Here is a 50,869-nt window from a genome sequence, read left to right on the forward strand (position 1 = left end):
TCTATTTCGAGGAATAGAAAAATTAACTGATATACACAAATAGATTTCTGTTCTTCTCATGTTCCTTGGAGCACAAGAACAGAAAAACATAGAAACAGAAATGTTACCGAACTAAGAAATTAAATTAAACTGAATGATGATTCCATTCTCTTTCATTGATAAATTATGAGATTGCATTGGAATGAGAACTCCGATATTTGGTCATGAGCAAAATACTAGGGGGAATGGACAGGGACAAGCATTTCAAATATAATTTTATTTAAAAAAAATATTTTATGCTGGTACAGAATAGTTGTGATGATAAAATAAATTATGAGATAAAGTTATAATCGGTAAATAGAATAATACAGCAACTGAAAAATAACATCGATTGTTCCTGGTACCTCGCCCAGGCTTGACAATTTATTTTAGGCCCAATTCAATGATTGGTCCCATGTGGCTCGGACTACTTTTTGGGGCCTAGGCCCCATATATTTTGTCTTCGACGAAGCAGTAGTGGCCGAAATTCCTCTAATATTTTAAGGATGTTTAGGCTGCGTATGGTAACGCTCCGTAAATGCGTATAGTAAAAAAGTGTTTTGAAAACACTTTTAAAAAATAGAAACACTTTTGAATCATAAATAAGAAACCAAAAAAAAAAAAAGACTTGCTTCTATATTCCTAGAACATTTTTTGGAAACACATTTGAAACATTTTTTGGAAAGAATTGGGAACAATTTTGTTTTTTAACATACTATCTTCTCTTTTGTTCTTGCACAGTATTGACACTTGATTTTTTATTATTTTATTTTATAAAATTAATCAAAAATACCTAAACAATTCATAAAATTAAAAAATTAACCTTGGAAGCTTTGGCCCAACCTTAGGAACCAATTTTGAAAAAAAAAAATTCGTAATTTTTGACATTTTTCGGATTTATTTTAATTATAAAAGTGGTATTCATGGTCAGAAAGATGCGCAAACGTTGTCCATATTTTTATTTTTATTCCCTTTTCATTTTGGCCTCTTAAAGTTTTAAAATTTTAGTTTGGGACCACATGCCTCTTCATTGAACATCCTAAATTGAATAAAAAATTTCATTTTGAATCATTTAGCCAATTTTTTTAAATTTTAGAGTTATGACATGAGACTTTGATAGCCTGCATCACATTTCAGTCCTCATATTTGGAAAAATTGCACAATTGCACTAAAATGACCTAAATGCACAAATATTTTTCATTTTAGTCCTCGGTATCACTCAACATGCAATTAATATTTTTCTAGGGGTACCCGTTTAAAAGTAATCATATTTTTAACAACTAGGGAACATTTACGTGTGAATCATAATTGTAATTTTTCCTATCTATAGAAAACATATTTGATGTTCTCGTTGTCCAATTTCAATTCGTCTTTTCTTTCAATTTTTTTTATAGTTGATCTCGTCCATATTTTAATTTGATAAATTATGCATAAATTACTTATACATATATTGGTCTAATTTGATTTGGCAAATTGAACAAATGAGATTTAATTTGAATTAATAAGTTAAAAAGATAAAGACATCTTAATTTTAATATATTTATATAGTCCCCTTAATTAAATGAAAAAATTAGGAATAATTTTTTACAATTACTAAACGCGATTCTTTTTTTTTTTTTTTGGTTCCGAGAACAAAAACTTTATACAGTTACCAAATGCGTTTCTATTATTTTTTTGTTATGGGAGCAGAATTTTTTTGCAGTTATTAAATGTGTTTCTGTTTCCAAAAATCATTGCCGAAAATAGAAACAGAAAAAAATATTTCTGTTCCAAAAGTTGTCTCATGAACAGAAATATTAACATATGCAGCCTTAATAAGATCAGAGGTTCAAGTTAGAGGCGTCGCGTCGATACTCTCCATGTTCAGTATTTGGAAATTTGGGACGAGGTGAGGATGTCCAAGTGGAGCAAGTATTGGCGATGCGATGAGTTCGCTTCGGTACATGTATGCTACATTTGCTAGTCGATTCAATACAACAAGTTCCATCACGTGGACAAAGTTAGGGCTCTCATTGAGCACCAACTCAAAACCTATAGTTGGAGATGTAGACACAGAGTAGTCCATCCGCCGAGTCTTCGTCCACATCTACCAATGAATTGGAGACGTAGCTGGGACCGGGTTGTTCCACGTGCTTTGATAGAGTTGGCAATGATGACATTGACGTTGTGAAATGGTGAAAGAGTCGAGCAACTGATATTCGAATTATTTTCACTATTGCTTTGTGACATATTGACTCTAACGGCACCATCAGAGTCCATGTTCTTGAAAGACAATGGCTCTATTTGAATCAGCATTCAAAATAACTATTGAAGCTCTAAAGTCTCTTGGTCAAATACAAATGGTGTTTGATTACTTTTTTAATTCACTTTGAGGAGATACAATTACATCTCAAATGCTCTCTAAAATTCTTTGGGCTAAAAGATTTTTGCAAGATGCAAATAATTTTTATTTTTTTAACTTTATTACCTTTGCTTGCCGCCCCTCGCCCGCAGGCCCCTACCGCCCACCTGCCCCTCGCCGATCGTCATCCGCCGCGGCCGCCGGTTGTCTGCTGCCCCCTGCAGGTCCTTGCCACCTGCCGCTTTTTTTTATTTTTTAAAAGTAAAAATACTTTACAAAGTTCATTTTTTATCAAATAATATTTATGACAAAGTTGTTTTCCAAATGTGTTTTTAAAATACACTTTACCAAACACTATTTGCTTTTAGAAAAAGGCCTTTAGCCCAAAGGTATTTGCACTTTCTCAAAGCCCCTTGGCCAAATGCTGAACTAAACATGGTCATTAGGTTTAGCTCATCTCAGGGAACTTTAGAAATAATTATAATAGGGCATGATTAGCTTTTACAAGGATTAACTCTAGAAGAACGTGCCCAAGATGAACAAGACGAAAACACAACCACATTATCATCTAATCTATCGTGGGCGACATGGCGCTAAAAACACTGAATTTGTTATGTTTTCTCTTTTGATGTAACTCGTAGAAATCATTATTAGGTCATCATTATATGTAATCTCTTTTCTAATTTTTCGTACTTTTTTAATTTTTTTTCACTCGTTCATCACTTTCTAAACAAAAGCTACATCGATTTACATAAACAATTCGACATCATTAACAGATGAATTTCCGAATCAATTGGATCAATGTTCTCCATCAATAACATCCAGCATATCGCTTTGTTGGCACGAAGGAGAGAGAGGGGGAGGGGGCGTTGGTTGGGGAAAGTGGTCGGCAAAAGAACAGAAAGAGAGAAAAACAGAGGAGGCAGATTCTCGTGGAGGAGGTGGTAAAAAAAGACAAAAAAGGCAAAAGAATAGATGGAGAGAAAGGGTCTGTATGGTAACGTTTCTGTTCTTGAGAACATATTTAAAATAGAAACATTTTTTTGTGTTTCTATTCCCGGCTACGATTTTCAAGAATAGAAACGCATTTGGAAAATACAAAAAAAAAATACTTTTTTCATCAAAAGGAAGGATTTGCAACCGGCGGTAGGCAAGGGCGGAGGCCGGCGATCGGCGGTGACAGGTGGTGGTGGTAGCCGGCGGTGATGGCGGGGGGCAACGGGCACCGGCAGCCGGCGGCGCCCGCGACCGGCGATGGTGGTGGCGGGCGGCGAGTGGCGGCGGGCGACAAGCGGCGGCGGCCGGCGACCTATGACGGGTGGCGGCGGCCGCGTCAACTCCTCACCAATGATAGTGGGCTGTGGTGGCTTGCACAAGCTCACCCTCAAATTATTTCCAAAAAGTGTTTTGAAGAACAAGAAACAAGTTTTTTTTTGTTCCTTAATTTTGCTTCAAAAGTGTTTTTTTTCTCAAAAGTGTTCTCCGGAACAGTTTTGGAACATTTTTTTATTATACGCGTTTCTGTTCCGAAAGTGTTCCAGGAACACTTTCGGGACAAAAACACTTTTCAAGAAGTGTTACCATGCATGCCCAAAGCTGTCAGGGCATGTGCGAGGAGCAAAAGCGAAGTCGAGTTTAGCACAACGTTTGTCCAAGTTAGAACCGAAGTGTGCGAACCCAATTTTTCTCATTCGCCATCATCTAAAGTAAAACTTTTGTTAAAGTGAACTTTTCCACGATAAAAGTATACAAGTTTCTCCTATTTCGTGAAAAGGGCAAGCAGTAAGAGCAATCGGCTTTACAGACCTTCGATACACAGATTGAACCATAACTGTTGTAGATAATTCACATCCTAACTCAGCTTCATCAAGATAGGTTGGTGTCAGAAAAAGATGAGATTTGCTAGAAAAATATGATTGGTGTCAGAAAGTCTCTTCACATGAGGTTTATCACAATTAGGCAAGATAAATTATGAATAGGGAATTAGGAATTAGCACAACTCTGATGTCCAAAAAGACTTGAAACTTTAGCTCCCTAATCTTCGCTAAATTGCACCACTAATCAGAGTCTCCGACCGCAAACATCAAATGCCAAATATAAATTGAAAATCCAAATTTCAAATCCGCGGACACAAGCGGGAAACAACAAAAGCAAGCAGCGACAGCCACTATCGCCTTCTTCAAGAAGTTAAGGTCGGAGGAGAGGAAAATCTCTCCGTGTCTGTCCCAACAAGAAGTTAAGGTCGGAGGAGAGGAAAATCCACTGCAATGGCGAGTCAGAGGAAGCCACGGAGCCTCAACGACAGCCACTATCGCCTTCTTCAAGACCTCACCAGTCCGCGCCCTTCCAGGCCCTCCTCTTCCATCGACCGGAACCGCCCTCCTTCGCCTCCTGCTTTTCATTTGGGTTTCGCTTTTTCTCTCTGTGTCGATTAGTTCCCCGTCTTTTTTGTTTCTCGTTTAGGGTTTTTTTCTTATTGCTTCGCGGTGAAGTAATGATTTTCGGGGATTTGTGGGCTTTGGCGCAGGGGTGGAAGAGCCATCATCCGTCGTTGAAGACGATCGCGATCTCCGCGATGATCACGCCATTCCTCAGTTCTCGGCGATTACTGAATTTGACTCTCCTCTGGGTACTGTCTTCTCGGTTTCTCTGTACACTTGTTTTTTTGGCTAATTTGTTTGCGATTCTGAGGTTGCTCCAATGCGTGTTTCTAACTTCATTTCCTTCGTAAACCAGTGTCTCTTATTGCCTTCGAAGAAGAAAATTTGCGCCTTTGAAAGTCTTTCGAATTATGTTAGCTCAAGCCAGCTAATATTCTATTTCACGATTAAGGAATCTTATTAAGCAATTTCTTTGTTGAGCTCTTTAACCTCTCTGCTGAAATGTAGTTGTCGTTGAATGATAGTCTTCATGTAGGAACGTTGAACTTTCATCTTGTCATGTTAGTATTAGTTCCATACTTGTAATTGGGAGCTCTATTACTATTTTCCTAAAAAGGGAGAAAAAGGCCCTCTGTAGTTGTCTTTGGCAATGATTCTCTCCAGAAGTGGAGATGATACTTTGTTTAATCCCATTTAATATAATGCATTTGGGATTTTGTGGGAGACTTGCAGACGAAAAGATCACGAGGAAGGTCAACATGGAGGGAAAATGCGTTCACAAAGTCTCATCTCAAGACTTGGATGATTCTGAAACTAGTGAAGCGGCCCTTGAGGTTGAGTTCGTCAGTGAGACAGAGAAAGATAAGCCAGCAAAGATTAGAATTGAAGGGAGGAGCCGCCTCTGCAAACTTTCATCACGTGATAGTGGAGAAGCAAAGATTGTGGTGGAGGACAACATGGAGGGACAAAACCTTTTCGAAGTTTCATCTAGAAAGTACGATGATCCTGAAACTGGTGAAGTAGCCTACAAACCTGCGATCATTGGTGTGACAGAGAAGGATAAACTGGCAAAGATTAAAATTAAGGGGAGGCGTCGCCTCTGCAAACTTTCCTCCCAGGATAGTGCAGATGCAGTTAGTAGATCCTCTCATGAAGAGCCAAAGCTCTCTGACATTGCTGATTTCGATTCCCCACTGCCACCCATAACTTGTGGGGAAAGTGGAAATGATATCAGGGATATTCTTAACGACTTAACCTCCAGGCTTGAGCTGTTGTCAGTTGAGAAGAAGCGTGTTCCTAAACAGAATGAGACCACCAAGGATCATTCTCCCATAGGTCAGACTGTTTTTGAAGGGAATACAATTGATGCGCCCGAGTATGCAAGTGCCGAATCCTCATTTTCAATTGCATCCGAGAACTCATCCAGTGCGTGCATGAAGTATGGTTACAACAACGTGATTGATGTTATGGATGACTCTGCCGATGATGTACTCGTGGATGATCAAAAGGATTTTATCTTGACTGGCCCGAAATCAAAATACAAATTACCTGGAAAAATTGCGAAGATGTTGTATGCTCATCAAGTTGACGGTTTAAAGTGGCTCTGGTCCCTGCATTGTAAAGGAAAGGGTGGAATTTTGGGTGATGACATGGGTTTGGGTAAAACAATGCAGGTAGTTATGTAGGAATTGTTAGTTATACTTAATGGCTGATTACGCATGGTTGATACAGATTCAGATCTTTTTGCAGATTTGTGCATTCTTAGCTGGGTTGTTCCATTCCCGTTCGATAAGAAGGGCACTTGTTGTGGCGCCAAAGACTTTGCTTTCTCACTGGTTGAAAGAACTATCAGCAGTAGGACTCTCTGAAAAGACAAGAGAGTGAGGCTGCCTGCTTTTTAACTTTAAATACTCTAGTTCTACTGGTATCCTCATAACCGTTTTTAAGAGATATTGTGTCATCCTTCTGTGTGCAGATACTACGGGACTTGTCCAAAGGCTCGTCAATACGAACTGCAATATGTGCTTCAGGTTGTAGTTTTTCTGTCGCTTGGTTAGCTCTAGGGAGTAGGTCAAGATGACTTCTGCATGATCATATGTTTCGTCATGCAATTAAATATCTTTTCTGCAGTTAGTATAGTTCATGTTGCTACTATTGCCAAGTTAGAATTTGAAGTAATCCATGATCTTAAGATCAGCAAGATATATGCATTGTGGCTGGAGTTGTCTTTCTACACTTCTACATCTAGTAGTCGCTAGGTGACTTTTTCTTGCTCTTTATTTATCGATGGCGTCTTGTTGATGATTGATCACAATTGCGTTGCTTGAAGGACAAAGGTGTTCTTTTAACAACTTATGATATAGTGCGGAACAATTCAAAATCATTGCGGGGTGATTCTTACTTTAGGGATGAGCTGGATGAGGACAGCATCACATGGGATTATATGATTCTCGATGAGGTGGGTATACAGCTGCAGAGGATGGTTTCCTTACTGTTGAATTTAGCAGTTCCTCAATTAACTGTGTATTGTAGACATGCCTCTTTTGGCTTAAATGCAGCTTATTTTTTATAGTGTGCTGTGATGATTGGCAACCTTCTCTTTGAATGCGTTTGATTTTGTTGATTCAAAATGGAGTCGTGGAAGAAATCATTAAAATTGGTGGAACCAATCATTGAAATTGATGTGTCAATTCTATGTGATTATTTTTCCTATTGTTCTCTGTAGCACCATTGCTCATGGAAAGTTGCTAACACCTGTAATATTTTAGTCTGTTATATTTGTGTAAGTTCTATTTTTTATCTACTTCCTTTGAAGCCCTTTCATGAAGAATATAAGTCTTGTTAGATTAGAAAAAGAAAAAGGAAGAGAACATATAGGTACCAACACTTGCAATATGAAGTCAGTTACTAGCTTGAGAAGGCAAAAGCTAATATGTAGTCAAGACTTCACACGTGGCGTACAACTTTGCATGCATGATGAAAATGGATGCCCATCTATTCGAGGAAATTGAAGTTAATGGTAATGATGCATTTGTTGCACTTGTAGAGCCAAAAATTAGAAGCCTTGCATTTCTCCTTTGCTTATATAGTAAGCATTGCCTTGCATTATTTTCCTCCTTTTGTGTTGAGTATTTTTGAAAGACTAGGAGTTGCATGAGATTTGTATGTTGAGAAAGTGCTGGGAAGAATAGGACAGATGGGCAAGCTTGGTTTCTTGAGCAGCTTGACAAGATCCTCAATGATACATGTTAAGGCCTTGACTTGGGTAATGAGACATCAAGGAGTGGGGTAGTACTTTACACTAGGAGTACTTGTACTAGTTACAACATCATCCCATTTCAAGTTAATGTTCAATATCTTTGCGAAATTGTGCGAACCAAAATGGCACATCCAAGATGTTTCCACTATGTGTATTTGTCTATGGCTAGTCTTATTGGTGGATGAGACACAAGTTGGGAAACATCTGGTGAACTGTACGGGGGTTCTCATATGTTTTTGTGCCTCTTGCCTGCACGCTTGGCGTATTTGACTCGTATGTTTTTTTTTCTTTTTAATGCGATAAATCTCTTAAAGATTCTTTATTGATCTGGGAAGAAACTTCAACACTTCTTTGTCTGTTAGCTTTTCTTCTGTATTACAACGGAATCATTTTGCATTTATCTCTTATTTGTAATGAAATAAAGCTTAGTTGACACTTTCTTCCCAAGCATAAAGTTGGGAAACAACTGCTAACTTATTTACTAGCGAGGCTGTTTTTCTCTTCCTTTTTTTCTGGTTTAGATGATGTTACCCTCTTCCTATTCAATGCACAAGCAGAGTTTGCTTTTCAGGACTTGTGGTATGTACCATTAACAACAATATCTCACATACTGTTGACAACTCCAGGGACATCTCATAAAAAATCCGAGTACGCAGAGAGCAAAAAGTTTACTAGAGATACCAGCTGCTCATCGCATTATCATTAGTGGCACACCAATTCAGAACAATCTAAGGGTAATCCTTATGGCTTCTCTTGATGCACTGCTTTCGTATATGTATGTCTTAATAACACAGTATACTCTTCTAACACCGTGTGCCGTTGTTTAATGCTGAAATAGGAACTATGGGCGCTATTTAACTTCTGCTGTCCTGAACTACTGGGTGATAACAAAGTGTACTTCTCTTGGTTTCTAAACGTCCTTACTATCATGTCTCATTTTTTTTCCCATGGTTGAGTTTCAAATATTCTTACAGCTTTAAAGAGAAATATGAGTATCCCATTCTTCGCGGAAATGAAAAAAAGGCTTCAGACAGAGAAAAGCGCATTGGTTCTGCAGTTGCAAAGGTATTGTATTCTTTTTTAGCAGTATGTCTTTTGTACTTTTATGTAGCGGTTTCTCCATTGGATGATTTGCCATCTACTTGCCAAAGAGTTCGAAATTGGGTGTCATTAAGTCAGATGAGTCAGAACAAGAGTTGGGAATATGGGCTTGACTAAGTCAAATGAATTGCAAGAACGATGTATAGAGTTGACTTCCATAATATCTTTGCTTTGACTGAAGCTGTTTTTTGTCTACATGAATCAATGCAGATCATCGATATATGCTTTCAAAGGAACAAGTTTAATGGCAGGAAAATGAGAACGACTCTGAAAAAGTAGTTCCTTACTGAGCACATTTTCACGGTCTTGCAACTTGTAGATTTTCTTTTGGCCAGTGCTGCCAGATTAATTAAGCGTACATTTTGTCCAAAGAGGCCCTATAACCTTGAAAAGGCAATGTTGAACCATATTGTATAGTTCCTGGTAAATGCTACCAAATTAAAATTCTCCATTGGAAATATGAATTGCAGAGTTTTGAAAGTGAAATTTTATCTTTTCATCGTCTTTGGCTACCGTAGTTTTCTTTAACCAGAAGCCTTAGTTTTCCTCGTGGTCTATCTTATTATGCGGGGGCTTTACAAGTGGTTAAGTTGTATAATTCTGATTGAAACATATCCCTCGATAGTCATATGAAAGACGTGAGTATCTCTGTGAGAAGAAAATGGAGCAACTTAAGAAAGTATTGGTACTATTGAAGTTTGAGCTGAGTAGATTTGTTTAAGTTGACCTTTCTGTTGATCATTGTGCTTCACTCAACACTTTCTTTCTTGTAATAAGCATTAACTTTCATTTCTCTGTTAATAATGTGGGTTTTTTCTTTTTTCCTTTTCTGGTTTCATATTGTAAATCAGGTACTTGCTTGCTTTACTTCTGTATAATTTTCACTAAAAATGGAAGAAATAGATATTAGAAGTAATTCCTTTTGCAACAGGAGCTGAGGGAACGCATTCAACCTTATTTCTTGCGACGCCTTAAGAGTGAAGTATTTCGTGAAGATGATGGAGAAGTTGCCAAATTGTCGAAGAAGAGTGAACTGATCGTGTGGTTAAGATTGACAAATTGTCAGGTACAAGTTGCATTCTTCAGCCTAGGTTCCTATTACACAGTGTTGGTCCATGGGTTCAACATGCTGGTCCTAAAATTCTGACATTTGCAGCGACGACTCTATGAAGCCTTTCTGAACAGTGAGCTGGTTCTTTCTTCCTTCGGCAACTCACCACTTGCTGCATTGACGGTATGCTCTGACTATTAACCTTTATCTCATTCTTTATTACTCGCTCTATCTAACTATCTGTATGCATAAGTAATGGCTCATACAAAAATGAAATTTAAGGAAGCTTCAGCATCAACTTGTTGAGCCTTGCTAATGTACAATACACCAAATGGCATGATGCATTCTCAGGCAAGTGATGACTGGTTGAAAATAAAGTTTTCTTTCGTCTGTTACTTCCATCTTTTTTATTGTAGTAAAAGGATAGATGCAAATCCTCTTTTCTGACTGTAAGTTTATCATACTATCTATGCTACTTAAAGCTGTTCTTAGAGAAAAGTTAGCCTGTTAGAGAATGGGCCCTGATACTTGGCGTATTTTTTAACGCTTCATCTCTTGTTCAGTTGTTAATTTCACGTCAAATGTAAGTTGTGAATGTAATGACATCGACAACATATGCAAAGACCAGAACTAGGAAAACTAAGGGCTTGTTTGTTTGTGCCTTTTAAAAAGCAAAACACAACTTTTTGCCTTCCTGCCACAGTTAAAATTATTATCCAAACTTCAAAAAACAATGAAAAAATTGTATGGGAATCTGCATGTCAAGATTTTTATGTTTTAAACGTTTTCAGGAGTTTTGAGTCCTTACCAAAAAAAAAAAAAAAAATGAAAGTGAGTCCGCCGCAAGAGTTAGATTAAGCAAAAAAATAAAAGTATATCCAGACAACGCCATATTAAAATAACAGTAAAAGAGAGTGCCAAGACTCAAACTCTTGACCTGTACTAAGATGTATGTTAGGCAAATTTTTTTTTTCTTTTCCAAATAATCAAGTTGTTAGAAGACATGTAGACAGTATATATCATACATTTTGATATAACAGTCTAATTTACTGTTTGATTGTTTTGTTTCCAAAACAAAAGCTTATAACTGTACTCTTCTTTTCATCAGATTTTGAAGAAGATATGTGATCATCCACTGTTGTTAACGAAGAGAGCTGCTGAAGATGTTCTTGAAGGGATGGATTCAATGGTTAATCCTGAAGATGTTGGTATGGCAGAGAAATTGGCGATGCATATAGCTGATATTGGTGAGGAAGCTGAATTTCGGGAGACAAGTGACACAATATCATGCAAAATATCCTTCACAATGTCATTATTGGTAGGTTCCTGGACATCTATGTTTTAGTGATGAAATTGAAAGAGACTACCATAAATACGTTTTGATGCTCTTTTATAGGACAATTTAATTCCAGATGGCCACAATGTGCTTATCTTTTCTCAGACTCGCAAGATGCTCGATCTTATCCAGGTTTGACTTGGTTGTGCTTGGAACTACTTTTGAGAAATTTCAACATTGATTAGTCAAACTGTAAAGTTTATCCTTTGCTGGCACATCTATGTTGATTTTAAATCTCACAAGTATGAGTCTATATAGATATATACCCCTGGTTTTTTGATTTTCACTGATTCAATGAAACTATGTTTTTATATCTTGTGGTGGTTGATTAGCATATTGGCTCGAAAGCTTACTTTTTCCCTGCTTCGTTAATTTACAAATGGTGAGGTATTGATATTGGCTATGAAAAAAGAGATTTGTGGCAATATAAAATCAGCTGTCAAGAATCAAATAAAAAGTAAAAAGGCTTTGTAAAATGATTTGATCTATAAAACAATCGATACATCATATTGAACAACCTATGCTTATTTGGAGCTTTTCCTTGTGCAGTGTGTAGTTCAAGATGTTAATTTGCCACTTTTCTAACGTCCAATATCGATATTGCATTTTTTAGTTGAAATAACTCCAAATGCTAGCAAACTGTTGATTTGCTCGATTCGGGCAATTGATTTTCCTGAATCCTTTTGCAATTAGGATTCCTTACTGTCTCGTGGCTATGAGTATTTACGCATTGATGGTACCACAAAAGCTATCGACAGGATCAAGACAGTAAATGTTAGTATTTTGCTCATTTAGATGGTTGATGTCTGGCTTGTGAGGTCGGCATGCTCATGTACCATTCTTATCCTATGAACTCAGAATTTCCAAGAAGGCATTGGAGCTCCTATATTTCTCTTGACATCTCAAGTTGGTGGTCTAGGCCTCACCCTTACAAAAGCAGACCGTGTGATTGTTGTCGATCCGGCATGGAATCCAAGGTACTACTGCTTATTCTATTGTCGGCCATGAATTCAACTACTTTTGCAAGTACATGAAAGAAGAAAGAAGAAAGGAAGATTTTTTTTTTTTTTATTGTATTGTAAGAGTATATTCAATGCCATGAAGGGCTATTAATTATGTAAGAATCTGTGAACTGTTTGAGTTCTAACCCATAATTGTCAAAGGTGATATTATTATGGTAGATGATACAAGTTCTTACCCAACTTTAAGCTTCACACTGCCATACTTCATAATATTTCATGATACCAATATCGCTTAACTAATGATTCAAATACACATGTAAGAAACATCATGTCAGCCTCGACTTGACGTAGTAATCAATTTTTACGCAAGTCAACTTGATCCCCCCTTGGTTGACTCATAAAACCATATGACAGAGCTAAAAACAACCATCTTAGAGATATAATCTTATGTTGCTTTAGCAAATGCAAATAGCGTTTAGCAAAAAAATTTTACTCACTTTGGGGAGATGCAATTGCATCTCCAAAGCTCTCCAAAGGCCTTTATCTCAATGGATGGTGGGAGTTACTTTGGTGCTTCAGTTTAAATATACTCGGAGAAACTCATGGCGTAATACAAGTTTGTGCTTACATTGGCTCCTATTCATTTTCTGATGTCCTAATAATGTCAGCACATACCACAAATTCTTTTGGTTATTTGGGAAAAAAAGGTGTATTTATTACTTCAAAGCTTCCTATCCTTTTTCCCTCCCCTTCTTCTTTCAAACATAACTTAGACTTTTTGCAGCTGTTTTCATGCATGAATACAGAAGCAGATCTTGAGCATATGTCTGTTCGTTTACGTATGCGTTTCTTTTTGACAGCATGGATAACCAAAGTGTTGATCGTGCCTATCGAATTGGACAGATGAAGGATGTCATTGTGTATAGGTTGATGACATGTGGAACTATTGAGGAGAAGATATACAGAAAGCAGGTTTTGTGTTGTTCACCTATGATATGGTCTCAATTGGTGAAATGGAAAGAGATTTTTGTGGCTTGTATGCAATTTAAGATAAGAGAGAACTTACTTAAAAACTGTTATGGTAAGCAACGTTATTATCTTGGAGCAGATGTTACTATGAAATGCTACAATCAGGAGCCTTAGGTGTTTCACTAGAATTCTTTGGCTCTCGTGTGTTGATGAGCACAAAGTATGCATGCCTCAAAAGTATCGGACATATCTGCTACTTCATGTGTCACCACATGCAAATTGTCAATTAAACCAATCAAGACAAGATTATTATTGTAGTTTTCTCGGAAGAAGCTAGTATCTTATACAATGCAATGATGTGTTCTTATGAGTGAGCTGCTTACTATATTGCACAAGTTGCGTATTGCAAACATGCATAACTCTCTCATGGGCATGGAAACCACATAGGAGGGAATGCACAAATGACAGCCGTCATTTTATTGTTTCTCCGTTCTGTTTGGTTCAGATATTCAAGGGAGGATTGTTCAAAACAGCAACTGAACATAAAGAGCAAATTCGCTACTTTAGCGAGCAGGTACTTATCTATTTATTAGATCATGATAAAATTTTTCAAATCAGGGTTGGGATTTCTTTGTCCTCAATTTCCCTTGAATAGCACCCAAAACCATGCTTATCTAAACTTGGGGTCAGGGTTGTTTGGACTGATTTTTGGCTGTTCCAGGATCTGAAGGAGATTTTCAGCCTTCCCAGAGAGGGATTTGACATTTCTCCAACTCAGCAGCAGTTATATGAGGAGCATGATCACCAAGTCAAGATGTACTGGCTTCCATTCTCTGTGGTTTAGTATCGTCGCTGGTCATAAGAGCTATTCCTGTTCCTTGACATGGCTTGCTTTCCTACACTTTCAAGATGTTTGGCAGTTTAAAAGATGGAAAATCATAAAGCGGCTTATATTCCTTTGTTGTCTTGGGCATTTTTGTTGTGTATATACTTTTGTGGGGACTGGGTGTTTGGCTTCTTATTGGCTAAGAATTTTGTGCTAATAGAACAGCTTCATCATAATTGAACCAGCTTGATATTTTAATCTCTATGGGTCATTTCCTTGTATCAACTTTCTCAGGGATGAGTCTTTAAGGAACCACACAGAGTTCCTTGAGACTTTGGGCATAGCTGGTATCAGTCACCACAGTTTACTCTACTCGAAGACAGCACCGGTGCAAGTTGTAGATGAAGAAGTGGAAGTGATAAGGTACTTTACCAAGTATTGTATACTTCAGCTAATGGTTTTTGCAAGATTTTGTGGAACCAATGCCAGCTGTTCTAAAAGCTTAAACTATTAGATGAAGATGTGATTTAATATTTAAGTACTCTAACAGTTCTCCTTTTGTGTCGATTGTTTAATTTCTTTCTGATGTCTGCGAAAGCATATCAGGATAAAAGAAGTAAAAGAATTTGTGATATAGGAAAAATTTCTTCCCTCATTACTCTGGATTGAATACAGAAGGGTTGTCTTTCAAGTTTAGGAGTTGAATTCAAACTTGCAAGGGTAAAATTGTTTTAGGCCGGGGAAAAGAATCGGTAGAAGCTATTCATGGTCATCTGGTGGCATTGTAGAAAAGTAAATGTAAACCATCAAAAAATGGACTTTTACCACAATTCCTGAATGCTGTATTGTTCAATGAGTAGAACATTTACTTTTGACACCTGAAATCAATCTCATTGGCCTTCTCACTGTGGTTGCAGGACCAAGAGTACTGCTTTTGTAGGTAGTTCATCGTCAGGTGCTTCATTGGAACGTAATGTTGACGGGTAAGTTGAGGATCATCATGCAATTTCTTGAAGCAAGTGCTTACGACATGTTTGTCCACACCTTTAACTGTTGTTGTCGGTGCCTGATAAGAGTTTTAGTAGTCCCGAGTGAGTCTATGAAGTCCCTCCTGCTAAGCATATTCATGGAGAAGCATGTTATGACTGCATCCGCTTGTCTAAGATTCGATTTGAGATGAAACAATTCTCATAGGAACAATAGTAGTGATGATGGTGAAACATTTTTTCAGCTGATCCCTATCATATTTCGAGTATTTATTGGAATTGAACTTTGAGACTAGCTTTTATCGTGTATCGTTTTATCTACTGATGGTAGAACTGACATTACGTCTTTGACAGGGCTGCATATGCTTTCAAACCAAAGGATGTCACACTGAACAGGAAAAACCATAGCCCAGGTAGCGCTGGTAAACAGACAGAATCAGATATCAAAGAACGTATTAATCGGTTGTCACGCATGCTTCTTGATAAGGTACTCTATATTGTCCGAGAAAAGTTTCCCGTGCTAGCTAATATGTTCCTTTTGCAACCAAAGCTAGCCTTTTAGTTTTAGTATTTCCTTTTCCGTCCTTTTGTACCTTTTTGCATTTAATTATAAATACGGTAATTGTTTAGTAATGTGAATAACTTGCAGATGAAGTAAACAGTAAGAATCTCCTTAACGGGGTCATAATTTAGTCTCATGGAGTTGACATAGTAGTTAACAGGCAAACACTTTTGTATGGATTAGATGCACGACACAAGTTTAATTCCCTGTACACCAAGTGCAGTCTCATATTTGAGCTGCCACCCATACTTTGGCTGGTGTCTTATATTACTGAAAGATTTTATGGGACCACAGTCAACTGCTCTAAAAGCTTAAGCAAATAGAAGGTGTGGTTCAATAGTTATATATTCCAACACTTCGTCTCACGCTTAGTCTGGTCTTTTGCCTAGTACTAACCGTGGAAATATTCATTGGGGAGGCAAATAAGGGCCTGGAAAGATTTGAACTCAGCACCTCTTGCTCTGATACCATGAAAGATTTTATGGGATCACTGCCAATTATTCTAAAAGTTTAAGCTGATAGAAGAATGTGTGGTTTAATAGTTATATATTCCAATAATTACAAACAGATAATTTATTAGGGAGTCAAGAGTACGACCTTTCTTGTGATGAATACAACCTTTTTCTAAGCATTCTTCTGAGTTGACATTCCTTGCATAAGCATGCCGCTCCTAGCAGAAGTTTAGATCTGTAGCCAAATTAGTTCAGAATGTTGTGACGGCCTTCTGAACAAATGCAGGCTACAATCTCAAGATTACCCGATAAGGGGGCGAGGATTGAGAAGCAACTCGCAGAATTGAATCTGGAGCTTGAGAAGACCAGAAAGGCGGAAAGAACAGAAAAGGAAGTAATCGACTTAGATGATATAAGTGGTGATTTTCAGAAATTTTTGAATGTCTAGCTCTGGGACAAGGGGAGTCGGTTGTTGAACAGTAAAGTGAGGACAGCGTCACACAGCCTTAGATTGTCATACGAATGGGAGGAATGAAACCTGCCATGGACAATAGTCCATAAATCATGCGCAATCACATTCACAACTATTGATTTTGTTTAAACCCACGTCAGTCCACGAAATGAAGGACCGCGATTGACTCAGTCCATGACTATTCTTTGACATCTTATCATTGTTTTTATTGTATTGTTATTACTTTTTTCGGGAGATCTGGTGCGAACATCTGCAGTTTTTGGCATCTCCTGCTCTGTCTATCCAGATATGTGTAGTTCTCCTTGGTTTATTATAATGTCCAATTGAAATAATTAGTCAGTAAAAATATTTTATGATATTAATTTATGTCTACAAATGTTTGTGAACTAAAAGATCATTTTTTGTTTGTAAGCGATACGAGCGAGCATTTTTCAAAAAGTATAATGTAAATTATTTATTTTTTGCGTAACAAATGGAACTTAAGTATGATTACTGAGTGTTGTGTGGATGCACTTAATCACAAAACTTTTTTTAAAATCGTGAATTCATTTATTTATCCGTATTATTCATCATGTAATAAACATGTGATCAAGTTCTATTATTGTCTTATTTAATTTACGTGTTAAAGTTAAAGCTTAAATATCTCACTTTTTGGGATTTTTCATTATTGTCTTTGCATTAAAATATATGAAAATTAAAGCTAGTCCCTACTCTCCCTTCATCAAGTGACCATCTAATTGATATATGTTTACTGGTAATCTACTCATGTTTTCCAAAAAAAAAAGAAGTACTTTCCCTCTTCGTGCACATATCTATTGGCAATCACGCATGCTCGGAGCACGAGTTTCAATGCAATAATAAAACTTATTTATCAAGCATGGGTGATTGCCAATAGATAAAAATAGAAACGCCAGCGACATGCAAGTTCAACATCCCAACACTTCAATTTTACACGCACAGTGTCAATTTTAAACATTTTCAGTAAATTAGGGATAAAAAATTTATCACATATATATATTAAAATCATATGCCCAATAATCCCAAAATTAATATACTCAAACATTCCAAAAAAAAACTAATGGTGAATTGATGACAAAAGAAGAAGAGCAAACTCATTGTTGATATTTTTCTATATATTTAATATACATGTCCTCTTGTGTTGAAATTTTTTATTTTTATTTTGAGAAATTATGTGTCGGTGCGTGGCGTGTCATGTATCGTATCAATACTACATAACAACTGCCCTTTTTTATGCATAACCACCATTTTGTCTCATTTTTCACAAGTGTCAATATTGTCTTCAACAGTAAATAAGCTTTTAACCCATGCTTTTACACATGATTCTCACTTTCTTCTAGCAATGATATAACAAAATACCTTTAGAAAAAGTATCACAAAGTAGTTTTGTCTCGCTTTTTATTTTTCACATTTTACCCTCGCATTATCTACACCGTCTTTTGAAGGAAATTTCTTTTGTTCTCGTCTTTAATTTAACTTCGTCGTTAAAAAAAAATATCTTTGCTAAAATTGCTAAATAGTTAAATAAAACTACCCACCATCTTTCAAATTCAAAAAAACTAACCGCAACCTCGGAAAGCGTAAAAACTACTCAGATTGTACCAACTATGAACAAAATATAAGCAAGGGACTGCATTGCAAAAAAGTCTAAACATTTGGACCAATATGCAATATTCCATACTTTGTACATCCGTAGATAGGCACAAGGTGAAGAGAGGAAACGAAAAAGTTTCCATTTGCCGGCAAAATGGCGCTCAAGCTGAGACGAGCTGTCACCCCTCTCACTCCCTCCACCACACTCCCTCTCCGCCGCCTCTGCGCCGCCGTCCTCGACGGCCCGAGCTCCGTCTCCGACGACCAACTCCCGACCCTCGAGCCCTCGAGCGACGCCGAATCGATATCCCAAATCCTCCTCTACCACCACAACCCCTTCCACGCCATGGAGTCATCGCTCCAGCTCCACGGCGTCTCTCTCTCCCCTCCTCTCCTCCACCAAACCCTCCTTCGCCTCCACCACAATTCCAAAATTGCCATCGCCTTCTTCAACTACGCCAAGTCCCTCCCCGACCCGCCTCTCACCTCGACATCCTACAACCTCCTCATCGACATCCTCTCCAAGGTGCGGCAATTCGACGCCGTTTGGCAGCTCATCGTCGAGATGGACCAGAACAACCTCAACCCGACTACTACCACTTTCTTTATCCTCATACGAAGGTTGATCGCCGCCGGGCTCACGCGCCAGGCCGTCCGTGCATTCGACGACATGTGGAGCTTCGTTGAGCATAGAGCAGGCAATAAGGATTACTATTACTTACTTGACACGCTTTGTAAGTATGGGTACGTGAAACTGGCTGTGGAGATTTTTAACAAGAGGAAGTCTTGCGGAGATTTTGACCCAGATGCTAAAATGTATACAATCTTGATTTATGGGTGGTGCAAGATTGGCAGGATAGACATGGCGGAGAGGTTCTTGAATGATATGATAGAGCGTGGGGTCGAGCCTCATTTGGTGACGTACAATGTGTTGTTGAATGGGATTTGTAGGAGAGCGAGCTTGCATCCAGATGTGAGGTTCGAGAGGACATTGAGAGCTGCTGATAAGGTATTTGATGAAATGCGTGACAGAGGGATCGAGCCTGACGTTACTAGTTATTCCATTGTGTTGCACGTGTATAGTAGGGCACATAAGCCGCATTTATTGCTTGATAAGATGAAGATGATGAAGGAGAGGGGAATTAGCTTGAGCGTGGCGACATATACTTCTGTAGTCAAATGTCTCTGTTCATGCGGGAGGATCAACGATGCTGAGGAGTTGCTTGAGGAGATGGTGAGGAATGGGGTGAGTCCATGCGCTGCAACGTATAATTGCTTTTTTAAGGAGTATAGGGGAAGAAAAGATGTCGACAGTGCGCTAAAGTTGTATAGGAAGATGAAGGAAGATAATGTCTGTGTGCCCACTATGCATACGTACAACATTCTCATAGCCATGTTTGTCAAGTTAGATAAGATGGAGATCGTGAGGGAAATTTGGGAGGATATGAAGAGAAATGGTATGGGGCCAGATCTAGATTCTTATACCTTATTGATTCATGACTTGTGCGAGAAGCAGAAATGGAGGCAAGCTTGTACATTCTTTGTGGAGATGATCGAGAAGGGCTTTCTTCCTCAAAAGGTTACCTTTGAGACACTTTACAGAGGCTTGATTCAATCTGACAAGTTGAGAACCTGGAGAAGATTGAAGAAGAAGCTTGATGAGGAATCCATAACATTTGGAACCGAGTTTCAAACTTATCACCTCAAGCCCTATAGAAGATAAGGCATGTCTTGAAAGAAAAGGCTTCTAGTCTTTGAGGTTTATCAACCATCGGCTTCACTCATTCTGCTGTCATATGTGGAGCATAGAACTTTATAGATTGTTGCTTCTTAGTCTGAGTCGCAGTCGAAGCAGTTTACCTTGATCTCAAGAAGACCACAAAGCGGGTGCCCTTGCCCCACTCTAAAGAGGTCACAGAAGTGGTTCTGCTTAGGATTAAGGTGATTCTGCTTTCTGTAAAGGTGCAATTTTCAGGTTTTTCTCGATGTATGTTCTCTGAAGTTGGTGCCTTTTTCGAGTTAGCTTGGTTTCAGATTTCTGATCCTAAACGTGCTGAGTCAAGGGTTTTCACTCATTACTTAAATTGGTAACCCATTTTCCTGATCTGCCACAGTACCTTGAGCATCGGAAGACAGATCCTGCCTGCGCTAGCATGTACAGCCAGTACCACAAGGTTTGGTGGAGATGCATCAGAGTTCAGAATTCTGCTTATACAACAGCTGCTGCTTTCCATTGTACAATATGATAAGGGAGCAACATCTGAAGCGATGAGAACTATGATTGCAACCATTGCCTGGGGTTCAAAAGAAAAACTAGAAATTGAGAACTACATTTTAATTCTGTAAAGGCTTTCTGAACTTCATCACCTCTGGCTTGTTTAGGAATCAAAGCACTATGTAAAGGAAGACCAAGAGAACAGTATATGTTTTCATGATGGTATTAAAATCACGATGCGATGCATAACTCAGATGGAAGTACTTGCTAGTTAAAAGGTTGTCTGTGGATGCATTTAGGACTGAAGTCCTTCCGTGTAGGGCGAAACATTCTTATCAACCATCCCTAATTGTGTATGGATGGGCAGGAAAACATGCGGGTTGTGTAAAGTAAAGCTGCGTTTGATTGTCGGATTTCTGGTCGGGATAAGATTGGATAGAATAGAATAAGAAATCTAGGGATTTGACCATAGCTTATCCACTACTTGGTGAACTACGGATTTAAAGTCGGATATTCTCATATCCTATCATATCCTGCATTTGGTAGAAAATATAAATCAATATAAAGGACATATATGCTCTTATGTGATGCTCATGAAATATTCCGATCTTATTACTATAAAAATAATGTTCTCATACATAAAAAAACTTGAAAATATACACACTTTATTAGATTTTCAAACTTCTTTGCAAAAAAAAAAAATGAAAATAGAAACAAATGAGATAAGAAAGTTGTCATCATTCTAAAAGTTAGCTTTTATATAACGGATAAGAGAAATCGTATCCGACGTCATCCTATCCCATGCCCTCCGATTTTTTTATTCGGGTTATATCCTCTCTATATTCGACATTATATTATCCGGGACACCTACCAAACACGAGATAGAATCAAACATATCATATCCCGAGTTTTATACGGACAACCAAACACAGACTAAGTATTCCTAAACGGTTTAACTTATACAGATTGTTATGGAAGTTTTGCCCCCACAATTGGTTTTCGCGGCAGCTCATAAAAGAACGTAACTGTGGTAATGGCGGAAAAGAGAACCTTAAGAGTTCTAGGACGTGGGGATTGCCATTTGCTTCACAAATCCTAGTTCTCAATTTCTTCATTTTCCACCTCTCCTACTTTTAATTTCCAAATCAAAATTTCTAGGAGTATGAGTTTGACCCAACGGTTTGAATAAGTACTCTGCTTGATATCATGAATTTTCAAAAGCAATTCTTTCCTTGATTCTCAACGTCACATTTAGATTGAACTTCCAAGTTTTGAGCAAAAACAAGATGTTAATGACTCGACTAATTGACTTCTCTCGTTTTTTACCATAAACATTTGATAGAAAAACGCGATTCTTTGAAAATCACAAGGTTTAATTTTATCAAAAAAGTTGTTCGTTGATAACTGAACTTGAACCTTCGCTACCTGGAACCACGTATTTCTTTATTATATGTAGCGTACGCTACGCATAGGTGATCTGTTTAATGGGCTAGCTTCACTACTAAGGCTTGATTGCCCTGTGGGAGAAGTTTCCTCTATCTATATCGCATTCGATAAAGCTAGGTTGGGATATTTTTTTAAGTGGGTCAACCGGTGTTGGATTATCTTGAAAAACTTCCTCACAGTCACCGCCACATTTATGTGAACTTGCTCTTCAAGATGGTTTAAGAGAAGTAATTACATCCATGCAATTATATTTATTTAATCTTGGACCTTTTGAATTGGTTTGATTAACTATACTATATCACTGACAAAAAATTGCGTCATAAAGATAATACTTAGAACGATGGATGTCTCAATGGCTCGTTTTGATGAGAATATTCACCTTACAATTTGTATGATTAGTTGTAGCAGAAGTTTTAGAGATATTTGCTTTTTCTCCTTTTCTTGTATCGAGTTATGTTCATAGCAATTAAACGTGGAAAACCCAATGAAGCCTTTCATTGTCAGCCTTGAACTTCAATTTTCGCAGTAGCCCTCAATTCACCTTGGAGATGATCGTTGACTTCGTAGCGCGCCAAAGGGCCATGAACTGAACCTAACTCGCCAAGGACGTTCCTGATTTTCCCACTATAAAAGCGCAACTCCAACTATTTCCAGTTTCAAGACCCTTAAACTCCAAACCACTTATTCCTCCTAAGTTCTCGAATCATTATAAAGAATGGATAAGCAGCTGCGACGAGCCGCCGAGGACGGAGACGTACACTAGCTTCATGCACGGATAGCTCGTGATCCGCGCATTCTTGAGCGTATAGACAACACGCCGTATGTTGACACCCCTTTGCATGTGTCTGCATGTGCAGGTGAAACCCTATTTGCCATGGAAGTTGCCACTCTAAGGCCATCGCTTCCTCATAAACTCAAACCATCTCGGGCTGAGCCCGATGCACTTGGCCTTGCGAAACGGCAAGATTCAGACCGTGAGGGCATTGATGACTGTCGACACGGACTTGATCAGGGTCAAGGGGAGAGGGAGGATCACTCCGTTGCTTTACGCAGCTGAGATTGAGGAGGACGAGCTCTTGGCTGAGTTCCTCTGGGCCTGCCCGTCGTCCCTAAAGGACTTGACGAGCGGGTGCGAGACAGCGGTGCATGTTGCTGTCAAGAACGGCAAGCACAGGTCGGTCAAGGTTTTGCTCGGATGGCTGATGCGAGTCTAGATGGAAGAGACACTGAACTGGAAGGACGAGGATGGCAATACGTGTAAGTAATCGTGATGATTTTGTGTTTTGATTTCTTACGCGGTCGACGCGAAAAAAAATAAAAAAAAAGATTTTTTGTTGACAAGTGGCTGCGATGCTTTGTTCATGCGAAGGTCATCAAGTTGCTGATCAAGCATATGAACGTGAACGCGAAGAATTTTGAAGGTTTGACTGCTCTGGACATCTTCCATGATCTCCAAGAGCCATTTCAGCACAATAACAAGGAAGAAGTCGGGTAAATCCTACGCCGTGCCAAAGCAAAAAGAGCTCCATGCCTCTCAGGCGTCACAAGGCTTGCGGACTACTTGAGTCAGGAATTTACCATCTTCGAATGGCGGGACAGATGCTTAAATGTCCACGGAAGTAGCAACCGCGCTAAATCACCTCATAACACGATCCTCCTGGTGGCTCTGCAACCACCACCACTGGTAGGACGTCGACAACTGGTAGCGAAGAACTGCACATTGCTGGACAAATGATCAGGGACAGAATCTTTCCCATCTACTCCGTGGCAATGAATACCGCGGCTTTTCTGACCCCTGCATGGACAGTTCTCGTCATTTTTCTGGGACTTCCGCACATATTGATGCTTACAATCATCTATGTGCTGTCTCCTGATGAACTACTACTCCTCACTCTGCAGTAATTTTACATCAGCACATTATGGGCCTGCTTCAGCCTACATTGTGATCATGGCGTATTTACTTGTGGCGGCAGTGTACGTTGTTCCTGTGCTTTTGTTCGGCAGACGCGGGAAGCTTCGACGCAGGATGGAGACTCCCACGAGAGGCGTCGAAACTTTCTTTGATTTGTTGGGCCAGAGATATGTAGTTGACATTACTATTGGCTATTGTATAAGCAATTAAAGTAAATTGTGAGTGGATAGCATGCTACGGTCCGCTTGTACAATTCTATCTACGTCTATGCCAACGAGCCATTTATCGAATCGTTGCAATTGATATTCGACCCTGCACAGAAGGAAGGGATGAGAATGCATAACAAGTTAAACTTTATGGTTGTTATGGATGCTCCTTTAACAAGACAGGACCTAGTTTAATCAAAGTTTCGAAGCAAAAAGCAGAAGACTCCATTTCAAGTTCTAATGCGCTGTGATGCGATTTTGCTGAAGTTGACAACACTACTAGAAGAATGCAATTTCTCTAGAGCTCAGCGATGATGATAATGATGAAGTGTGAAAGTTACCATCAGGGGTGTCAAAACTGAACCGGAAAACTAAACTGAATCACTAACCGAACTGAACATTTTGATTCAGTTTCGTTTTCATTTGGTTAATTGAATAATAACCATTTTTTTTTGTTCCATTCGATTAACCAAACCAAACTGAAAATCTCCCGCTCCCGCCCCCCCACCCCCACGCCGTGATCATTGTCATCGCCGTCTTAGGTGGCATCGTCCTCCTCGTCAGCTACTACGTCATCATAGCCAAGAACTGCCCCCTCTGCCGCTGCCGGAGCAGATCTTGCCACCACCCAACCTCGGACGGAGGGGGAGGAGGTCAGTTTCGATGGATTCTCCATTTCCGTTAACCGAACTGAGCCGAGGTTCGGAATTGGAATCAGCTCTCTCTCTGCAGCAAGTCGCCCTTACGGAGCAGGAGGCTTTTCATGACGAGACACGATAATAAGAGTCGACCTCATCAAACTCAACCCTTCCCCGGTAATTGGAGGGCGATCCCCTGATATTTATTTTACTGGGTTTCTTCAAGTTCAGTTGGAGAGCTCAGAAATATCTGCAACAGTGTCAAGAATCGTGGGTACGTCCATGATCAAGTCACCAGACCATGTTTGGACTGAAAAAAAAAAAGGTCACCAGACCATGTCACCAGACACTCGGCTGAGAAATAGCCCAGTTTCTACGCCGCCTACTTGGATGTGGACCTCAAAGGAAGCAAGGAACATGGAATCACTGCAATCGGTGCCGAGATTCGAGGGATCCAGTCCAAGGGAGAAAAACATAAATGAACATAAAAATCAAAAAGGAAAACCAAAAACCGAACTGAATTTTTGGTTCGGTTCATATTCAGTTGAGAGCGAGTTTGGTTCAATTCAAGCTTACATCCCCAATGATTCAGTTTAGTCCGGTTTTTTTTTTTTTTAATGAAATCCGAAGAGAACTAAACCATTGACACCGCTAGTTACAATCAAGTTTCGACAAAACTCCATAAGTCATCCTCAGTAACATGCAATGATCACCATTTTTGTAATGAGTATCATGTGTCTGCTGCATGATTGCTCAAGGTTTACAATTTAATGCTTAGCTGTTTGGAAATTTAATCATGTCAGCGTGGTTAAGGCAGCTTCTCAACATGGCTACGCTATATATACCACAAAAATCACCTCTAGACAAATGCTAATGTGGTTGAACTACGTCAAGAAAATCTGATACAGACAACCTCCTCCAAACAACTCACCTAACCAGTAGCTAGCCATTCTCGATCTGTTCCTCGGAGATGCTTTGTTCATAAAACACATTTACATATCAGATCGAGAAAACTCTTGTCAGAAAGTAGCAAAGGCTTACTTAGATCTAAAACCTAAGTATGGACGACCCCCCAAAACCCCAACCTCCCTTTTCCATCGCTTTTTTTAAGTCTGAGGACTTTTGCCTTAGATTGGATTGACATTGAAAAGGAGAATAGGCAGCTAGAGTTTCATGCAGGGGAAGGCATTAAGCATATCGATTTGGGCAGACATTAGCAAAATGTGAAGGATCTCCACAAACATAACATCTGCCGCTAACGGGGTCACCAGTCGCAGAAACAAAAGTCCCATCGGTGGCATTGTTACTACCTCGTCCACCCCTTCCACGCCTTCCACGGCCACCCAAACTATTGGAATGAGCTCTTGAGTTACTGGCACCTCCATTTGCACCATGTCTTCCTCCACCATTTTGGAGGCTATCCTCCCACCTACACATTGGACATCAGGAAAAAGTCCTCAGACTTAAAAAAAGCGATCGAAAAGGGAGGATTCTATGACAATAGTAAACAGAAACAAAGTAAGCGAGTGATGGGATCAATAAATCATATAATATGCGGTCCAACTGGAACTGAAGATGAAAGACGGATTCTGATGATAGTAAGTAGATTCATACACGAAGAAATTGCATCCTTCTGACTGACACGAGTAAAATTTCCGTCCTTTGTTATTTGCGGTATTAGCAGTTTTCAAAGGACATGATGCTCCACATGTATTACAGGAAATTGACAACCCTCCTGCATTCAGATGCACCAAATTAGCAGTTATCAACTTTGCGGGGTTCAAACTGGCTGGGCACAATGTAAGAATTCAAATCATCAATGCACAGGTAGCAATCAGTATATCACAGCAACTCCTGTTGCAATGTCTTCTTTGAGGACCGTTAAGTTATTCTTGTTGAGGAACATCTAATTGTAGTTGCAAAGAAAGGATATCCAGTCCCAGACTGCAATTGACTACTTGCGTTTACATATCCAGTAATGTTGCATCTCCAAAATAACTGTGGATGGAATCAGTCTAAAGAAAGAGCATATATTTGACAGCATTGGCCAAGTGCTCTCAGTGTAAACAGAAGGATGTAGAGATGGATAAGCATAGTAAAACAGAGAATATGGAGTGACCAAGATCATGCTGGATATTGCTACGAAAGCAGCATTAAAAGTAATTGCAAGCTGGCAACTACACCTAGTGAAGGAGAGAGTTGGAAGGAAGAGTTTTCTCCACTTTCTCTTGGGTTGGGAGTTTGATATAGATAATTTAATGAGAGTCCATATGTCGTAAGTAAAACTATCATTTCACAATCCATCAACCATTACTGCTCAAAATCATTCTACTCAATGCTTTCTGTTGAGGGCCCTGCAAATTATTCCGGTTATTTTACTACATCAAGTGAGCCAGGAAGAAATGGAAAAGAAGCGTTTGGCCACCTTTTTAATCTTCAACGATAGCTAACAGATTATGTTTCTACTTCTTTGATAATAGATTAACTGATAAAACAATAAATTGGGATAAGAGTTATCTTTTCAGTGTGTCTAACTGCTAAAGGTTCATCGTCATGAAGCTGAAACCAACTGCAAATTTTCATTTGACCCAGAAAAGAAACATTTCATGTCATCTTATTTCAGAGAAAACCAACAAAAAGATACTTTTAACCAAGAAAAAACTTTTAGTTGAGGCCAAATTAGGAATTTATTTCAAGCTAAATTTCTAGAAGTTAGCAAAGTGAAGTCCAAAAAATAGGTTAAGTGAACATAAACTACTATGAGAAATCTCATTATTATATCACGAAAAAGGAACATAGACATAGGAAAACTTTGTTCAATAAAATTACTTAGTAGGACAATTCAAAACATAACTATTCAGATTGGAAAAATAAAATAAAGACCTGTTTCACTTTTTCAAAGGACACAACCATTCATGATAAAATAACCAGTATTGGGTGTTCTTAACTTGTCATATTGTTTGCTATCCTCTTGCGGGGATACAAAAGTCGAAGACATGTTAGAGAAAATGAATCAGAACCCTTCCTAATCTTTGAACAAAAGAGAGAATCAACTTGACTTGCATACCATCTTGTTGGTCTTCTCTGCGAGACCGAGAATTTCGAGTGCCAGAAGTGACTGAGGGACAACTGGTGGAAGAATGCCCCAATTGCCGGCAGTTGCTGCAAGCCTGCTGTCTACTGTTAGTCCTATGGACAGAAGTCGACGAAGGAGTGGGCGCTCCTGCTCTTGCTGCTGGATATATCATGGTTAACATAGATTTCAAGATCATGATAGTGGTTCCTCATAGGGGTAACATTAAAGGTAGCAATTTACTAACGCCATAACAGTATCATGATTTCCATGTCAGTTTTCTTAATTCTTCCTTTTCATGCAAGAAGAAAACTGCAAAAGTGATGAGATAACTAATCTTGAGGTAGGAAATTCCATGACTCCACCAATTACTTGAGAAAATTTTACGCTACCAGATTCAGAATTACATCATACAATTGAGGCAGAGAAGAGGGAGATACCGACTATCTTTACAAACCAAATTCTTCTTCAAAAAGTGACAATTGACAACAATAACCATTTTGAACCTACACATACACACAAATCTTTGACAAATTTCAAATTGATGTTAACAAAGAGATCCATAACGTAAAATCAGAAACCAAGAAGTCAAAACAACTAGTGATAATTATAAATTCTGTCCCCTCATTAATACCCTCACTAAGGAAGTGCGTTAGTGAGAAGAGTCTATTAAACAATTCAAGGGCATGCCCTATTTGGAAGAGCAAAATAATAGAACGTGTTTTCTACAACTCTTGTTAATGTAAGTGTACCAACAAGAGGTGTCTCTTAGAATCAAAGAACCAAACATATTCTTCTAAGAACTAACCAAACTTAAGCAAACTTCTTATAAAAGTTAAGCCACGTAAGAATAAATAAATTATAAATTAAAAGATGAAAAGTACAGTTAAGACAGACGAATATAAAAGTAAGCCTAAAAAAACATAAACTAAAGGGTCATAGTACTATTAATACATAAACAAAAAATTGCAAAGTAAATTACAGTTATTAGATAATTTAACTATCGTTTATCGATTTTTCAAATCAATCGTCTACTTCAAAAACATAAATTTATAACATGATTATGCAAGCCCTTGGGTGGCATGGCATGATGTAGTAAGAGTATTTTCCAAAGCACCATCTTTATCCTTTTTTCGATTTCAGCAAAGTCTTGACTTCTGCGAAAAAACTTTACCAACCTGACATACGAGAACCCGTTCCACATATTTCTGTTAACTGTTGAAGAGTGTCATCACATCCACCAATGCATCCTGATAGAATTTCAAAGTAAATTGCCATTTAGCCAAATAGAAAACTCAAAATGAATCATCCCCGAGTATGTAAAAGGAGACGGCATGCAATTATATTCCTGTTAACTAAATCTAGCTACAGAAACAAGTACAGGGAACAAAAGGTTGAGGGATAGCATCAGCAGTTATCACATAAATAGATACAGTCTTATAGCCAAAGGAAGCCATCTAGATGATCTGACAAGGGAAAAGCCTGTAAAAATTTTCAGCAGACATAAAAAAGTAGCGTAGTAATTGAAGGAGAACCAATCAATGAATATCATAGAAGCATTGCCTATGTAGGTAAGGTAGCTTATTGACAATTCTATGTGCCTAATGAAATGGTCAGGCTTCAAAAGCCAGATGACTGCCGCCACAGGCCTCACTATTAGTGGCAAAAAAATCTTTCTACAAAAGCATGAGCTTTTTAAAAAATTTAAAAAGAGAGCTTCCAGTAAGATGAAGAATAAAACACAAGCTGTAATTTTTTAAATAAAGCCACAAGCTAGTTCAAGTTTGTAACAGCATTCCCTGACTTTGCAAGACAAAAGCACATACCTAGATGGTCGACACTGTAGTTTGGAGGAATTTCCAACCGACGAAACTTAAACTGAATCATATAGACAGGACCTGCAGAATTTTTAAATATGACAAATAACATTTGTAGTTAGTAAACAGGAAATGGTGAACAAAATGTTACTTATGAAAAATGAAAAGCAATCACCAAAACCATGAAGAAGATTCTCATGCAAACAATTGAGGATTAACAACCAAGATCAAATGAAAGTTCTAATATACGTAGATATCAGGCCATCCTCAGCATTTGTAACAATATCCAGGAGTAAAAAAATAGTCAATAAAAAAGGTCCTTTTTGGTTGTAATTTTCAGGGCACCTAGAGCAGCTGCTACCAAAAGAAGGAAAACTCTGTTCCAGCGATGTATCTTCATTCAATGTACTGTATGGATAGAGAAAATAAGGTTTGTTCTGTCCTTTTGCCATAGCTAGAGTTGACCATAGTAAACAAAATAGTAAAAACAACGCATACGGAAACATTCACTTTTCCATGACAACCAGGTTGGGCAGTTTCGTCTGCTGTATGAGGAAACAATACTTGGATTACACAAGGATAGCCACACCACAGATACATCCCCTTACTTTAAAAGTCTCAAGTTTAAACTAGACATGAGGTATTTCAAACAACAATTTCCAGCTAGCACTCCTAAAGCCGAATGCATTAGATTGACAAAAACCTGGACGGCAAGAATTGCAAATATTGGCCGTCACAACTGCTTCTGATACTGACCCAGGAAGCCATACAACATTCCTACACTGAATTTGCACAGCAAAAATTGGGTCAAGAGCAATATGACTATACAAATATAACCTCAGAACAAAGAGTAATAATCTTAGTGCAATATCATTTTCACATAACTTAATTACTGGAGTATCCTAATTGTTTATACAAAGATTCTTATGTTTTCTTTTGTTTCTAGCATGACAATAGCATCACAAGGTTATACAGTCCTGTAAAATCATTTAAAGGATTCTTGAGTGGGTAAAACAATAGGGTATTACAGTGCTATCCTCGACTGAGAGGAGGAGTTTCCGGAAAAACCCCATAGATATTAATGAAGCAGATAGTAGTTGTGTCCACCATCCTAGATTTAGATGTTTAGCTATGAACCCAACAGATTGCCTTGGTAGAAAGAATTGATGGAATCTTTCTAGTAAGCTATCACGAACGCTATTTTCCTAACATCTTCTATAACCCTGTAAACAGAGTGAGTGTGCAAGTAATGTCCCTGTAACTAAATTAGAAGTGACTGTGTGAGTATAGTCAACCCCCCCCCCTCTCCCCCAACCCAAAACTCCCATACAGGCATTGGTACTATTTACTTAAATTGAAAGTGTGGCAGAGAATGAAAGAACCTGTGGAAAGCCGAGGCAGCCAACCATCAAATTGCCATCCTGTTCAAAGTGAAGGAGCTCACTGAAATTATCTTTCAGAAGATAAAGAGTGAGTAGTACAGACATTACTAAAATCATTACATTCATTACTCAAGATAATAGCATGATCTGCACAGGGCCCAACCCTATTGGATTTATTGTAACTACCCAGTCCCTAAAACCTTCTCAAAAACATAGCCAATGTTTCAAATCATTGCAAATATGGCCTCATCTTTTATGGTTCTCGAATCTATTTGCATTCCATAAAAGCCTGAAAATATTTTATAAACCCTTTCCAAAAAACTAAATGTGCATTTTGTACATTGGAATCAGAAAATGTCCAACTTTTATTTAAAATGGGTTATGCCGATACCCATGTACAAAAAGCAAATTGCTCTTCAAATGAAGCCAAAAGGCACTTTCTACATTTGAAAACTAGGTTCATCCTTTCAAGATAAGTGGAGGAAGCCATTAAAACATAACCGGAAAGGATACTTTGAAGGGTTCGGCGGGTATCTCTATAAGTTAGGTTCGAGTACTGGTGTGCTTGGTTTCACTTTTTCTTTTCACTTTTTGCTCGTGCCTTTCTTGCAGGGATTATATTTGTGTTTTCTTTGACATAGAGAATTTAAAACCAAACAAAAATACACTTTTTGAAACAAAATTTCCATTTTGCCAGGATAGCTAAATGTTTTCAAGGCACACAGAGAAGTACTTCAAAAACAAACCCGATTTTCCTGCAACATGGATCTTCCATTACAAATGAAAAACTTTAAACTTGCAAAATACCAATCATTTTGCATTATAATATACCGATGGAACCAAGTTAAATCGACTATCGGGTCACCAAAGTGATGAATCTCATTACCAGTGCACAAAATACTCTTTACCATAACATGTGAGGTGACAATGCAAGATTGAGTCTATTCCAACACTCTCCATGCACTACTCGGATGCACACGGTGCGTGTGTCATGCAATCATATGGTCCATATACGTAGGAACAGAACAGTATGCAACAATTCCTATTGTCCCGTAACTCAAGGACTCCATAAATTAAAACGAAATTCTCGGGTATAACGTAAAACGAAGCAAATTTTTTTACATTAAACGTGATCAAAATCAAAGAACTAGTAGTTGTAGAGAATATTTGGCTCATGAGGGCATACTTGTCTATTTTCTTTATTATTTTCTGAATAGTAGCAATAAGGGCAATATTGTAATTCTTGGCCTTTTGGCTTTATTATAAATAGATAGCTTGGGGTCACATTGACCTAACCAAGCATTCAGTTCAATTTTTTCTCTCAACATGGTATCAGAGCTAGGGCTGAACTGAAACCCTAACCCTAATCTCTTATCTACGCAAGCGTTCTTTTCTCTCTCTCTTCTCGCCTTCACCCTCTCCCACCGCAGTTCCTTCTCACCTTTTTCTTTGCCTTCTTTCACAGCATAGGGCAGCACTCATGAGGTGATTCTTTGAATCCGGTGTCTGCCCTAAATCTCACCTCTATGAGATAAATTAAAGCTTCTACTGCTGCTGCCTCCTCTACGGCTGCCAATTCATCTTCTCCTTTTGCTTCAAACCTAACCACTTCGGGTATCTTATTTGGGGGGTTTAATACATCTGTTGTTTCCAGCCCATGGATCATTGATACAGGGGCTACAGATCACATGACGAGTTCTTCTAGTCTTTTTCAGCAATATACCCCTACTTCTAGTAGAGACAAAGTTCGATTAGCTGATGGAACCCTCTCTTCCATTGCTGGAAAAGGGGTTATCAATTGTTCCTCCACTCTTCCCTTGTCTTCTGTTTTACATATTCCATCATTCTCCACTAATCTCCTTTCTATCAGTACTCTTACTCAAGACTTAAAGCGTAAAGTAACATTTTTTCCTTCTTATTGTGTTTTCCAGGATCCGGTAACGGAGAAGGAGATTGGACATGGTAGATTGGAAGGTGGTCTTTATCTGCTCGAGGGTAGTGGGATTTCTACTTCAACTTTATCTTCTACGCCTCATCAAGTTAATTCGGCATTGATGCACCTTCATCGGTGGCATTGCAGATTAGGTCACCCCCCTTTAGGAACTTTAGAAAAATTTTTTCCTAGTCTCGTTTTAGCTTGTAATAAAGATGAGTTTTTTTGTGAAGCCTGTGTTCTGGCTAAACAAACTCGTTCAACATATTCATCTTCAAATAATAGAAGTCGTTTCCCTTTTCATGTGATTCATACTGATGTGTGGGGTCCTTCCCGGCATACTTCTATTTCCGGTCACCGTTGGTTTGTCACTTTTATTGATTGTTATTCTCGTACAACTTGGATTTATTTGTTGAAACATAAGAGTGACGTTTTTCACTGTTTTCAAAATTTTCACAAAATGATTCAAACTCAATTCGATGCCACTTTGAAAATTCTTCGCAGTGACAATGGCACCGAATACACCGAGGGTCGGTTTCAACGGTATCTCTCCGATCATGGCATTATTCATCAAACTAGTTGTGTTGATACCCCCGCACAAAATGGTGTTGCTGAAAGAAAGAACCGACATTTGCTAGAAGTTGCTAGGTCTCTTATGTTTTCCCGTCATGTCCCAGCTCAGTATTGGAGTGATGCTATCTTAACTGCTGCCTATTTAATAAATCGGATGCCTACAAGAATTCTTGATTTTCGCACACCTATCAATGTTTTGCGGGGATCATCAACTTTTATCGTTACTCCAAAAATTTTTTGTTGTGTTTGTTATGCTCGTAACACCACGTCTAAGAGTAAGTTGGAACCCCGTGGTCTCCGTTGTATTTTTCTTGGGTATTCACCGACTCAAAAGGGTTATAAGTGTTATCATCCTCCTTCTAGGCGCACCATCATATCTATGGATGTGGTTTTTCACGAGTTTCATTCCTATTATTCAGCTCCACCTCTTCAGGGGGAGTGTCCTAGTGTAGAGGTGTTCCCTACTTTGGATGTTCCTATGGATATTACTTACCATTCTTCTCCGATAGTCTCCGACGATTCTCCTTCTTCGCAAGAGTGTTCTCCTTCTCAAGGGGAGAACAATGCAACACAAGAGGATAGCGCAGTAACACAAGAGGAGATAGCAAAGCAACCACTTCGGGGGGAGTCTACTCCCACTCCTGTTAGGCAAACTATAGATAATAGCAAGACATTGAAGACATATCGTCATAGGGAGCCCATTACCAACAAGCAAGTTAAGACCACCGAGACATTGCCTGTTCAATCATCATCTCCCGATCCGGATTCTCCTACTCCTGGTATGGTTTCTTCTTCCGATCTTCCTATTGCACTTCGAAAGGGTACTAGAACTTGTACTCAACACCATATATCCCAATTTGTCTCATATGACTCTTTGTCTAGCTCTTATCGTACTTTTGTGTCTTCTATATCTTCTATTTCTATTCCACAAAATTGGCGGGAAGCTTTTGCAGATGAGAAGTGGAAGGCAGCAATGGTGGAAGAGATGCATGCTTTGAAGAAAAATGACACGTGGGATCTTGTTGTTCTTCCTCCTAGGAAACAACCGGTAGGATGTAAGTGGGTGTTTGTAGTCAAACAAAATATGGATGGTGCTGTGGACAGATATAAAGCACGGTTAGTGGCAAAGGGATTTACTCGGACCTTTGGAATTGACTATCAAGAAACCTTTGCTCCTGTTGCCAAGTTGAATACTGTTCGAGTACTACTTTCGTGTGCTGTTAACCGGGGATGGGATCTTCAGCAGTTAGATGTGAAGAATGCCTTTCTTCATGGAGAGTTAGAAGAGGAGGTGTATATGGAGATTCCTCCAGGTTTTGTGACAAAACTCAAGGTAAAGTGTGCAAGCTGAAACGTGCACTTTATGGTTTAAAATAGTCACCTCGAGCCTGGTTTGGTAGGTTTCGGAGAGCTATGGTCTCTGTTGGGTATAAACAGAGCAACGCCGATCACACTTTGTTTGTGAAGAAATCAGGTGCTAAAATTTCTATTCTCATTGTCTATGTAGATGACATTGTTGTCACGGGGAATGACAATGATGAGATCGGTCGGTTGAAGAAGTTTCTCGGACAAGAGTTCGAGATAAAAGATCTTGGAAAGCTACGGTACTTTCTTGGGATTGAAGTTGCTCGATCTTCAAAGGGTATATTTCTATCACAAAGGAAGTATGTCCTTGATCTTTTGACAGAGGTTGGGTTATTGGGATGTCACCCTTTTGATACGCCTATTGAGGCCAATACTCGTCTTCAAGAAAAAGATGGTGATCCAGTGGATAAGGGTTGCTATCAACGGTTAGTGGGCAAGTTGATTTATTTGTCCCACACCCGACCCGATATTGCTTTTGCTGTGAGCCTGGTGAGTCAATTTATGCATGATCCACACTCTACTCGTATGAATGCTGTTCTTCGGATCCTTCGGTATTTGAAATCTGCTCCTGGGAAAGGGATTCTTTTATCTCCTTATGATGGCTTGAAGGTTGAAGCTTATACGGATGCTGATTGGGCTGGATCTCCGGACCGAAAGTCTATTTCTGGGTATTGTATTTTCTTAGGAGGGAATCTTGTGACTTGGCGCAGCAAAAAGCAGAATGTGGTTGCTCGGTCTAGCGCTGAAGCAGAATTTCGTGCGATGGCACAAGGAGTTTGTGAGCTGTTATGGCTTAAAGGATTACTAGAAGATCTTGGTGTATCTGCTCATCTTCCTATGATGCTATATTGTGATAATAAGGCCGCCATTAGTATTGCTCACAATCCTGTACAACATGACTGTACAAAACATGTGGAGATTGACAGACACTTTATCAAGGAGAAGTTGGAAAGTGGATTAATTTGTATGCCCTTTGTACAGTCTGATGATCAACTCGCTGATGTGTTCACTAAAGGACTAGGGAGTAAATCGTTTCATCCTATTTTAGTCAAGTTGGGCATGTGTGATATTTATGCTCCAACTTGAGGGGGAGTGTAGAGAATATTTGGCTCATGAGGGCATACTTGTCTATTTTCTTTATTATTTTCTGAATAGTAGCAATAAGGGCAATATTGTAATTCTTCGCCTTTTGGCTTTATTATAAATAGATAGCTTGGGGTCACATTGACCTAACCAAGCATTCAGTTCAGTTTTTTCTCTCAACAGTAGTTGTAAATGGTTAGGCAATAGAAAAGCATCTAATTTTAGCAAAATCGCTCCGATCTCTAAATCTGCGTCACTACATATGACCAAATTTGAGCAATAGCCCATAGAAGATTGCCTTAATTAGAATGAAATCATGTAATTTCTGAATAAGTCAAGACTAAAATCCATGTCATACAACATAACATAAGGAAAACAAGGTAAGAGTGTCTCGGGAAGATAATTTGGGTGCAATGCGGAAACAGAATTGATTTGGAAATCCAATGACACGACCAAATGAACAAGAGAAAAGTACAATTATGCTCTCAAAGGATATATAGTCCATTACCCGATTACGCTTGAGCACCATATTTGATTGATGACAGAGTCCACATAACCGAACAACTTCTCCCATCATATGCTGCTCATCTCTAGCTGTTCGAGCGGCTCTGCAGCATCAGCGGTAGATGCATAGTAACAACAGTACAAATGCATCAAGAATATAAAAGTCGAGAATCTACCTCTCAAAAAACACAGCCATGGCTTCCATCAGTTTTTGTTTACTTGACCTGGCCTGCAAGCATTAACACCGGTAGCCTATATATCATCATTTTCCTGTTCTTCATCCATATCAGTATCAACAACTCTGTCTAGAACTTTACCAAAAAAAAAACAACTCTGTCTAGAAAGTGCATTGTAACCCAAGAAAACTTTGTTACAGCACATTGCAATCATCCTCATTATCCTTCACTCTAGGGAAGTGGATATTCGTATATTGACTGACTTTGCTGTGATGCATTCTACATTTTCTGCTTCTAATAGAGACAAGAATATTCAAAATCCACCAAGTACCCAGGGATCCACAATCATTCAAGACATTTAAAGACTTTAATAACCAAGTACGTCAACACTCAGACATTTAAAGTCTTAAGTGTCTCTGGGATGTCTTCTCACTTTATTTGTTTAATACTTAAGAAAGACTTCCGCAACTCTTTAGCAATTCAGTTTGCATCCAGTGTTGGAAAGTTTGGAGCAGAACTAGTCAGTCTCAGTTATCAGCTTCCATTTGTCAAACGATCTTTCTTAAAAAATTGGTTCCAAATGAACATAAATCTGTTCTCTGGACTTAGTTTAACAAGAGGATCCGTTAAACAAGAGTCCCCCTCCCGCACATTATAGAATCACAAACACATTGAAGTCGATCATCAATTTGTTGCAACGAGCAGCAGAAAGGAGTAACTACCATACATCTACAAAGCAAGCTTTCATCTGCTGCAAGCAGGTTTCCAGAACTTCAGCTTTCGTCTTGGAACCCTCACTAACTGCCCTCATGTCAAATTCCATCATTGACCTGAGGTTAGGCTTCCAAAGCTTGTACCTGAGCAAAAAATGGCAGTGCTCTCACAATATGGTGCATCTTACTCAGCAAGACATAAAGGGCAATAAGAACAATCTAGCTAAGATGTTGTGATGGCCTGTTACTCATTTTTATACAACTTCCGGTGTTTGAGAGTACTAAGCTACTTCTACTTCCAGGAGACTACAAAGTTCCAAGAAAGCATTTGGCAAGTCTTTATAAACAAAAGCAGATGAAAGTTGAAGTGTGTAAAAAGTAATTTGACCGCTGTCATAAGTTACCAACGAGGACAAAGAAAATATAACCTCAGCTACTTATAAAGTAAAATTCCAAATTCGTCAACAACACCAACAAAAATGAATATAAGGATGTTGAGACGAGCAAAAATTGCTAAAAGACATTATTCATTCAAGTTGAAAATAAGGGATCTTACTTACCCCATGTCATCATATCCCATGACTAGAGCCTCACCCTGTTCATATATTCACCAATTAGCAAAGATAAAAACATAAAAGACAAACTCACTTTGTGCTTGCTTGATCTGGATAAAACAAAGCCAGATTTCTTTCCATAATACAATTACTTGAGCCGTTTGGAGATAAAACTATGTTCATTGACCTAAGACATCCAATAAGGAAGAATGGTGTAACTACATCCCATATGCGAGTCTGCACATGTGTGAATGCCATGTCTCGAGAAATTTACCCAATATGCCACTTGGCAATCGAGCTCAATAAACTATTACAAAGCCAACTAAATATGGGAACGAGTGTTGTTTCTGAACTTGTCTAAAGCAAGAGTTCATAGCCAGAAAAAAAAAAGTGCTAGAAAAGAAGGAAATATGACATAGCTATAGAGTGATAATTAGAAGTAATGAGGTAGATGCAAAAAATTTACCAGGTTAGTTGGTGAGAAGCGCATGTTCTGGTCTTTGGTCGCATAGAACCTATCAAGTAGCTTCTTTATGTGATCATGCATTGTGGCATCAGTGCCAATGCCAGCCTGAAGAGACAAAGTTGATGAGAGCTGATTATCAAATAATAAGACATGCTATTACAACATACATCTACTGCAGTAGAAACCCAAGACCAATGATCATATATTCAGAAATATGACTGAAAAATAAAATTAGTAATAATCTTTTTCACCTTGTCCATGCAATTCAGTAAGTCAGCTTCGCTTAAAAGCGGCGGGGGCCTGGTAACTCCTGAATCCAATGTCAAAGTTGTTGGGATGAACTGTAATATAGATGGCAACAGTAAGAGCACACATCTATGCCTTGAACTTCCAAGCAAATTGTAGCAGAAAATTGAAATGTTGACAAATATGATTCAGAATAAATTTCCTCAAAACATTCCACAGAAATGTCTTTGTGTTTCGCTTCAGACTCTATGGTTCTTTGCATCCCTTAGTATGTGAATTGTTAAGTTCATTTCTTTGTTCAGGCACTTTATGTTGGTTCTTACATAATAACTGGTAAAATCACATATCACTTTTATAGACGACAATCACCATATTTCACATCTCAGTGAAACATTAGTGTATTTAAGGAATTCAAATAAGAGAAGAACATGAAAAAGAACTGCAACTGTAAACTGTCAAGAATTAGAAAACCAAGAGTAACCACTGATCGCAACCAATATTCCCACCTAGTAGATGAGATATTATAAAATGTTACGAAGAAAAAACTTCCAATCAATAGTACAACATGATCAAAACTTTCATAGACAGAGACAGAAAACATGATAAATGAGCATACTATAGGCAACGATAACCAATAAAAGGGTGAGGTGTGGCGGTTGGGCCCCACAACTAATGATTGAGCCTAGTAGTCAAAATCAATCAACAATAGTACCATTGGCAGTGAAACTTTTTTTTAAGGCCAAATCCTACTATCTCTTCTCAGATGCAAATGCAACATAATATGCTCTTCCCATGGAAATCTATTTGGAAATCGAAAGACAGAGTTCCTTTAATCTTCTTTTTCTCTTGGGGAGCAGCAGCCTCAGGACCTTTCTCGCTTTGGTTAATCTTTAAATAAAGGAAAAACACTGGTCAATAGGTCCGTTTACACTAGAATGAAGGAGTGTGTATCACCTATTGTTACCTTCCAGCTAGACCAGACACATTTGGACTATGGTTTTAGGAGTAAAGTGGGTGACTGCAGGCATGGTGCAACATGAACTTTGGGCTCGGAGAGGGGCCATTGTTCTTGTGTTGGAAAGAAGAAAATTACTAAGATAATTCCTCCTTTTTTGGGAAGGGACGGGGTATTTTAAGGATTTCAATCCTCTTCGGATCCTATCGGGCTTCATTCACCTGTTGATCACATGAGTAAGAACTCTTACCCAGAGTTGGTAAGTCATGAATGATAAACAAAATTTCATTAATAAGGTACCATGAGGTACTGCCTCTGTACAAAATGGCTACATAGGGAATCCTGCCATACACAAAATAGCGCACAAAAAGACTTCTCAGAGCACTTCCAACAAACTAGAAGAATGAAGCAGTACACATCAGACGAGCAAGATGAGCCTGTTGCAAAAGCTCACCCATGTGATCAACAAGTTAATCAAGCCCGATAGCATAATGAGCTATCACATCTCTAATCAATGTTATTTCCAACTGTGGGACTGAAAGGGAATCTAATAATTCCAAAACAGCAGCAATTACTTTCATTTGGAGGGACTTACACTTGCCTTCAGAGCAACAAGGAACCACATTATTTTTAGGAGCAAAGTTAGTTTTCCTTGTCAATACCAAATTCAAGTGAAACTTTGCCAGTGTAAACTCGTAGTGTTTACATATCTCCTTTGAAATTACTTTTCTCGTCCTTCCAAAAGATGAGAAAGCATCAAGAAGTGGGCTAATATCAAATGGTCCAGGGCCACAGTATTCTAGATTTGATAAATGTGTGACAAACTAACAATGAAAGACTGATTCTAAGACACGATGAGAGCTATTCCAGACATTCTATTACAGTGGGCGAGAAAATCAAAGGCAGATGAATATTGAGGATGGATCATTGTACATGGAGGAACATAAATCAGTGAGATGCAATAATCAGTGGCAAACCTGCTGTCCAGGTACATAAGTTGGGATCACTGAACCTCCCCACGATTCAAACCGGTAAACATCCAAGTAATTTTTCTGGCCAACAAGACCAATTAGATTCACCACAACATCATAAGCAACAACAAGATTCAACAAGAACCAAAACTAACGTGATATACCTATTTACTTCAAGCAGAGAACAGGCTCATTCTCAGATACACAGAAAGGTAATGGCATTCAAACATGACTGAATCAAATAGATGCCAGTGAAATATTTCACTGAGGCAAAACACAATGGTCTGTTGAGATACACTGACAGAAACAACATTGATCAATTCCCAAAAAGGAATCATGCTTTCTAGAGGTGGTATGCAAGCCCATAGTATTTTCAATATTACTCACATGCCTCACCACTAGCACATTCAACGAGGGTGACCCCTTGCATGAGACTCCCCCATGCAAGGATCAGGGGATGGTTCTATCATATGCGACCTTTCCCTTGCATTACTCCAAGAATGTTTACACGACTCAACCCTGTGACCTCCCCGGTCACAAGTGGTAACCTTTCTGTCTATAAAACGAACTCATGCTCAGATGACGCGGGAAATTAACCCAGAGAAACTCATTTCAATTAGCATGAGCAGCCTCGCAGTCACTTGAGGGTCATCACAGAAATAACAGAGGCCAATCCAATAGTTCTGACTTCATTGTGATGCCTTATGAACACACGAAAAATTTATGTACAAATAATATCCACCTAATTTAAATTTTCCACTTTGCTTCAGCAAAAATTAATCCAACACCCACAGAAAAGTGAAGCAATACTCTGAAAAAGACCGTCACTGCATCGGGCTTTATTTTTCACCTACGGAATAATTTATGCAGATCTTCACGTTATTAGGAAAAGAAGGGGCAACTAAAGTAGCAACTCCATTATGATACTAAAAACTAGAGAGGCAGCCAGTGTACCTTATAAACCTACACTACTTAATCCAGTTCCATCAACATTCTTGTGCAAAGAAAACTCTAGATAATCAAAATTCAAAACTGAAATGACCAACATGAGTGGAGTTAAGATACATAAAAGGGGCAGCCAAAGCAGATCCAGACCGTGCATAATTTACCAGAAAAAGAGAACTAGAAATTGAAGGAGAGTTAGAGCACTAGTAAATGAAAAAGCCACTTAAAACATTTCAATTGTCCCCAAGCAAACAATACATTGAAATGATTGCTTCTATTTTAGCAACTTTTTTTTTCCGAAAATGATGAATCCTATAAAATCCAATTATCAAGAACATAAATTATTTCCTTCCTCAAAAAATGAATGGCAAGCTCAAAAGTTGCAACAGAACTCACAGCAATAATCACGCGCCCTGATGCAACAAACTGCTCACCAGCAATATCAATGTCAACAGTGGTCTCTGCCCCAATGGCTGGCTGCGAAACACATGCCAGGAAATGGCGAACGACCAATTCATACAGTCTCTGCATTAAAAAAATATATATATAGGAATTAAGTGTGGTGTGCGTGGGGGAGGGAAGAGTTGGAGGAGAGAAAGGCCACGTCCAAATTAAAGTCTGCAACCAAAGAGCGATTAATATATGGACGAGAAAAAGGAAAGATTCCTTTAAGAGATTGTGATAACTCGATTACATGATGGTCCTGACTCCAATTTGTCTCCCCACCAGAAAATTTTGTAGGATGAATTGGTGGATGGGCCTTATCATCATGGCCACCATTGCTGGGGTTTCTCCAGAGACCTGAACTGGGGTCCAGTAGACGCTGTGCATATGATCCCCATACAGGATGCCCTTGTTGCTCTTGCGCAATAGCCTACATGTCAACAAATACTCAAACCAAGAAACACAATTCTTTTGTTTTTTTTGGTCGGAACAAGAAACACGATTCAAAAGGAGGAAACTAGCCAAAAGGAGTTGGAAAAACAATGCATGGCCAATAAGCATAACGCAAGAGAGAATATCATGGACGCACACAACAAGAGCCGACGTCTCCGCCCTTCAATATTAAAGCCTGAAGTAGGCGCCTTCTAACAAGCCTCAGCAAGTTAAAAGAAGCTCATAACCTGCTGGCTTTATCACTTACACGAGGGTGGAAACGGGGAAGGTCTTAATAACTGGAGAGCTCAATCCAAAAGAAACCTAGACTACCTAGAATATCAATCTTTGATGTAAATATTACATTGGGGCATGATCCTAATTCCAACACAAAACCTAATATCATATACTTGAAAGAAGCCTATATGTCTGAAAGAAGATCAATCTGTGATGTCTCCACTGATGCAGGACATCCACTCAAATACTGTTCTCACCAAGCAACTTATTTATGAACCGCCACTCAGCCTCCAAAAATCTGTGTTATCTCTTGCACAAGCACCACATCATGAATATAGACAGCTTCCAAACTGTAGAGTAATTAAATACTAAACCATGCCTTCATCTAACAGCTTAAGCTTTTAGAACAGTTGGCAATGGTCTCACAATATCTCACATTGTATCAAAGCAAGAGGTCCACATCATAAATTTTTAAGTGCAATTCAGAGCGGTAGGTCAAATCCTTATGCTGATCCGGTCATAAGAAAAGATGGCAATTAAACACCAAATCTCCTTTAGGATTTTACAGCCATACTATTGTAAGATCATACTGTTGCTCATCAGCAGACAATCAATTAAAAAGCAGCAAAAAATGCACCAACCTCAATTCAGATGATTTGGTTTTGCTATCATACTAAAAAAAAGAAAAATTCTCTTACCACCTTTCTATCTGCCACTACCTATTTCTTGCTTTGAAAGCACTATATCTGATTGGCAATGTACTCAAGGGGCAATAGAAGTTGTCTGCAGGCTTTCATTCCTGTGTACTTTTTTTTTTTTGGCTGCACCTATCCTCTTCGGTGTGGATACTGCCTCTTTTTTTGGGTGCTTTCTGACCTAACACTATGTATGCATCGCAATACCAAGATAAATGCAGCTACAAATTATTTCTGTCAGTTTTGTATTGCCCCAACATTCTCCACTCATAATTCAGTTCATAAACTGCAGAAGTATTTCTATCATCTGTATTTCAGTTAAAATTTTGATCAAAAAAGAAATATTGGCGATTCCACCTTCATAATGTAAGAGATACTCACATGCAAATCAGTCCTGGCAGAGAAATTGTCAGTTTCAGTACGAGGGTAACTTATAAAACCTGCTTGATAAAGCTCTTCCGAAACCTAAAACAGTAGGAAAAGAGGAAGTCATCGATACAAGTTAGTGACAGGAAAGAATAGCGTTCCTCAAAAGTAAGCAAGAGATCCAGAAAACAGAACGTTTGACCATTTTTTTTCCTGCTATGACAAACAAGCTCGCTTAAGTTTTGGTAAACCCCGGCACGTGAAATTCCCCAATAAGTTCTCAATCACAAATTGGCGGTTATCAAACTAAGCTCAGTAAGATTCTTATTCGCCATTTAAAGAATGCTAAAAAATAGAAGGCATAATGATATGCAAGTACCCGGAACTTTTTAAATGCAGAAAAACCTCATCTTAAGGAGATAGATATCTTCCAGGGAATCAAAAAGACTATATATCATCAAGAAAAGTGAATGGAACTAGATTTGATATAAATTAGTCAAGAAAACCAAACAATTCTAAACAAATGTAAGTGAACTTCCAAATCCCACTCTAAAGAACGATAAGCGCAATAGAACGCACAATGAGGTATGAGGATACGAAACATCGCTATATAGAAAAGCACGAATTTAGTGTTTATCGCCAGAGAATAGCTATCCTTCAGGGAATCAAGAAGAGTATAGAATGTCAAGAAACGTAACTCAATTGCTTAGATTGGAAGAGCAAAGAAGCCTTCTTTCTTGAAAATATTATGGAAGAGTTCAAAAAGCCAAAATTTTGGCAACATCATTTTGAAACAACCAGCATAATTCGGGCCATACATTGACCAGAGTTTGCAAACTGCCACGATCGACAAAAGGAGACACTCATTGATAGCAGCCATTCTAATTCACCATCTATGAAAAGCAGAATATCTACTGAAAAACAAAGTTCTAATCAGCATACAACCAGATATGATCCTATAAATTCGAGGTTCCATCCACTCACCTTCATGGTATGCTCAGAGCTCATCCGGAAATATCTAGAAGCACGTTTTTCCATCTCAATGGTACTCAAAGGATGTGGAGGATACTTGAATTTCTCCTGCTGCCTAACCCTTGTGACCTGTATGACCAAGGTAGCAATTTAGAATATTACCATCAAACCAGTAGTTGATCCAACCACAATATCCAGCAAAACATACAGTTGCAGATGGCTCCTCGACACACATCTCATAAATTATAGCTGCGCAAGTGTAATCAAAGAGATGTCCACGCCTACAAAATTAAAAAAGACTTCCACTTCAATAAGAACCAAAAACATATTAAAGAATAATATAATGCATCAGGACAGCCACAGCTTACATCCAGTTGAATGTCACAATGCCCTCTTCAGATCTGTGAGAACAGTTAATTGTCCAAAACTCCTCAGGTTCATGAGATTGTATCTCCCAAAATCGTTCCACCACAAAGCCAAGTGTAGGGAACTGCACTGATGAAGAACAAGATAACTATAGAATATGTAACAGCGCATAAATTGAGAATCAAGAGGAATGTGCTCCTAGGTCACCGTACTTGACATGGACCATAACTTAGGACTAGATTTCGGTCATCTGCAGCAGAGTCAATGACAAATGCGTCTCTTAGCAGCATAGTCTGGAACCTTGTAAAAGATGCACCTATCCTGAGGTCTATTTCCTGCATGAATCTCCAATTAATTCCCTATCCCACAATGAGCAGGCTATCAAAGAAAGAAAGCACCTTATGCAAAGAGGCAATCTAGTTTCACATGAAGAAAAACATTCTGAAAGTGTTTGGATGCAGCTATTTGCTGAACAGACTTCACAGCAATTATGACAGTAGAACTTCACCAGATATGAGAAAGCACTCACTTGCCTTGCATCCACGGCATCAGCAAACCATTGGTTGGGTTCAACAAGATTCTGCACAGAGTCATGTATTTCCCTAGTATTACCAAAAAAGGATGTCAAAACCGAGTAACTATAACAAAAAATAAAACAAATTAAGAATTTTAATCTGACCAGACCTTTCAATCAAAGCAGAGAACCGAGCCCTTTTTATGGTCAGATTACAGTTTACTGCGGTGCATATGTCGATAACTTCAAATGCTATGTTTTCGCCTTCCCTATCGCAATCAAGCCATAACACAAGCCACTGGCACCTTCTGGCTTCCTCTTCCAATGTCCTCTTTATATCCATTTTGTCCTGTAGTTTCCATAAGAAGTAAACAGAAACACACAATCCACAGGCTGTTCCCCCAACTATGATCAGACAAAGAAATGGGCTTATGGTCTGAATTACGCCCTTTTATATTTGTAAATGGTAACGATTACTTTATCCACGTACGCAATACATCTTAACAAATGTTCACAATAAGAAAAATCAGCCCTTCAGGCGGACTGTCACGTGTTGACGAACAAAAAGCAGGGCATTGTCGTTTCTTACTTGAGGGACGAACTTGCGGACGGGAGCGGCGTAGAGATCGGCGGGATCGCAGGAGTGCCACTTGCGGAACCGCTCCTCGAAATCGAGCTCCATGAGGTGGCCAGTGACGGAGGTGACCAGCATGCGGCAGTGCTGCCCCCTGATGCTGTAGTCGAACTCGAAGATCTTGTTGTACCGCGACCGCCCTTCCCGGACCCGCATCCCCTGGGCCCTCGACAGCAGGGTGGCTACCGACTTCGCCACCGATGGCTTCTCCGCCACGCTCAGGACGTTGATGGCTCGTCCGCCGCCGGACATCGGTGGTCTTAGTGGCGGCCGGGGAGCGAGCGGAGGTGAAGGTGAAGAAATGAAGGGAGTCGGTTTTGCGGGATTCCGAAACGTGACAGACTGAATTGAAATTTGCGGGGTTTTGCTTTTTCGAGAAGAGGAGGGTTCCCGCCTTTCTGACACAGGAGGATAGCTTTTTTTTTTTTTTATTTATAACTAAGCCGTTTCATTGAAATATAAAATGATTTTTTTAATTTAGAATATACCATCAAAATTTGCTAAAATGTCCTTAAGGTTTCTATGATTCTTAAAATCACACAATTCACTTCCTAAATTCTTTCAAAAGGCTGGTTGGGGTAAAATAAGTAGTATATCAACTTTTGACGGTGCAAATTATAAAGAGGAAGCCGAACACAAAAATCTTGTACCCGTGGCGACACCTAGAAGTGTCACCACGAGTGCAAAGGTGTAATGGCTAAACAAAAGACAAGCCAAGGGCGCGTGGTCAACTAATAACAAAAGGCACCTTCCAGCTAAAAGAATAATCAAAAAGGAGAATTACATCAGTAGAAAATGGGCAATAGCCCCCGCTAATCAAAGATAGACCACGCAATACCCCGGTTGATTTGTATCCGCCAATTCCTTGGGCTATCCTCCACCTGATCAAACATGAGGGCCTTATCCTTGATGACCTTTTCTAGATGCTTCATAAGTATTGGTCCGAAGAAGGAGCGCTTTTTAAAAATAATATGGTTGTGCTCTGTCCAAATGATATGACAAAGAGCATCAAATGAGAATCGTGAGATACGCTAATCAAAATGGTAGCCGCTAGTATGCCGCATAACCCACCGAAGGTTGTCTTGCCAAGCACGATTGCGCCAAACCATATTGCACTTCTCGGTCCAAGACAGCGGGAAGGTGCCAGTGGCATTGTAGCCAAAGAAAAGATGATCTACCGAATCTAGTATACATTGACAAAAGCCACACACACCACCCGAAATTCTGAGATAGTTGAGCAATAATACCTCCATCGGGAGTGAGATCCTTGCCTTGCACTTGCAAAAATCAGATACTCTATAGTGGGTATGTTTTTATCCCCTCTTATTGTTGTCTTTGAAATCGGGAGTATGTCGCCGACAAGTCTGTGTACACATTTATTCTATAATAAATAAAAAGGTAGGCATAGGCAATAGGAGCTAATGTTTTCTTTCATATGTTATCATAAGAGTTGCCAAAAAAATACAAGGCAAGTCGAAATATTTGAAGAAAGACTCGGAAATTACTTGGTCTTTCGGAGCTCTTAGCTTATTCGTATAATGCCAACATTGCAATAAAATGGGGCGGAAATGGACCGGATCCCGATAATTAGATCGAGAGCAAGAGAAATCAACAAAGAAATACAACGAGGACGTGAAAGATTTGGTCCGAGCGTCGGTAAATACTCTATGGAAAAAGTCAACCGCAAATAGTGCACTAATTATTATGACCGATGTGGAAACTATAACGAAATTAAAAATCGAGAAGAATAAAAGAACACACAGATTTACATGGAAAATCCTTATGGGAAAAGCCACGCGAAGAGGAGAAGCAAATCTACTATGGAAATTTAAGTGTTACAAAAGGTGGCTCAAAAAACTTGGGAAAAATTACAAATAAGGACTTGAAGTGGACATTGTTTCAAATAAGGGTATGAAGTGCCCTCTTTATTTCAAAGAAGGGCCTGACCAAAGGCATTTTCGTTATTTCTTTTTTATTTTTTTTCCCATTTCTTTTTATCCCTTTGTTTCAGCCAACGAGGGCTAGAAGAAATGATGAAATATCCTTGGTCAGACCATTCTTTAAAACAAAGAGGACAATTAAGGTCCTTATTTGAAACAAGATTCACTTTAGGTCATTATTTGAGAAAATGAGAGCACTTCAGGTATTTACTTAAAATTTTCCTTGGACTCTTTTTGTGTCTATTTCTTAACTTAATAACTTGAGAAAAACAATATTCATACTCTTGTCAAGCCCTAATATTGGCCCAAGTCCATAAATAATTCAAGACATACTCCACAAATTTCCACCTCGACATAAGCAATAAACAATCTTCTTCTCCTCTCACCAAAGTAAAACTCAGCTACCGCAAATATTTATCAAATCCAAGCAATGACTGGATTTGGCAGCACGCAATGATTTCGTCAATATAACAGTTGGATTATTTTCTATATCAATGTTCAAGACCTTGATTTAACCATCAACAAAAATGTCTCAAATAAATTGATTTAGCACATCAATGTTCTTTGTCCACTCATGATACATCTAATCTTTAGTAAGTTGTACAACACCCTGACAATCACAATGGACAACGGTCACACAATAATTCACACCAAGCTGTCCAAAGCCTCTTAACCATATGACCTCTTTTGCTGCCTCTGCAACAGCCATATACTATGCCTCTATAACAGACAAATCAACCAAATATTGTAACGTGGGCACATGCAAGAACTAGTTTTTTCTCAAACGAATATTTACCCGCTAAATTTCCAAACCAAACATGTGTCGTTGGTTCGCTTTATGTCCAGTTGATTGATTGTTTTAATGAGTAGCCAGAAAAATCACCTACTTATATAAGTCAATTGATGACGAAATACACATGGACGATACTCGGGAAACAAGCAAACCGCAGGCAAACTAGATTAGACCTGATCGATGGTGAGCCGAGCCTAGTGGCCGACTAAAAATAGCCGGGCCTGAAAGGGAGGGGATATGGCTGAACAAGGAATTTGCCGGCCGAAACGTGCTTTGGACTTGGCAAATAACAAACCGACAAAGTTCCTATAAGATCACATCTTTGAAAGCAAATAAAGCGGGGAAATGGGAGGTATTTCTTATTAAGAGTTGATTTTTGCTAGGAACTTCTTACATAAAATGTTGTCCGGAAGAAATTGGTAACCACTCAGTCATCCCTTACCTTACAACATGATTATGCAAGAAGTTACAATAGTTAACCTCTTTCTGCTAGCAACGAGCGAGAGAAGCGAACGGGCTGCGGTGATGTTGGGATTTGCACCTATTTGCATCAATTCGGTGATTAGCTTGCTACTTTCTCTGACCCTACTCGTGTTATTTTTCTATTTACTTTCAGCGGTTCAACCTATTTAGAAAGATTGTCGGTGTACGAATGTGGCCTCGATCCATCCGGCCACGATTACAATTTCTTCTTTCGGGCGATGTGTCTTCAGCAGGCCAAAACGTAAATATCAACTTGGATTCCTCGCATCGATCAATCAATCACTACACTAGCAAGTAGCAATTAATTATAAAACAAACATCTAATTGAGGTGAAAATTCGAAATTTCTTTCTCAAGCCGCACTTTTACGATCCATTTCTATCACACAATATTACCGCGCGTAATAATAATTAAATAAGAAAAATATCACAGCGTAAAATTAATTTACGACATGATATCCATCGGAATTCGGAAATAATATGCAAAGTGTACCTTAAAGAATTCCCCAAGTCCTACTAATCATTCATTCACTGGCGGGCCCCACCTAAGGAAACAGATATACCCCGAAACGAAGGAAAAATTACAGGTTGAATCAGTTTGAACAAACCTTCAGATTTCTTTTGTTTTGCCCTGATTATCGGCCTCGATGACCTAATGACATTATCCAAAATGATCAAAGAAAAGAAGCAACAATCATCTTCTACAGCGAGGAACCCTTTTGCAATTTCAAGCCTCCAAGTTCCAAAATTAAGGATCTCATCTGTCCAGCCCAATTGGCACCAACGACAACCGGGTGCAAAGCGAGGATTGATCACCTTGAATGTCGACAACCGGGTACGAAGCGAGGATTAAGCTCATGAGGGCATTCGGCCTTGGATCTTGAAGAAGGACTATGGGGTCGCATGGTGGATTTTAACTGTTGAAAATGGTGCCTGAGGACCCTGAGCAGTCGCCGATCGCAGGGCGATCGTGGTGGGTTTGGGGAAGCAAACAGAATTTGAGTTTGACCCGTATAGGTGCATTTCGGTCATGAACCATGACGGGCCCTGGTGGAATGTCGCAGTTGAAAGTCGGCTCTAAACTATATTTTGCTAATTACCGTTTCTCCATGCTTATGTTGTGGTACTTGTTGCTCCCTGATTTCTGCCGGATGGAATCATTATCTGATGGTTTACTCGTTCAGGTTAATACTCCCACCTGCTGAGCTTTTAGCTCACTCTTTGTGGTTTAACTATTTTTCAGTTTGATAGCGAGAACGAGGCCGCAAGGTAATGTCATGGATGTCAGTGGTGAAGACAAAGCCCGTCGTGGTGCGGTTAGATTGGAAGTAGCCATCTTACCTTATAATGTCCCCGTAAGCTTTGAACTTTTGTAAATAATTGGTTAAAAAATATATATTTATGCATATAAGCTCAGTAATTTCTGAGTCAGATGTTCTTGTGACGAATGGTTTGTATGCTATTATACGGGGTTAGGAAACCCTATTAAGGCCGT

The 50,869-nt window shown here is 38.9% G+C and overlaps 4 protein-coding genes and 1 pseudogene across 7 annotated transcripts; 4 read left to right on the forward strand and 1 right to left on the reverse strand.

The window, feature by feature from the left end:
- Positions 1-4,439: 4,439 nt before the first annotated feature.
- Positions 4,440-17,039, forward strand: LOC115725963 (protein CHROMATIN REMODELING 24). 3 transcript variants are annotated; one of them, XM_030655647.2, is made up of 24 exons: positions 4,442-4,518; positions 4,564-4,765; positions 4,887-4,988; positions 5,443-6,413; positions 6,490-6,620; positions 6,716-6,770; positions 7,070-7,198; positions 8,626-8,733; positions 8,838-8,893; positions 8,974-9,064; positions 10,032-10,166; positions 10,257-10,334; positions 11,260-11,469; positions 11,548-11,619; positions 12,181-12,261; positions 12,346-12,464; positions 13,310-13,421; positions 13,924-13,992; positions 14,140-14,234; positions 14,539-14,667; positions 15,162-15,227; positions 15,585-15,717; positions 16,531-16,803; positions 16,836-17,039. In XM_030655647.2, the coding sequence occupies exons 2-23, from the start codon at positions 4,627-4,629 to the stop codon at positions 16,690-16,692; spliced, it is 3,243 nt and encodes a 1,080-aa protein (XP_030511507.1). In that variant the 5' UTR covers positions 4,442-4,518; positions 4,564-4,626; the 3' UTR covers positions 16,693-16,803; positions 16,836-17,039. The 3 variants fall into 3 exon arrangements, with proteins under 3 accessions (XP_048140447.1, XP_030511507.1, XP_030511508.1); XM_030655648.2 differs by having other exon boundaries at positions 4,443-4,518; positions 5,473-6,413; positions 16,836-17,038; XM_048284490.1 differs by lacking the exons at positions 15,162-15,227; positions 15,585-15,717; positions 16,531-16,803; positions 16,836-17,039 and having other exon boundaries at positions 4,440-4,518; positions 13,310-13,530; positions 14,539-14,585.
- A 1,418-nt stretch (positions 17,040-18,457) lies between these two features.
- Positions 18,458-20,160, forward strand: LOC115725965 (pentatricopeptide repeat-containing protein At2g13420, mitochondrial-like). The gene has a single exon (XM_030655651.2). It carries the CDS (start codon positions 18,482-18,484, stop codon positions 20,048-20,050), a length of 1,569 nt encoding a protein of 522 aa, XP_030511511.1. The 5' UTR covers positions 18,458-18,481; the 3' UTR covers positions 20,051-20,160.
- A 2,543-nt stretch (positions 20,161-22,703) lies between these two features.
- LOC115725981 lies at positions 22,704-23,862 on the forward strand (annotated as a pseudogene).
- Positions 23,863-25,870: 2,008 nt separating this feature from the next.
- Positions 25,871-46,557, reverse strand: LOC115725964 (DNA topoisomerase 3-alpha). 2 transcript variants are annotated; one of them, XM_030655650.2, is made up of 24 exons: positions 46,116-46,557; positions 45,697-45,875; positions 45,542-45,614; positions 45,225-45,347; positions 45,015-45,136; positions 44,855-44,927; positions 44,659-44,775; positions 43,690-43,773; positions 42,195-42,374; positions 41,897-42,025; positions 40,562-40,636; positions 38,635-38,724; positions 38,384-38,488; positions 37,924-37,958; positions 37,378-37,507; positions 36,651-36,703; positions 36,479-36,578; positions 31,017-31,055; positions 30,338-30,416; positions 29,644-29,715; positions 28,996-29,067; positions 27,812-27,976; positions 26,359-26,479; positions 25,871-26,173 (listed from the first exon to the last, which is right to left on the reverse strand). In XM_030655650.2, exons 1-24 carry the CDS (start codon positions 46,410-46,412, stop codon positions 25,933-25,935), a joined length of 2,754 nt encoding a protein of 917 aa, XP_030511510.1. In that variant the 5' UTR covers positions 46,413-46,557; the 3' UTR covers positions 25,871-25,932. The 2 variants fall into 2 exon arrangements, with proteins under 2 accessions (XP_030511510.1, XP_030511509.1); XM_030655649.2 differs by having other exon boundaries at positions 27,812-27,979.
- LOC125316131 (uncharacterized mitochondrial protein AtMg00810-like) lies at positions 34,936-42,184 on the forward strand. Its single transcript, XM_048283460.1, has 2 exons — positions 34,936-35,788; positions 42,174-42,184. Coding segments are annotated over exons 1-2 (855 nt in total). The 3' UTR covers positions 42,176-42,184.
- Positions 46,558-50,869: the final 4,312 nt, after the last annotated feature.

Source organism: Rhodamnia argentea, chromosome 1 (genome assembly GCF_020921035.1).
Source record: "Rhodamnia argentea isolate NSW1041297 chromosome 1, ASM2092103v1, whole genome shotgun sequence".
Classification (NCBI taxonomy): Eukaryota; Viridiplantae; Streptophyta; class Magnoliopsida; order Myrtales; family Myrtaceae; genus Rhodamnia; species Rhodamnia argentea.

Bases quoted from the DNA above. Each gene is read 5' to 3' on its own strand.
- LOC115725965 (XM_030655651.2), top strand. From the start codon at position 18,482: ATGGCGCTCAAGCTGAGACGAGCTGTCACCCCTCTCACTCCCTCCACC.
- LOC115725963 (XM_030655647.2), top strand. From the start codon at position 4,627: ATGGCGAGTCAGAGGAAGCCACGGAGCCTCAACGACAGCCACTATCGC. The intron at 11,470-11,547 runs GTAGGTTCCTGG...GCTCTTTTATAG, and splicing joins CCTTCACAATGTCATTATTG to GACAATTTAATTCCAGATGG. The intron at 13,422-13,923 runs GTTTTGTGTTGT...TGTTTGGTTCAG, and splicing joins AGAAGATATACAGAAAGCAG to ATATTCAAGGGAGGATTGTT.
- LOC115725964 (XM_030655649.2), bottom strand. From the start codon at position 46,412: ATGTCCGGCGGCGGACGAGCCATCAACGTCCTGAGCGTGGCGGAGAAG. The intron at 42,026-42,194 runs GTAATCGAGTTA...TTTTTAATGCAG, and splicing joins ATTGGAGTCAGGACCATCAT to AGACTGTATGAATTGGTCGT. The intron at 37,508-37,923 runs GTAAGTAAGATC...TTTTTTGCTCAG, and splicing joins ATGGGATATGATGACATGGG to GTACAAGCTTTGGAAGCCTA.
- LOC125316131 (XM_048283460.1), top strand. From the start codon at position 34,936: ATGGTCTCTGTTGGGTATAAACAGAGCAACGCCGATCACACTTTGTTT.